The sequence below is a fragment of the Populus alba genome, chromosome 17 (assembly GCF_005239225.2).
Source record: "Populus alba chromosome 17, ASM523922v2, whole genome shotgun sequence".
Lineage (NCBI taxonomy): Eukaryota > Viridiplantae > Streptophyta > Magnoliopsida > Malpighiales > Salicaceae > Populus > Populus alba.
This window is the reverse complement of record NC_133300.1, coordinates 7,136,752-7,208,840: the sequence shown is the minus strand read 5'-3', so window position 1 is coordinate 7,208,840 and position 72,089 is coordinate 7,136,752. Positions and strand designations below refer to the sequence as shown.

The window sequence follows — 72,089 nt, the reverse complement described above, 5'->3', positions numbered from 1 at the left end:
GTAAATTCATTGGATTTGTTACCCAAATTGAAAACCATCATCAAAATAGAATGACCGAAGAATCTAGGGTAATTTTAATAGTTATACATTTTAAATTGTTTAATATATATATATATATATATATATATATATATATTATCATATATTTTTTTTATTTCTTACAAGATCAATGATGCTTAGCAAATGAATGTTGTTTACGTTGGTAAAACAATTTCATTTTGAATATTGTTGGGTTATTTTAACAAATGAACCCAAATGAAAATATGAGCGTGCAAGTCAACAAACACATGTAAAAAAAGAAGATCATGCCACTGCAAGTCTTGCTTCATTAACTCCATTTACCTCTTATCCAACTATCCTTAATTATGTTTGTTTAGGACAAGATATAAAACTGTTGATTTATAAAGATAGGACAATTTGTCAAAAGACTACAAAGGAGCGAACTAAACATAGACAAGGAAAAGAGATAATTAGAGAGGCAATTGTAATGAATCTCATGCAACAATTCAAGAATACTCTAGTTGAAATTGAGGAACAAAATAAACAAGATAGGAAAGTTATGAGAGAGCAACAAGCTATTATCGCATGTAGGTGGCGTTGCCACGATCATCCTCTTGGATATCAGGAAATTGTGGGGAAATGGTCAGGACAAGGAATTCTTCTCCTTTATTAGTGGGAAGAGGAAATGAGAGTCGTCACCTAGTGTTTTAGTCACTAGGAACCCTAACTAGTCTTAGAGATCAGGCACAAGGACTAGTTACGTAAATGGAAGGTATTAACTCCCTTAATATGTCATACCTAAGGTAAACTGTATTGTTTAATTGTCTAATACAAGCTAAAGTATTGTCGTGTTTTCTAATTGTTGGTCTGTCTAAGGTTTAAGAAAAGTCCTTAATAAGGAGATCCTTATCTTATCAGGTAAAACTTAATTGTTCTAACATCAATAATAATAATAATAATAAAACCTACCTTTTATTTAACATTGGAAAGACATTTTATGTATAAGTTCATAATCCCATATATGAAAAGTGAACAAAATATTTTTTGGTATTTTTCAAATATGGGCCTAATTCTAATGACTTTAATAAACTGGTTGTTAAAGCTCAAAATACATGTAAATACATATCTTTTTTTATTTGAAAGTATGATAAGATTGTTTTTCTTTATTTTGAGAGACTTGGCCGTATACAAGAAACCAATATATTTTTTCATTGTTTTTTTTTAATATAATGTTTTTGCAACATTTCAGAGAAGACCGGATATTTTAATACCAAAATTTGTATCTTTACAATATAAAAATACAAACTAATATTAAGAAAAATTGATAGAAAAATACGTGAGAAAATCATAAATTTTTTGAAAGGGTTTCTTGGAATTTTTTTGTTTGTTTTCTTATTTAATATATTTATTATATTATATATTAATATTACATTGTAATAATATATTGGGTTGGGCCAACCTAAATATATGAGTTAAGCCCACCCTAGTGAGGTTAACCTGGAAATCTCATCTAGTGATTTTCTTTAACCAGGACCTAAAACAAATTGTTGTTTTCTAAAGATTAAGATAAAAGAATGAATTATGAAATTAGATATTTCTAAGTTGGATTCGATTTCTGTGGCTTATTTTTAAAATAGAAAGTTGTAAAATTATGCAAAAGAGGGGTTTAAATTTTTAATTAGCTTGATTGATGTATTATTTAGGCAAATGTATTTTTAATTAATTACTTTGAAATTTCTTGTTTATTTTAAATATATTTATTAGGGTTTAATTTTATCTTGTTATAATATTGATATCAATTTGTGAAACTTTTTTCAAGTTCTTTTAACACCCAAAAATAAGTATGATTACTTAACTCGAAATATAAAAATCATAAAGGAAAATAGAATAACATGAAATTAATTTAAAATCATGATAAAATAAGAAGCTCAAATCTTATCATTCTACTTATCACCATATTATTGCCACAAATGTTAGATCAAATCTTCTTAGAGTTGAGAGGAAGATACCAATCACTAAAAATTTCTACTATTGATTTGGTGAAACGTCTAAGACTTTTTATTGTAACATTTTCTCGAATTCAAAGACATTCAGTAATAAGATCTACAAGAATGCCATATGTAAGTATCATTTGTGCTAAATTTTCCTTATGAAGGCAACATAAGCAAAAACACCAACAATATTTGGTCTTTTCATAAAGTATGGGTTATGAGCTTCCACTACATTTGAGATATGGAGGAAAAGACAACGAATCATCCTAAACCTACTTCAAAATTGGCTTTTAATGAATTTAAAATTTTCAGTAAAATAATCATTATATAATCTTAGTTCACCTTTATTTCTATTACGATTGATGACATTGCGACCAAGAATACAACCACGAGACTTTATTCTTAACCTTTGATGATTCAATTCTTTTTCAACAACAACTACAATAACAACTTGGAAGGCAAACATAGCAGTCTCATTATCAAAATAAAAAGCATCATAAAAATTAAAATTAGAATGATTCATGATGAACTTTAAGTAAATAAAAGTAAAGGATGGAGAGAACAAAATGTTTAACTATATGAACATTTTTATACATGTATTTTTTGTTTCAAATTTCAAAATCTTAAAATCTAAAATCTTGGCAGTTATATTTTTCAAAGTTCAGATTTTTTCAAGAAAAAAGAAAGAAAATTTTGGCGGTCTAATAAAAGATTAAAAATATTCATATAAATAATTTTTTATTTGAAAGTTTAAATTTTGATCTTAAAATTATATCTTTTAACTTTCATATTGCTTTATTAGTTTATATTTAGTTATGATAAATTACTCATATCAATTGTATAGTTATTAAGATGAATATATTATATAAATATTAATTAAATTAGTTACAAGTAAGTAATATATGAATATCAAATATATTAAAATATAATTTGGTTATTTAAATAACATTTTTTATTTGATTGGACATAAGAATAAAACCATATTTACACTATTCAAAAGGTTATTTTAATAATTTGGATCTTCTAAATGACTTTTACCATTAAAGATGCTATTAGGTGATGGGTTGGATGTGCTTTCTAGAACGCAAAAGTTCAAGACTAGCAATAGACGTGAAAGATTTAAAAATTCTGAAAGGGGGTGAAAGATTAAAAATTCTAAAAGGCTTTACGGAATAATTCTAGCACTTCAAAAATTAAACTTCAATAAGCCAAAGATTACCTAAATTAATATCAAACTCTTTAATGATGCTGGAATCAACAATTAATAATAAGATCATAAATTAAAGGGTTAAGGATAAAAAAAGACATACCAATTTCATAGTGATTTAAAAAATTACCTATTTCACTTCTTAAGCCTATATTCAAGTATTCACTATAACACAGGGTTCACTTAACATGTGAGCTAAACCAATTACACAATCTTTTTATAGGCTCAAGATTAAAATCAATTCTTTGGTGGGCTAGGATTAAAACCTAACACAATCTTTTTCAAGCATCAAGATTAAAAAAAAAAAGGGGGAATTTAAAAAATCCAAAAAGCACAATGACATGTAATTTTTTGTGGATGCTTTTACCAATAAAATTACAGTTGGATTCAAATAGAGAAATTCAAACAATGACATGTCACTTATACCGACAGAATTGCTAACGGATTGACATATGGAAACAGTCCGTCAATAATGGTTAATATATATGACTTGGTTGACCCTCTTATCCCCATTTCTAGTCACAACAACAATTTTATTGTGATTTTTTCATTTCAAGTAAGTAAATCTGTTATTTTTTAAATTTGAACACAATTTTGAAATGTCAATTTTTTATTGCATATTTTTGTAGAATATGTATTTTGTTTGGGTGTTTACTTGTTGTTTTTTTCTCTAACAAACTTGCTGTATGGATACATGATTTTGTAAATGTTATGGTTTGTTTTAGATTTTCTACAATTGTATTTATTTGTATATTATTTGAACTTATGTCAAATTACCAACTTAGGTGTGTTGTGATGATATAAATAGTGGCTTGTTTAACGAGTTTGTTTTATATTTTGTTAATTTTATTGCCGAGATGTAATTTCCATAAATTAATATGTATAAATTTATATGTACGTAGATAATTGACAATGAATCAAGAGAAGTATGAAAGTTAGGTTGATTATTTACTTAACATAGTTAATTAATATATATATATATATATGTTTAATAAAAATCATGGATGATTGTTCATGGATGTACAAGGATTCATGCTAAGGATTGTAGATTATGAATTATTGTAATAGGATTGAGGGTCTTATTAATAACACAACATCTATTCCGAGAAATATTAGTGGAGACAGTATTAGGTATTCATGTAGGAGGTGTCAAAATAAAAAGTTTCTCTATCCAGATGTTGTAACGATGCATCTTCTATACAAAAAGGTTCATGGAGAAATATTTGTATTGGTATGCACTTGGAGAACCATTTGTTCCTCACGAGACCATGATAGAAAGGATGGATGGGTCAACTTCTAGTGTTAGCAATGTGCATGGAATTAAAACTGACAATAATAATCCTTATAGGACTATGATTATGGATGCAATGAGAATGAATCAGAGTCATAACGGTCAATGTCCAGTCATAGATGAAGAACCTAATGTAGATGCGACTAGGTTTTTATATATTTTGAAAGATTCTAACGAACCATTATGGGTGTCTACATAAATCACAGTAAATTAGCGGTCATTGCACAAGTGTTTACCATCAAGTCTGATTACAGGTTGAGTGAGACCGGTTATAACAGAATTGTCGAATGGATAAGAAGCATTTTACCTTAAGAGCTAGTATATGTTATAATTTTTGTATCTTGTGACGCTCATAATAAAAAGTTCACAAATAAATAGCTTTAAACAACAATATGTTATTCTACATATATAGAATACACAATCAGGACCAGAAGCAAACAAGTTCAGTTTCTAACTCTTCAACGATCTAGGGACACAGTTGATCCAGAAAAAAACGTTCGCTTGGTAGGTTAAGGATATTCACTGATTGCCAAAACTAGTATGCTAAATTATAGAGATTTGCGTAATAGGGCAATCAAAGAAACTGATGGAAAATGTTTTTCCCCTTTCCTTGCTTATTATCAGAGACTCGCTAGTCATAGACATGCTGTTATTTTAGTTTCTTGCTGTCACGATTACAGAAAAAAATGTTCCTTGTAAACATCGAATGGTTTGGAAGCTGAAATCTGAGGCTTCTGCACACATCAAAGAACACTATGAGAATTCATATGAAAATGTTTTCTAAACCAGGGAAACAGCAAGTTTATGACAGAAGATGACCTGCAATAACATGTTTTTCGTTATTTTTTTGAAGATTTTTTCAGCAAAGCATCTGCTTTCATTAGCTTTCTCCAATTCTTCATGCATCAGATCAAGTAGGTCACCATATGTTGGTCCGTGATATTTCTTCATAATTTTAGTTAAAAGGAAGGTCATAGCTCCATTCATTGTCTTTCCTGTGAATGCCTGAAAATTTATGTAAATAGACGAGTTAGCTAATTCAAATATTTCCTCTGAAGATACAACAATTAATCATATTAATTATATCACTTCAGAATGTTGAAATTTGTAGGTTGATAATAGAGAGAATATTATTGAACTACAGTGCTTATCTTACGGTGGTATCAGCAGCAACTTGATTATCAAGACAAGCACTGAGAGATATTGCCAATCCACCATCCGGATGTTTCCTAGCATTTCCAGAAAGAGGGCTGTTATCGTCCCATTTTTTTCTGTTGCAAAGAAGAAATATGCATTTTCAGCCTATAAAGGTGAAACTACGCAAAGCAGGATAACAAATAAATGAGCAGCTGAAGCTTGGTGATGTATCGAACCTTGCAAGCTTTATAACAATCGCAAAGGGATGAAACTTACTCTTGCCTATTGTAGACATGCTCAAGATCAAGGACGGTTCCGCTGTGACAGGCATCGACAATTGCATGAAGAGTGACACCTTTTTTGAGCGGCCAAACAATGGTTGAATTAATATCATTGTCAACGATCATGCCTTCGGTCATGAAATCCACCGGACAAATATTTTCGGCAAACCCATCTCGCTCATCACCTTCAAAATCTGGTTGACTTATGCCATGGCCGGAGAAGTAGAACACGAGGGAGTCACCTGCCTGACAGCCCTTCACGAGCCATTCCAGGGATTTCAGGATGTTTTTCTTTGTTGGAATTAGTTCTGGTTCTGTCTCCTGCTCTGCATTTTGTAGTGCAAGAAATAACAAAGCATTAACTATTCTTCACGCATTTTGCGATAAATACATTTCCAGACAACCAAGTTAATTTGATTGCATCCCATGCACTAGCATATGCGTATCGAAAAGAAGATTTCCACTCATTAGCAAGGCAATGAAAAAAAATAAAGTGAGAGCACAAAATAAGAGAAGGAATAACAATTATCTGAACTATGTACATTGAAACTACAAGCATGCCTGCCTATGACCATAAGACATACCTGTCAGAACCAGAATGTTCTCCTCCTTGAAGCCAAAATTGAGGATCAACAATTCTCTCATGCTCTTCACATCATTGATTGTCCCCTTAAGCTTGTGCTTCCTTTTGTAAGTCACCCCGATCAGCAGCGCTCGCTTCCCTGCTGGTCTTGTCTCCGATGATGATGACAAGGGGGAGGGCTTCTTATTCAGCGAGTCTGGTTTTTGGCTACTACTTAGATCATTGCCTGATATCTTTTCCTTTGCCTTAACGATTAACTTTTGGATGCTCCGATCTTTGTTAGCGAATTGTTCATAGTTTGGAATTGGATTCATGTTATTGCAAGTTGGGCACTTAACTTCCGTGGAATTTGTTGTCGGTATTGATAATCGGTGTCTACATTTACCGCACACAACCCCTCTAGCCACCATCATGATGTGATTATTGCCACTCATGGGAGCAATATAATTCAAATACAAGAAGAAGGTTCCCTTCCGAGACCAAGAAACAAAAGCTTAATGCAACTTCGACGGGAGAGGATCGAAGAGCAAAGGTGCAATGCCTGATTTACTTGTCGATTGCCAAGTTATATGAAGGCTCAAGAATATTATATGTCGGCACTTGTGATTTGCTTTATTCGCAGTAGATTCTGAGTCTACTGTTATTATTACTATGCGCTGTATGTTTTTGAATTCTCTTAATGAATCCTAGAATTCCGAAGATTATTCGAAGATCTATTATAGCCATTATATGTATTCTACACTTTAGAATCCAGCAGCTAGAATCGAAATCCTTTTAAAGTTTGGCTGCACCTACATTTGCACAGAAATTCTCTATAAAGTAAAATGACAATTTTTTTCATTTTCGTTTTTGGTTCATAAGGTAGAGATTTAAACTCAAAATCTATAAACGGTTGGTATTAGATCTTCTCATTTTCGAAAGGAAACAAGGAAGCATGATCAGTTCATTATTTCAAATCTTAAAACCTTAATTTTGCATTTATTTTAAATGCTGTAAATATGATCAAACATGACATAATAAAAGCAAAAAATATAAATTGCTGATAATATACAATTTTTTTTAAGAAAATTTTAATTTTTTTACCTGTTTTTGCTAGCTTTTTTCCACCTAAATGATTAGAATTTTAGATTGCACTGACACCCAATGATATCTAATAGCTAGGCTATCCAATCATTTCTGTCACACACCTTTTTACTTTTTTTTTTTTTGGATTTCGAAGAATTAGAGCACAAGCATACAACACCATCTTTTAGGTCACTATCATCAGTATTTCCACCAATGATCCATTGAATGTGAATGGTGGTTTCTGGATCCATCTAGAATATAATCAAGGAAAACTTGCACAAAACCAAATTTACATTTACATTCCGATGCACACACATGCATATGTATAAAGCATATGCACCTCTTCTTTTAATTTGAGATTATTACAATTTGACATTCCTATCTATATGCTTTTTATCTTTACGTACTTAAAAATCCCTCTAGGATCTTGGAGTCCATGCATCATGTTGTTGTAAAGGATATATACTTTGAATCCTAAATGTTGATGTATATGGCTCCAACCACTACCAGAAATTCGATTAATATCAACGGATTTACTGACGGAATACTTCTGTCGGTAATGTGATGTTGAAATTACCGATAGAATTGTTTCCGTCTGCCATTCCATCGGTATATACTGACGGAAACATTCGGTCGGTAGTTACCAATTGAATTACAGACGGAATGTTCAGCATTAAAAAAAAAAGGCGGTTTTTGATGTGGTGGTTTTATTGTTATTTGTCAAACAAACTTGTAGTATATGAATGTATAATTTTATACTTGCTATGGTTTCTTTTAGATTTTGTAAGATTGTATTTGTTTGTAAATTATTAAAACTTTATTGAATTATCAAATTACATGTGCTGTTTTGAAATAATTAATAGCTTGTTTATTGAATTACTTGCTATGGTATTACGGAGTTGTAATTTTCGTAAATTTGTATATATTAATTTATATGGACGTTGATAAATAATAATGAATATTTAATATTTGTATTTGTAACAGGGTTCAGGGTTTTATTAATTTCACAACATCTATTCCCAGAAATTTTACTGGGGGCGGTATTAGGTGTCCATGCAGGAAGTGTCAAAATAAAAAGTATCTACGTCTAGATGTTGTAATGATGCATCTTCTACACAAAGGGTTTATGGAGAATTACTAGTGTTGGTATGCACATGGAGAAGTATTTGTTAGTAAGAAGAGAATGGGAGAAATGGTGGTTGGGTCAACTTCTAGTGCTAGCAATGTGCATGAAGCGGTAAATGACAACACTAATCCTTATAGGAATATGGATATGGATACAATGAGAATGAATCAAGGTAATGTCAGTCAATGTCCAATCGTAGAAGAAAAACTTAATGCAGATGTAGCTTGGTTTTTTGATTTGTTGAAAGATTCTGACGAACCATTATGGGATGGCTGCACAAACCACAGTAAATTATCGGTCGTAGCACAGGTGTTCACTATCAAGTCAGATCACGGGTTGAGTGAGGCCGGTTATGACAAAATTATTGAATTGGCGAGAAGCATTTTACTTAAAAGGAATAGGCTGAAAGAGAACTTCTATGCTGCGAAGTCCATGATGAAACCCCTTGGTTTAGGATACCAGAAAATTGACATATGCCCTAGCTTCTTCATGTTGAGAATGCTGGGATGACTGAGTGCATGACATATGGGCTTTCCCATTACAAACCCAGAACTAGCAGGGAAAAGACTCCAGTTGCATATAAAAAACTTAGATACTTTCCAATCACACCTAGATTGCGAGGTTATTCATGTCACCAAGGATTACTGAGCACATGACATGGCACCAACACATGATGCAGTTGATGGATTGATGGTGCATCCTTATGACGGTGAAGCGTGGGAACACTTTAGAAGCGTGGAAACACCAATCACATGACATGGCACCAATCGCAGCATATAAATAACTTCTATGCTATGAAGTCCATGATGAAACCCCTCGGTTTAGGATACCAGAAAATTGATATGTGTCCTAACTTCTTCATGTTATACTATCTTAAAAATGTTGAGATGATTGAGTGCATGACATATGGGCATTCCTGTTACAAACCAGAACTGGAAGGGGAAAGACCTAGTGGCATATAAAAAACTTAGATACTTTCCAATCACAACTAGACTATAGAGGTTATTCATGTCACCAAGGATTGCCGAGCACATGACACGACACCAATCACATGATGCGGTTGATGGAGTGATGGTGCATCCTTATGACGGCGAAGTGTGGAAACACTTTAACAATATGCATCTTCACTTTTCAGCTTAATCAAGGAATGTGTGTCTTAGGTTGTGTACAAATGGATTCAACTCATTTGGGTCATTTGCTGCTCCTTATTCTTGTTGGCTGATCATACTCATGGTTTATAACTTGCCACTAGAAATGTGTATGAGGTCGGAGTTCATGTTTTTATCTACTGTCATACTCGGACCAAGCAACCCGGGCTAGAATATAGATGTTTGTCTTTGACCATTGATTGATGAGTTGGCGCAGTTGTGGCCCTCTAGAGCTTTGACTTATGATATATCGAGGAAACAAAATTTCCTTATGAGGGTGACTTTGATATAGGCTATCAATGATTTTTCAGCTTATGGAATGCTTTCTGGGTTGAGCACGCATGGGAAACTATCATGTCCATACTGCATGGAAAACAACAAGGCATTCACGATAACATACAGAGGTAAAGCTTTTTTTTTTACTATCATCGTCGCTTCTTGCCACTTAATCACAGGTACGGAAAGAACATAAAAGATTTCTTTGTTGGCAGAGTTGAAAAAGATGTTACATCCCTCCGTCTTTCTGGTGAAGAATTGCATGATGTTGTATTAGAGTACGGTCACATTGTGTTTGACCTTCAATCAGGTAAGCAAAAGTTTCCTGGTTTTGGTTTGACCTATAATTGGGTAAAGCAAAGTATCTTTTGAGAGCTTCCTTATTGGAAGACCAATCTGCTACACCATAACCTTGACGTCATGCATATTGAAAAGAACGTGTTTGAGAACATTTTCAACACTGTCATGGATGTGAAGGGGAAGACAAAGGACAACATCAAGGCTAGATTGGATATAGCTTTGTTCTATAACCATAAAAATAAGGAGTTGGTTTGTGATGAGTCACAGGTCGTAAAACCAAGAGCAAGCTTCGTGTTAGAGAAAAAAGGTCTAGAAATTGCTTAAGAGATGTGATGACATGTCAAGGTTGGTTAATATAGAGGAATGCAGTCATGACTGCCACGTGTTTATGCAAACATTAAACCAAGGGGATAGCACTCACGGAGTTCCTGCTCTAGTAAGTTGAATGTTGATCACATTGAGAGGCTTGAAACGAATATCATCGAGACACTATGCAAACTTGAGATGATATTCCCTCCATACTTGATAGAGCATCTCTCATACAATTTACCGTTCGAGGCAGGACCGGTCTAGTATAAATGGATATACCCAATCGAACGGTTAGATATTACAATTGCAATGTAATTCATATATAAAAGTATTTTCTTTGTTTTTTTCTTAATTGAAAATAATTGATTAATTCAATACAGGTACTTGTTCAATTTTAAGAAAAAGGTTAAGAACAAGGCGCATGTTGAGGCTTCGATATGTGAAGCCTAAATTGTTAAGGAGATGTCTCAACATTTATCTCGTACTATTTCGAACCTCATCTGATAATGAGAATCAATCATGTTCCACGGCATGATGATGGTGGTGAAGTGCCTTGTAGTGGGAACTTGTCAATATTCTCCAATCCTAGACGACCCACACCTAAAAATGCCATAAGAGGAAGATATTTGTCGTAAATGGAGTTCAAACAAGCATACAACTATGTTCTATTTAACTGTGATGAGCTGAGACCTTTTATTAAGTAAATTTATATATGTGTAATACTAATTAAACTTTGTTAGTAATATACTGTTAATTATATATTGTAATATCATACACTCATTATCACTTGCAGGCAACATCGACAATATTTGCTCTCCAATAACTCACAGCTGACCGAATCCCAGATCTTTTAATTACAAGATGAACAATTTACCACGTGGTTTAGAACACATGTAAGCACTATCACAAACTCATTCTCACTTGCAAAATTACTGTATGCATGTCATTATGAGATTCTCGTTCATTTACTGTTCATTGATGTACATTACATACAAGGTTTATCAAATGGAAAGGTGTGCTGCTAAGTCATTGTCTTCACTAAGCCTGGGCCCTGAAAGAAAAGTTAAGTGCTACAACGGGTATTTTGTCAATGGATGTGTTTTTCATACTAAAGAATATGGGCATGGAAGAAAGACATACAACAGCGGTGTTTGTGTTAAGGGATCAACTAGTAATGAGTTAGAAGTTGACTACTATGGTAGATTAGAAGAGGTTGTCGAACTGCAATATCATAGCAAGTAGAATTGAGTTTTTTTTATTCAAATGTTGTTGGTATGACATGACTGATAGAGGAATCAGAGTTGATTCGTACTATGGTCTGGTCGAAGTCAACTCAAAAGCTAGACTCCGCAACGTAAACGATGTCTTTGTTTTCGCAAAGCAATGTTAACAAGTATATAACACATACACCCCTTCATTTAGAATTGATCGATCAAGAGTGGATTGGTTGTCCATTTTAAAAACGAAACCCAGGGTCATATCGAGCTTGTTTAGGATGAGAATGAAGACACAAGTGTGCGAGATGAAGTCTTTCAAGTTAGTGAGTTGGTTGAACCATATCGAGTTGCTCATTCGATTGACTTGGAAGTACATTCAAATTTTCATGTTTTCAATGATAGACTTGTTGATGTTGACGCAGAGGAGTTGAATGTTATTTTGAGCTCTAGCGGACAAACAAATATCAATGAAGATGATGATATCCATATTGAAGATTGCGATGAAGGTAATGACTATTCAATTGATGACGAAGAAGAAGAAAATTCTAACTAACTATCAGAATGAAGACCTGTGTAAAACATTTTTTTCATGTAATATATATTATGGATGATATATTTTGTAACACAAAATATGATTGTTTAAGCACTGTTGTTATTGTTTTGTGCGATGGACAATTTATCATTTAAGTGTTTGCAGGAAGGTAAATAGGCAATACAAATATAATCTTTATTGTACAATGCCACACTTACCGACGTTCATATCGATGGAATAAGGTCAGTCGACATTTCACAGAGAGTTCAAAAATAATTACTTGAAATGCCACAACTACCAACGCCCATACCGACGAAATAAGGTCCGTCGGCATTTCATAGAGAGTTAAAAAATAATTACTTAAAATGACATAATTACCAATAATTTTGCAGACGGACTATCGTCCGTCGGCATTTCACATAAAGTTGAAAAATAATCACCGCAAATGCCACAATCATCGACGACGTTGCCAACAGATTCGAGTCCGTCGGTAAGTTGTCGGCAGGTCAATATTCCTGACAAAATCACCGACGGACTATGCGAATTCCAAAGGGCGGTGCATTAAATGCAATTCTAACGACGTCAGTTTGCTGACAGAATTACCGATGGACCGCAAAAAATATGGAGGGTGATTAAAAATGTTGGTGCGAAATTCAAAATTTACTGATGGATTTTCGCAACGTCACCGACAGAATAAATTAAAATAATATATATTTTTTATTTTCATCAGTAAAACTGCCCTATAAATCCCTGCGACCGCCCCTTTGATTCATTTTTTCATCTCCTCGTTCTTAATTTCCCATCTTCTTCGATATTTTTCCATCTCATTTCCTTCAAGATTTCTGCAAAGGTTACTAATTATATTTTTTAATCTTCATCAAATTAAAAGGTATGTGTTTCCTCTATTACTTTAAGGATTTTTTTTTTTATTTTAGCTATTTTTATTTTTGTTATGTTATTTGTTTTGGGTTTTTTTTTTATATATATAATGTAGATAAAGTCTTGAAGTAAACACATTATTAAGGTAAGCATATTTCATTCCTAAAGTCTATAGTTTTTTTTTTTTTGAATTTATTGAATATATTTTATTGTTGTATTGGCATAATTATTGAATAATTTATTGAATTGTAATTGTTAATGTTAAATTTACCTTAGAATTAGTAATTGAATATGTTGGAATAATTAGTAACTTTACTCTATTATTGCATGATTTGTGTTTTATTATTTCCATTGATTTTAATTGTTAGTCTAGAGTTTTTTTTATTATTTATTGAATATAATTTATTGTTGTATTGGCATAATTATTGAATAATTTATTGAATTATAATTGTTAATGTTGAATTTACCTTAGTATTAGTAATTTAATATGTTGGAAATAATTAGTAATTTTACTCTATTATTGCATGATTTGTGTTTAATTATTTCCATTGATTTTAATTGTTAGTCTAGAGGTTTTTTTGAATTTTTTTGAATATATTTTATTGTTGTATTGGTATAATTACTGAATAATTTGTTGAATTGTAATTGTTAATGTTGAATTATAATTAATTATATAATTGTTCGTATAAAATTGTGTGGATGCGTAGAACGAAATCCACAGCATGTCGCTCACGTATTGTCGCAACTAGTTCTTCTAGCAACAATGATGATATATCCTTAGGTGCCTCTCAAGAAGAGGCACCTACGCCACTTGTGCCGTCAACCAATGCTGCCTCTTTCAGCGCTGGTTCACAGCGCAGAACCGGCGCGCCTTTGTAGCGGAATCAATTCACCTGCAAGTACGTGGCATAGTGGAAGGACAACCTTTTAATGTAAGTTTGTTAAGGTTTTATTTTTTTTTAATTATAACATAATTTATGAACAACTAATCACTATTTCATAAATTTAATTTATTTTCAGGTTCATAAACATTGAGGCAACCTGAGTAATATCATCGACATTTAAATCATTGATGGAGATTCTATTATTTCAATGGAGTCAGATATCTAGACATCCTAAATGGACACCTCAAATCAATGCATGGTTTGAAAGATTTGAGGTTGGTGTTAATTTATAATTTCTAGCTTATTTCTAATAAATTATTAATATAATAGTAAATAAATTATTATTTTTATTTAAAAAATAATTATTTATACACATGAAAAATTCGACTGGGATAATGTGCATGATACTATTGGGAGGAGGGTGTTGGAAAATCACGTGGCAACTGGGTAACATTGAAAACATTAAAAAAAAATTTTTTTAGAAAAAAATTTATGTTTCAGAATTTAATTTCTCGCTATGGAAGTAGGTTGCATGATTTTTGGTATGAAGCACAAAAAAAGGCAAAAAAAAAAAAAAAAACTGCGAGAGACAATGGTCTCCAAGATTGGAACGATGTGGTGGTTTGGAGGGATTTCGAATCGATATATATCCTGATAGATATATGGCTGCTCTATCATGAGCACGTAATGTCTAAGCGGTTCACATGACACTCATAGTCCAATGTTGGCAACTGGAATCAGCCAGTTTGTGGCTCAATGACAACGCACACTGGCAGCTCTATTTCGTTCGCTGCACATGCGAAACAGATGGTAAGATTAATTTAAATGAAATATATTGTTAAATTAATTTGTTGTAAATTATTTTTTTTTCATTATAGGCTGTCTCTTGGACGTGAGTCGAGCCCCATGGAACTGTTTGTTGAGATGCACATGCGGAGTCAAGACCGCCAAAAGGGGTCTCAACATTTCGTTGACAACCATGCTTAACACTTTGTGGTATGTTTGTTCAACCATTTTATTTTGTAAGTTATTATTTTTATTGAATTGAATATGATGATTAATTTTTTCATTTTCAGGAGACCTATAATAGCCAGTTGAGGGAGAGGTATGGGGATGATCCTTCGACCCATCAGGAATTCAATCTGGATTTGTGGGTGGAGGTTGAATAGTTCGATGGACCTAATAAAAATCGAGTTTACGGGATCTCCAACACTACGGCAGAGAACTTACAGGCGGCCCATAATGTCTCAACCGTTGGGAACTCCCAATCAGTATCGAGCACCCAATATAAGGAGTTCGTAGCCTTGAAGCAACACACGGCTCAATCGGCGAAGTATACAGAACTCAAAGCGAATGATGAACAGCTTCGCCAAATAGTCATGAACATGACATCACAAAGTGGTGATCCATGTGCGCCTCCTTCTTTTTGGCCATATAACAACTAGCTTACTCCTCCTCCTCCTCTAGCTCCACCATTATATTAATTTGTAATGAATATTATTTAACTTTAATAGTTAATTTAATATTTTTTTTTAAACACATTCAATTTGTAATGAATATTATTTAACTTTATTTTTTGATGTTTAATAAAAATTTTATTTGCATAATTGGTTTTTTTACTATTAATTTATATAATTTTATATTATGTGTTCTAAATAATTTTTTTAAAAAATATTTAAATTTATGCAAAAAAAAATATAAAAAATACTCACCGAGGGTTTTACCGACATAATGTATCCGTCGGCATTTAATAGAGAGCGGGGATCTTAGCGACGAATTTACCGACGGAATCAATCCGTCGGCATTTCACAGTAGCTTGGTGCAAATTTCACAATCATCGACAAGTTTACCGACGAAAATAGTTTGTCAATATTGCATACACTCACCGACAGAATAAATCCGTTGGTATATTTCAAGCGAGAACTCTTTTTTTTTGGAGCGCAGTTTCCGTCTATAAAACCATCGGCAATTTTTTTTTTTTACCGACCACGTTAGCGATGGAATGAGGTATTACCGACGAAAGGAAAGTTGATGGACAGTTTCCATCGATGATGTCATCCTTAATAAAATTATTGATGAACTACGAATCACACACCGACGGAATATTTTCGTTGGTAAAACTATGAAATCTTGTAGTGAGTACGCATAAATATTATACAGAGAAGAAGGTCTAACCTTGTGGAAATGCTAAAAAAAAACATAGAGAGAAATCTTGAATTTAAAATCTCATGAAGGAATGCTACTAAAGAGCCACCTCTGAATACAAGTCTAAAAGGTGCCATTTTTGCCATTCACTCCCATTTGAAAGCTTCTTCGTAAGCATTCATGTCTACCATCTTCCATCACTTTAAAGGTGAGTAGAACCAGATGCCTGATCACTTTATTCGGTGGCTGAAAATGTAACAGCTGCTTTAATTAGGTCATCATTGGTTTATTAGATTCGAAATCTACTGGCCATATTAATTTGCACATTCCCTAGAAGCACTAATAAATCATATCAAAATAAAATCAACCGGAAAAAAAAAAAAAAAAAAAAAACCAAGAAGCAAGGGTTAACCAAGAAGAAAAAAGAAGGCATGATTAGGGCTTCTGAACTATGATTTATACGTGATAGAACTTAAATATTTATCTCCAACCATAATCGGTATCCATTTAAATTTTGTACTATATTTTTTCTCCAAGTTTATGTGCTATATTATCAGTAATAGTCCTCTGAGATAGTTGACCTATAGACAAGACAATACTTGTTTAGAAGACAATCATATAGTTTTAAACTTTTCAGTACTCTTCTCTTTAACATTTTCTATTTTAAATTCTAATTAAAGCCATTTGATTTATACAGAAAGGACGTTCTCCTATATTTCTCAAAAGATGGCAGCCGTAAATGGACCTTCAAACAACAGAAAATACCACTTTGAAGATATTTGCTTATATATATGTTTCTTTTCATCACAAATCATACACGTTGTATGATGCTGAACTCCAAAGGAAGGAATAATTTTTTTTTGCTGAAGATTTTAAAGAATCCATATAATTTCCTCCTTTTTATTTAAACAATTATTTAGCATAGTGTTTTTTTTCTTGTTCAGAAAATCGATTATTTATATTTTGAAGGAGTGTTCTTTCTAACTTCTTTTATTTGTTCCATTCTTCATTTCTGATTTATTGGGTGTGGCTTCTTGGATTTTATCTAGTCATCCTTTTTTTTTTCTTCTAAAAATATTAAACTTGAAGGTTTAGGGTTGATTTGTTGTGGTGACAACAAATGATAAAATTAACCTCTTACAAATTATTCTATATATTTTTTTAAGTAGATGGATTGAAATTTTTCAAGCTCTATAATAGAGTTTATCTGTATAGAAAATATTATAGGCATCATATATAGGAAATATTATAGTCATACTCTGGTGTTATAATCTACACCATTACTATTGTATATTGCCTTACACATATATATAGAAAATATTGGGTAACAAATAAGTTAACCTCCTAATTATTCTCAACTTGGCATCAGAGTCTTCTGCCGTCAGAACTCTTCTCTCCCTCTCCCCCTTACATTTAGCCTTCTCTCTCCCTCTCCTAATTGGACTATACTATTGCTACTGCCACCTTCTCCCCCACCACTAATGGTGCAACCCAGCCAGCCAGCCATTCAGTAGTTGTTGTCGATGGTTCTTTCTCCCACCAGTAGTAGCCCTAACCTCCAGAGCAAAACCATGGTTATTTCTCCCATGTTTCCACCGTCCCTCTTCACATCATGGGGACAACAACTCCTTCTATCGTTGCATTGTCCAACACTCATCAAGTGGTCTTATTGAAGCTTATGACCATAAACTATCTCTATTGGCGAATGCAGATGAAGCTATATCTTCTTGGTTAAGGTGTTTTCCACTTTGTCAATGGCTTAGTGTCATGTCCTTCCTTTCATGTTTCTGACAATTTTGATGGTTCTTCTTTGGCAATCAACCGCTTTTTTCTTTGTTGGAAGCAACAGGATCAACTTATTTTAAGTGCGTTACTCTCCTCTCTCTCCATGGACATCCTGCATCTTATGGTAGATTGTCAAACTTCTTCTTGTATTTGGCATACTCTTGAGAAAGTGCTAACTTCTCCGTTGAATTCTGGCATTATGCAACTCCATGGGTCTTTTCAAGATCTTCGACAAAGAGATGCTTCAGTTACGACGTACATGCAGCATGCCAAGTCATTAGTTGATGAATTGGATACTACTGGCCGACCCTTTTCTCTTGAAGACTTCAACCTCTATATATTTTATGGTCTTCGTGGTGAGTTCAAAGACTTGATCACTAGTCTCGTAACCAAGGCAGAACCACTGTCATATGCTGACCTTCATAACTATCTTCTTAATCATGAGTTTTTATATAAGACTTCTCTTCCATCCATGACTACAAATCCACCTTTGCTACCTACACAATCTATGTTGCCCTCTTCTTACCTTTCCCAACATCAATATAGGTTTGATTTTAGTCGTAATAGAGGTCGTTCACGTGGCCACTGGCGCCCTAACATCAATCGGTATAACAACCAACACAGGTTTGATTTTCATGGTTTTCATTCTTCTACCCCTGCAGACTGGAAGCAGGGTAATTGGCAACAGACCAGACGATTTGCTGGTTTTGGGCAGTGGCCTACTCACCAGCCTTTTGAGCAAACCATTAAGTGTTAGCTCTACTTCTCCTTTAGCCACACCCCCTCCCCAACGTGCTTAGTTTCGCAACAGCGATCACCAGCCTTCTACTCATCTTACTATTGGCTCTATTTCTACAGGTACTTGGTTCCCGGATACTAGTGCGAACCAAAATGTTACTCCCTGATCTTCCAACTCTAACCGATTCTGCAGGTACTTTGTTATCTTTATCGATGCACATACAAAATATATATGGTATTATCCTTTTGTTGCCAAATCCAATGTGTTTTCTATATTCCAACATTTTCAACTGCTTGTTGAGCGTTAGTTTTCCCGCAAAATTAATTTTCAACCAAAATGTTGAGCGTTTGTTTTTCTTTTTAGCTTCCATACCATGTTCGTAAGTTGGATTTCCATTCATCTCCATACGTGTTCTTAGGGTATAATTCCTCTCATCTTGGTTATCATTGTCTTGATTTAGCATCTCAATGTATATATGTCTCCTATCATGTTTGTTTTCATGTAATGTATTTCCATTTGCAAAATCTTAATAGATAGCTCCACCCACAGCCACATCTACCCAGCCTACACACTTGCCCCCCTTGATTACCTTCCCAGTTTTTCACCCAGCTGACTCGCCAATCACCCCTACCAACAGTTCTACCACACCAACTCCACAAAAAACAGCCCCCCCGTTCCCCACCCTTGTTTGCCACCATACCACCATCACACAGCCTACCCTTATGTAACCATTTGCATGTTTTTCCAATGATCATTGTTGCTACCCAATTTTTGACCTATGTTTTGATAATTTTTGTTTTAAAAAAAACAATAATAATAAAATAATAATAATAATAAGGGTTTACATGTGGCGATAAGATAGAGCATCAATGCTAATATTAAGGGAGCAATATGTCAAGGAGATAATTACTGAATCATATATAATTACTACAATATAAAATACCATATACATGGGATTTGTTGGTGTTGGTTATAGAAGACAATCTCTGCAATAATTATTGCAATATTTCCTTAAATACCACGCGTAGAGATTTTCTATATAAGTGAACATCCAGGTATATATTGAGGGGAGAGGAAAATTAAGGGAGGATAATTTTTTTTAAAGAGAGAAATTTAGGGCAAACACAAAAAACTATAAAACCTCATCAACACCCCACCATTTTCCCCCTCAGCCAACCGACCTCTCCCTCTCATCAACAGCCCACCATTTTCCCCTTCAGCCAACCGACCTTCCCTCTCTGTCAACACAGCCTCCAGAAACGGCTCTCCCGCAATCTTCCTCCTCACTGGCTATTTCCTCTGCCACAGCACTGCAACAGCAACACCAAAAATTAACATGACAGCATTGCAAGCTTTAGCAGCTTCAGCCTCTGCACTGTAACCTTCAGCAACAGCGCTGTGACCAATCTCGCCTCTACACTAGCAGCTAGTCCCAGTCGCCTGCCTTACCATATCTCTTCCCCATCTCCCCAGCAGTAGCCATGTTTTCTTCTCTGCACCGGGAGCAAGAAGCAACAGGGGTGCGCGGTCATCACCAGTCATTGTAATTCCTCAGCCACTTTGAGCACGCAAGCTAGCAGCAGCAGAGGGAATTTTTTTCTTCTTCAGCCATAGGTTACTCCTCCAACAATATCCTTCTTTTCCCTGTAGAAGTTGCACTGGTCGTAGCAAGGCCACGATTGAGACAACAATCTTTCAGCCAGCAAATTAACCTGTCTCCACGGGGAGCAGTGAGCAGGGGCGTCCTTCGTGAGCAGCGTCCAGTCGTCTCCCTCCACTTCGCCTCCAGCCGTTGCCTTGCAGGTAAGTCTTTCTTTCACTGGTTTTGCTAATTTAATTACCTTGCCACTGTAGCATGCATATGCATGCAACAGTGGCAGAACCAGTAAACGGTTGAGCCTTGCTGAATCCCGTCAAGCCCACAATTAATTGTGATTAACTGTGATGTTTGTGTTTTTTTTCTCAACAAAAAAAATATATAAAAAATATTTTTTTTTGTGTGTTGCATACGGCCAATACCGTAACATATTTTGAATTCCTTTATATATATATATATATATATATATATATATATAATATTTGAAGTTTCGACAAAGGTGTTTTCGTATGGATTTCATAAACACAACAAAAAAAATATTTTCTTGTATTTCTGGATTTTACAACATGTTTGTAAAACTCCAAAGGGTATTGGCCAATATTTCAAAAAATATAAAAATCCTAGTTAGGGGGAATTCATCTATTATTCACCGCTAATGTTTGGATAAAGAAATCCTTAAGGGACGAATATCCAAAATATTATTGGGAGTAAAAAATCCGCACACATCCGTGAAAGAAGCCTTGATTATAATCGAGGACATTTCAATTTATTTGTTTTTGCTCCACAGTTTACGAGCCATGATAGTATAAAATACTAAAAAATATAGGTTTTTTTAGCGCCCTAGATTTCTAAATTTTTTGGTCCCTCTTCCTTGCGATTTACGAGTCACAAACTCTTGAAATACTAAGGGAAAAATGAGCTTTCAAAGCACATGGAATCTCCTTGGATTTCTATCCAAATAAATTTTATTTGAATCAAACCTAGGAAAATTGATGGGATTAGAAAACACCAACACCATAGCAATTATAGAACAAACCAAACACCAAGCAGCTTACCTTAGGTAGGGCGTACTAGGGGTGCTAATATCTTCCCTTTACGCAACCAGTCCCTTGCCTTAGAATCTCTGAAAGACCAGTTAGGGTTCGTAGTGACCAAAATACTAGGTGACGACTCCAAAGAACCAAATCAGTAAAACAAACGAAAAATCACCATTGGACGCCGCGTGGATTTTGACTTGCGACAGAATGGCGACTCCACTGGGGACCCTTGGACTAAGCTTGGTAATTGTTTTTTTTATTATGCTATGTGTTGTTGTTTTTTTTTCTTTGAATGATACTTTGTTTAAAAGCTTTAGCATGTATCTTCACATTCTGTCATACATGATGTAGTCATTCATCACTTTATTTTTATTTTCTTTTGGAGAGCACACACATTAAATTTTAAGTTAAGTGGGGAACTAGCAGCTTGTCTTATGACTTGAGTCAAGATTTAAGTTTGTGTAAACCCCAACTTTTTGCTGAGTGTTTAGACTGATAGTGATTGGTACACGTGCCATCCCACTATCTGTTGAACCACTATATTGCCTTTACGAGGGTGATCACTAGGACAACAAGAGACCTCTTTAAAGACTGTTGTAACCCAATTTTTGACCCACTTTTTATATATTTACAAAAAAAATCCAAAAAAATAGAGAAAAATAATGAATCCAAAAAATATGTTTTTTTTAATATATTCTCGTCATTTTAGCATTTTCAGCGTCGTCTAAAAAAGAATTTAATTTTTCAAAAGATTTTCAAACGCGTTCGACTTTTCACGTGTTATTTTTAAAATCATTGATTTTCCTCATCGAGTCGGCGTTGATTTTGCTTGTTTTCAAAAAATACAAAAAAATAAGAAAAATCAAAATTTACAAAAAAAAAAAAAGAGGAAAAGAGAAGGAAAGGAAAGGTTGAGGGACTAGTTTGAAAACCTAGCAAAAACTTTTGCTATAAATACAATGATGCACTGAAATTTTAGGGAGAGCCAATTTTGATACAGAGGGGGGTCATTTTGTAAATTAGAGGGAGAGGGAACCAAAAACACAAAAAAACAGAAACCCTAACATTTTTCTTCTCCCGGACCCGAAAGCAGCCGCCACCCCCCTTTGGATTGTTTTTCTTCTCCCTCAGCAGCCAACAGGCCGCTCCCCCTCATCCTCTCCTTTCTACACCCGAACACCCCCCTCACAGACCCATACACACCCAAACCAAAACCGGCTCTCCCTCTCACAGCCGGCCAATCATTTTTTCCTTCTTGGGCTCACCAGAGCCACCACCCCCGTTTTGAACTTCCCTTCTCCTTTCTCGACCGACCCAGCCAGCAGCGTCAGTCTATGCCCACAACCGAAGAACCCAGCAGTGGTTGAACAGCAGCGGCGCCGTCCCTCTCCATCCCAGCTGTTCCCTTCCATTGGCCTCCCTCCCCGGCCATCTCACAGATCTCCAACCAACCGGCCAGCAGCAGCGTCTTCTTCCTCAAAAGTAGCCCGAAGCTACACAACCGCTGGATCTGTTAACTGTAGAAGAAAAATCAACGAACCAAGAGAAAGAGAGAAGCTAGAAGGGAGCAGATCTAAAAAGGGGAGGAAGAACCGAAACTTTGCTTGCATTTTTCTTCTTTTTGCAGATGATGGTGGTTGTCACCGCCGGCAAGAAAAGGAAGGGGAGAAGAGGCTGAGCCAGATCCCGCTGTTTCCAGTTGCTTGCGGCGGCGCGTGAACCCACGCGCCGCCAGTGCCGGTGGCGCGTGGGAGGACGCGCCGCCACTGCTCCTGCGGCGTCAGAAGGTCTTCCCTGCAATTTCTGGAGTTTAGGGACTATTTTGTATTTTTAAAATTATGTAATGTAATTTTTGTTTAGGGTTTAATTTTTTATAATTTGTAATGTGGATGTACAAAAAGAAAAGAACAAAACAGAAAAGAAAAGAAAAATAAATAACAAAAAGAAAGTTGTGTGCGTGTTTGTTTTTTTATTTATATATTATTGAATTATAAAAATAAAAAAAGGACAAAAAGAATTATTTGTTAAATTTAAATATGGTTAAATATCTCAAGGACAAATAAAATCAAGTTGTATTTTCCACGAAAATGTAAGGACAAGTTTCTACATATATTCGGGGATTTAATAACTGATTTATTCAAGCCTTAGAATTTAATTAATATTTTAAATTTTCAAATCACATCAGAACACAAAGCAGCTTACCTTAGGTAGGGTGCGTTAGGGGAGCTAATACCTTCCCTAACCACAACCAGTCCCTTACCCGTGATCTCTGACAAGACCAGTACATCAGGTTTCCTAGTAGCCCTCAATGAATTACTAGGTGGCGACTTCAAGGAACCAAATAAGCAAAACAGGATGAAAAGGTCGCCTAAACCGATGCCGCGTGGGGTTTTCCGACGTGCGACAGAATGGCGACTCCACTGGGGAAGGTATTTTTTCGACATTATTGGACTAAGCTTTGTGTTTTTGATGTGTTTATGTTTTTGCATTTTTGTCTTGTTTTATTTTTGTTTTATCCATGTATTTTGTAGAATTATTTCATGCATCACTTGTAATTTTTTAAAGCACACACAAGCTTCAGGTTAAGAGGGGGACTAGCAGCTTGCCTTACGACTTTTAGTCAAGGTTTAAGTTTGCGTAAACCCCAACTTTTCGTTGAGTGCTTAGACTGGTAATAGTTGGTACACGTGCCATCTCATTACTTACAAGCCCCTATATTGCCTTCAAGATGGTAATCACTGGGACAACGAGAGACCCTTTTTAGAGACCAAGTAGTAAACCTACATGTTGTCTCACTTAAAAAGATTAGAACCTGCCTTTAGGATGTATGCTCTGTATATATTGTTTTGCATCCGAGCAAGCCCTTCTTGAAGCATCTTGAACTCCAGACTTATGGGTGACACAATGACCGTCGCTCAGAAATTTTTATTGTAAAGTTTGTGCAAGAATCAAGATTCTTGTTTCATCATACAAGAGTTGCGACCACATGTCACCCCTCGAAGGGCGAGTTCATCATATAGATTACATATTCATACATTTATCATGCATGTACCGGTTTGAAAGGTAGGTCCCCCGCACAAGCTGTGCTGCACGTGATTGAAGAAAGATGATGGAAGTGAAGAAAGATGTCAGATAGAGGCTCATTATCAGATTGAGGTTGAGAGCATCAAAAGTGAAGTAGCTAGACTCAGATCTGCTCGAACAAGTGTTGAGCATCAAATGGAAAGAGAATGTCTGCACAGTCTTCTATGGGAACACTGCTTGTTCACGTCTAATTAAAGCTGTACCTCTCCTTTTCAGTCATGAACAACAACAACAATGCTTTCAGTCATCAACTAACGACAACTCTGGTTCTTGTCCAGTTGCACTGTTAAGTGTTCATCGCCTCCACATCATCTAATGGAACCAAATGACTACTAGCCTCCTATACATGGTGCATTAGTCTTCTTTGAAGTTACCCCAATTGTGAGCTCAGTTCCAGTTCAGTAGCATATGATAGTCTTCTTTGAAGTTCATCATTAGACACTGAACTTCTACGTGGTAAAGCTCTCCCTGTAGAGATTTATTTGTGGATCTGCCAATGGAAAATGCAAAATGGGATGTATTAATTACATATGCTTTGAAACTTTTTCCCACCAGTGGCGCGAGCAAAACATTGTAGTAGGCAGAGGAGTCAGACCTAGTCTGAAAATATGAGTAGTCGTCGAACTTCAACGTGGCAGAACTCTCTTTACAAAAATCTGTTTATGATGCTTCAAGTTGAGAGTGCAAGAAAGGATTTACTAATTGCATATGCTACAAATATTTCTCTCATCAGTTTCAGCACAAAGAAACTGTAGCAGGTTGAAGAGCTAGATTTGGTTTGAAAAACATTGAGCAGACATCAAACTTCAACGTTGCAGAGATTTCTCGGCAGGAATCTATTTGTGGAGCTGTAAATGGGAAATCCAAGAAGGGATGCAGTGGTTTCAGATTGTCCACAATTTTCTCCTACCAGTATCGGCATTACAACGCAAAAGTAGAAAGAAGAGACATGCCTAGACTGAAAAACATGAAGACTGAAACTTCAATAGAGTAGAACTCCCTCTATTGGTGCTTGTTTGCTGCACCGTTCGAGAGAAATCGAAGAAGAAATAGAGGAGATTCATGTTCATCGTTTTCTTCCAATAGAGACAATGTGTGATTCCACACATCGGTAGTGGCGATAATACAAGTTTCTGGGTGCTGCCAAGATTACCAAGTTGTTAGAAAGTTTTCTAACAATCCGCAACCAACCACAACAACATTGGAAGATTGAAATGATGTTGTGAGGATTGGCCGAAGAATTGAACAAGCTATGAAGAGAGGAAAGATTGAAGGATCTGCTATGGATTCCAGAACAATGATGAGAGCTGAATCAGGAGATGACTTTGACGGTGTGAACCCTTAATTATATGGTATAGCTAGGTCTCACGGTAGAATCAATTGCTCAAATGTCTTTGCCAAAGATAGACATTCTTTGCTATGTGGGTTTATTTACCAGAATCTGCCAGATTCTAGACTTTTGCTAGACTCCGACAATTCCCATGCAACTACCATTTTCTAGGTGGTATAATCCAGACAAGAGATGTGATGTCATGGTGGGGTCCTCGGCCATTTCAATGGAACAGTTGCAAGAATTTCAATTGAGCACTTGCCATATGAGTTTATTTACCAGTAGTTGCCAGATTCCAGACTTTTACTTGACTCCGACAAATCCCATTCAACCACCGTTTTCTAGGTGGTATAATCCAGACAAGAGATGTGATGTCATAGTGGGGTCCTCAACCATTTCAAGTGAACAGTTGCAAGAATTGCAAGAATTGAGTCCGAAAGTTGGTGAACAAGAGACAAGTGGAGTCAGTGAAGGAGGGTGTCATTGGCTATATTATCCCCCAAACATCTTCAGAATGACATGTGATCAAAAGTGATTGGCAAAACACAGATATTGCTAGAAAAGCTGATTCAAGAATGGTGATGAACTGTCAATCATATTGTTATGGAATTCTGCATTTTGTTTAGGATCACATCTCATCCTTCAACGAAACATGCCTTGCTTTTGTCTCTTTGTTGTTTTGAAATCAACAGATGTTTAACATTTTATTTTCACAAAATATTTTGATCAAACTCCAACATGCGATAAAGGTTAATCAATCCGGAAGATTAAAAGTGTTTTGATTACAGAAATGACTCGATGCTTGAAAATGACATGAGGTGACTAAACAATTTTGAACTCATACCTCCTGAAACTGAACCACGCATCATATAGCTAAGTTTTAGCAGTATGCATAATGACATGTAGTGGATTCGGTAGTTACGGACTCGTGAATCATGATTCTTACAAGTCCAAAACATTACACTGGATGAGGTCAAAATTTATCGGTTCTAACCGACCTTGTTTGAAATGAGAAAAGGCCATCTTTGATATCCCTTCACTTTCTAAAGATTATATCCCTTGTAGTCCCATTTTGAGCTGGATAGAATATTTTTTTTATAAAAACCCTGACTAGGATCACACCCCACACTAGGGGTAGATGAGAGATATGTTGGAGACATTGATATAATTAATGGATAAAGGGGAAGGCTTAGAACAAAAGTCCAATGATTGAGAGAGAGCTAAAAGAAAACACATAGACTGGGGGCATATAAGAAAGTTTTGAGGAAGGTTATGAAAAAAAAAGAATTGAAAAAAGAAGATGAAATTGCCTTCATTTAAAAGAAATGCCTATCAAGTCTAGGAAGAGCAAAAGAAATTTCAATCAAAGAAAGGCACAACGAAAGTCAATACCAGAAAAAAAACTAAGCTATAAACGTGACTTTTGGTATCCATTATAAAGCCTATGATGTCATCAGATGATTAAGGTTGGTTATTCATCAAGGAAAGGGGCATTTGTATTATGACTTATGTTAAGAAAAGTCTGAACTTTGAGGTTAACAAGGTTATATGTCGTTTCCTTTACAAAGACAACAATAGAAAAGAGTTGATGAATAGTTGATGTTGATCCTAGGTCTTTGAAACCCTCAAACACCTTTTGAGCCTTTGAAATTCTTTTCTTTCATAGCCATGAACCATAGCCTACATTACGTGCTTTTAAAAGCCCTTTTTAATCAAGCAAGCAATTTGAACCAATAAATGGCGCTCTCAAAACCTGAAGAGCTGTTCCATAAGGGTCGTGACTTCATGAATTAAGCTATTGGTTATTATGCATGTTGATAAAACAAGTTATAAGAAGAGAAACAACCTTTCTTGATAAAGCCTGAGTTTTGACTTGAGCATTTTGTTTTTTGAAATTCACAAAAAAAAAAGGTCACCTCATCACAGACCATCAAAAAGATATACCCAAAATCGAGTCTAAAATGGATACAAAGAACCATTAAGAAGAAGAAAGCCATTTTAGTCTTACAACGGGTCAATTTCTGTTTTCAAAATGCATGACAATCAAAGAACTGTATATTTCGAAATAATGTGGTGTTGGTCTTTGATCAAAAAGCTTGGTTTTTCAAAAGGTTTTTCCAAAAAGGAAATCTCTGATTTCATTTCAATAAACTAGACTTTGAATAGACATGATCTTTGAAATATGAGAGTTGATTCCAGAACAAGGGAGATTATCGAACACAAAAGAACATCGATTGAGTCTGCGAAATCCTTGATAGAAATGACATTGAAGTCCTCGACACTCTTTGAGAAGTTGAGCAGCTGAGGGCAATATAGTGGACCCTGAAAAGGAAAAACAAGCAGTATTCAAATCAGCTATAAGGCAATGAAAGATGATTGAATGATGAATTAGTGAACTGAAGACAATGATGTTCAAAGAAAAATAATCAATGAACGAGCACATTCAGATGATACTGGGGGCAATGTCGTTTCAAAATGGCCCATGCTCTAGTGAACCCTGTTAGTAATGGAGAAACACAGATGTACTTAAAAGACATCTTCACATAATCATCTCTTGAAATATGGCTACCGATCAATGAGGATACATGAATGAATGCAATTGAATGGTGAAAAGATGCACACCATCAAGACTGACTATGGAACAATGCTGCACTTGAAGGACAATCTCATATTGTCATTCTTTGAAACATGGTTATTGACAGATGTTATCACACAACTGCATTGAATGAATGTCGAAAAGGCACCCACCTCAAAGACTGATTGTGGGATAACTTGTTTTAAAGCCAGATGAGCGCTTCACCGCATGAGTATGAGTGATAAAAGCAGCATCATTGATGAGGCAAAGACATTTCTTTTCACAAATCTGATTAGAAGAGTTGAAGGGAATCTATTAAGAAGAACACTAAGCATACAACCATGAGCCTTTGTACTGCAAGCTATGAGAAGCATGTCTGGATGACTGGATGACTGGATGAGTTCCAAGAAGGCTGATGATAACATGTACTTGAAGAGTACTGTTTCAACTGGAGGCAAGATCATGACTGATTGACAACTTTCATGGGCATTGGCATGCACAATCAATCAAAGGGCAATTCTGGAGAGAATCTAGGAGATGGATGAAGTGAGCTACATCACACATGGAAGCATAGTCAAGCTTGAGAGGCAACGGGAGCCATAATCATCATGGACGACCCACGATAGGCACTGCACTTACATCTGAGTGGAAGGCTAAAACACGAATGAACCAGTGCATTGAAAGAATGAAGAAAGCTTTGAATAACAAACAAAGGCACCCTGTGATGATGGAACATCGAAGAGGGGGGGACCTAGATTTCAAATCAGGTAAGGATGCATGCATGTCATCTAACATCAAAGCATTGCATATTTTTGATTTGTTGCAAAAAAAAAAATCCTCAATGTAGTCCAACAAGATTGGGAATAAAGAAAGAAATGTTGATTTGAAGAACAACAAAGAATCAGGGTTTTGACCTTGGAACGGGAGGACAATGAGATGAACCCTAACATTAGGGAAATCTCAAAGAAATAAGAAGATCAATAAAGAAGATTCTTCAATTCAAACCCCTATTCATCTTGAAAAAAGGAACATATTTTTTTGGTTAAAGAAGATTGCTAGAAGGAATCTCAGGTTAATCACAACATGAAGATTTTAGCTTTGGTTGAAGGGAGTCGCCAGACGGGATTCCAGGTTGACCGAGCTACACACAGACCTTGGTTATGGTTAAAGGGGATTGGTGAAGGGATCTCAGTTTAACCTAATTGGAAAGGATTTTGGTTCTGGTTGAAGGGGATCGGCGAAGGGATCTCAGTTCAGTCTAGCCACACAGACCTTGGTTATGGTTAAAGGGGATCGGCGAAAGGATCTCAATTTAACCTAATTGGAAAGGATTTTGGTTCTGGTTGAAGGGGATCGGCGAAGGGATCTCAGTTCAGTCTAACCACACACATTATTTGGTTATGGTTAAAGGGGATCGGCAAGTGGATCTCAGTTTAACCTAATTGGAAAGGATTTTGGTTCTGGTTGAAGGGGATCGGCGAAGGGATCTCAGTTCAGTCTAACCACACAGACCTTGGTTATGGTTAAAGGGGATTGGCAAAGGGATCTCAGTTTAGCCTAATTGGAAAGGATTTTGGTTTTGGTTGAAGGGGATCGGTGAAGGGATCTCAGTTCAGTCTAACCACACATACCTTGGTTATGGTTAAAGGGGATCGGCGAAAGGATCTCAGTTTAACCTAATTGGAAAGGATTTTGGTTCTGGTTGAAGGGGATTGGCGAAGGGATCTTAGTTCAGTCTAACCACACAGACCTTGGTTATGGTTAAAGGGGATCAGCGAAAGGATCCCAGTTTAACCTAATTGGAAAGGATTTTGGTTCTGGTTGAAGGGGATCAGCGAAGGGATCTCAGTTCAGTCTAACCACACAAACCTTGGTTATGGTTAAAGGGGATCGACGAAAGGATCTCAGTTTAACCTAATTGGAAAGGATTTTGGTTCTGGTTGAAGGGGATCGGTGAAGGGATCTCAGTTCAGTCTAACCACACACAAACCTTGGTTATGGTTAAAGGGGATCGACGAAGGGATCTCAGTTTAACCTAATTGGAAAGGATTTTGGTTCTGGTTAAAGGGGATCGGCGAAGGGATCTCAGTTTAGCTTAACCACGCAGAATTTAGCTTTGGTTAAAGGGAATCACTAGATGGGATTTCAGGTTAACTGAGCTACACACCGATTTTTTTTCTTGTTAGATCGTCAGATGGGATCTCAGGTAAACCCAATAAAAAGGGCAGGTCGCCCATGAAAATCGACCAGTGTGAGTGTGTGGGCCGGTCGCCCCTGAAAATAGACGAGAGTGAGTATGTGTGGACAGGTCGCCCGTGAAAACAGACCAGTGTGAGAGTGTGGGCCGGTCGCCCCTGAAAATAGACCAGAGTGAGTATGTGTGGGCAGGTCGCCCGTGAAAACAGACCAGTGTGAGTATGTGGGCCGATCGCCCCTGAAAATAGACCAGAGTGAGTATGTGTGGGCAGGTCGCCTGTGAAAACAGACTAGTGTGAGTGTGAGGGCCGGTTGCCCCTGAAAATAAACCACTTTGAGTATGTCTAGGCAGGTCGCCCGTGAAAATAGACTAGTGTGAGTGTGTGGGCAAGTCGCCCAAGATAATGAAATCATTTTCCGTTTGTTTTCTTTACAAAGCTTACTATGCAAAATATTGAGGAGTTTTGCTTCGTAAGCATTGTAAAGAGGAGGCAACTGTTGTAACCCAATTTTTGACCCACTTTTTATATATTTACAAAAAAATCCAAAAAAATAGAGAAAAATAATGAATCCAAAAAATATGTTTTTTTTAATATATTCTCGTCATTTTAGCATTTTCAGCGTCGTCTAAAAAAGAATTTAATTTTTCAAAAGATTTTCAAACGCGTTCGACTTTTCACGTGTTATTTTTAAAATCATTGATTTTCCTCATCGAGTCGGTGTTGATTTTGCTCATTTTCAAAAAATACAAAAAAATAAGAAAAATCAAAATTTACAACAAAAAAAAAAGGAAAAGAGAAGGAAAGGAAAGGTTGAGGGACTAGTTTGAAAACCTAGCAAAAACTTTTGCTATAAATACAATGCTGCACTGAAATTTTAGGGAGAGCCAATTTTGATACAGAGGGGGGTCATTTTGTAAATTAAAGGGAACCAAAAACACAAAAAAACAGAAACCCTAACATTTTTCTTCTCCCGGACCCGAAAGCAGCCGCCACCCCCCTTTGGATTTTTTTTCTTCTCCCTCAGCAGCCAACAGGCCGCTCCCCCTCATCCTCTCCTTTCTACACCCGAACACCCCCCTCACAGACCCATACACACCCAAACCAAAACCGGCTCTCCCTCTCACAGCCGGCCAATCATTTTTTCCTTCTTGGCCTCACCAGAGCCACCACCCCCGTTTTGAACTTCCCTTCTCCTTTCTCGACCGACCCAGCCAGCAGCGTTAGTCTCTGCCCACAACCGAAGAACCCAGCAGTGGTTGAACAGCAGCGGCGCCGTCCCTCTCCATCCCAGCTGTTCCCTTCCATCGGCCTCCCTCCCCGGCCATCTCACAGATCTCCAACCAACCGGCCAGCAGCAGCGTCTTCTTCCTCACCAAGCACCGGTCGAGCCATCACCCTCCTCCGTTCGCCTCAAAAGTAGCCCGAAGCTACACAACCGCTGGATCTGTTAACTGCAGAAGAAAAATCAACGAACCAAGAGAAAGAGAGAAGCTAGAAGGGAGCTGATCTAAAAAGGGAGGAAGAACCGAAAACTTTTGCTTGCATTTTTCTTCTTTTTGCAGATGATGGTGGTTGTCACCGCCGCAAAGAAAAGGAAGGGGAGAAAGAGGCTGAGCCAGATCCGTTGTTTCCAGTTGCTTGCGGCGGGCGCGTGAACCCCACGCGCCGCAAGTGTGGGAGGACGCGCGCCACTGCTCCTGCGGTGTCAGAAGGTCTTCCCTGCAATTTCTTGGAGTTTTAGGGACTATTTTGTATTTTTAAAATTATGTAATGTAATTTTTTGTTTAGGGTTTAATTTTTTTATAATTGTAAATGTGGGATGTACAAAAGAAAAAGAACAAAACAGAAAAGAAAAAAGAAAAATAAATAATAAAAAGAAAGTTGGTGTGCGTGTTTGTTTTTTTTATTTATATATTAATTGAATTATAAAAATAAAAAAAAGGACAAAAAGAATTATTTGTTTAAATTTAAATATGGTTTAAATATCTCAAGGACAAATTAAAATCAAGTTGTATTTTCCACGAAAATGTAAGGACAAGTTTCTACATATATTCGGGGATTTAATAACTGATTTATTCAAGCCTTAGAATTTAATATTTTAAATTTTCAAATCACATCAGAACACAAAGCAGCTTACCTTAGGTAGGGTGCGTTAGGGGTGCTAATACCTTCCCTAACCACAACCAGTCCCTTACCCGTGATCTCTGACAAGACCAGTACATCAGGTTTCCTAGTAGCCCTTAATGAATTACTAGGTGGCGACTCCAAGGAACCAAATAAGCAAAACAAGATGAAAAAGGTCACACTAAACGATGCCGCGGGGGTTTTCCGACGTGTGACAAAGACCAAGTAGTAAAGCCTGCCCAATGTCTCACATAAAAGGAACTAGAGCCTATCCTTAGGATGTATGCTTCCATAATATCTTTTTGCATCCAAACAAGCTAAGCTCAAATGCATCTTGAATCTCAAGACCTTAATTCAAAAGCTAGCCAAGGGAGAGATGTTCCAGAATTGGGAGACCCAAGAAACTCCATTGGTGTTCAAAATTTAATCAACAATGCTTGTTTCATCACGATATTGTGTTGTTTGCCTTTTTCAACTTTTTAAATCGAGGTTCCAAATGTCAATGGGATTTTATCTTTGTTTTTTTCTTTTTAGCCAAAATTTTCCCTTTAATGAGATCATGCCTTTTCAAAAGTTCATCTTGGTGTTTTTACACATCACTTTCCTTTTCAAAGTGAATCTTCCATAACTACACCTGCACTTTCCACTGAGAATGAATGGCTGGACTTTAAAGAATCCATATTAGTTGTAGAAGAGGAAGAATGGTAGGAAAATAACATTAGGGGATTCAAAAAAATTAATAACATGAACAAGCTTGGAAACCCGCTAGAGAGGAGCTTGAAACCATATATGTGGGCGATGAAAAAATCAAGAGAGAGTTGAAGATACGGACTTTGATCACCCATAAAGAAAGAGAAGAGTTGATTACACAACTTCAAAATTATGTAGATGTTTTTGCTTGGTCCTACAAGGATATGCCTGGTTTGTATAGGGTACCACTAGTAGAAGGATGCAAGTCAGTTAAGCAAAGGTTGAGAAGGACCAATCCGAATAAAGGCAGGAATTGAAAAAATAGTGGAACGCCGATTTTCTAGAAGTAGTCAAGTATTTGTGGGTGTGTCCAACATAGTGGTAGTATCTAAAAAGAAAGATAAAATCAGAGTTTATGTGGACTTTAGGGATTTAAATCGGACTAGCTCTAAAGACAATTTTGTCTACCACACCTAGATATGTTTGACAATGTAGCACGTAGCTCCACATATTCCTTTATGGACGGGTTTTCGAGCTACAATAAGATAAAAATGGTGCAAGAGGATAAGGAGAAGAAACCTTTGTAATACTATGGGGAACCTTTCGCTACAAAGTCATGCCATGTGGGTTAAAGAACATTGGGGGCACCTACCAAAGGGCCATGTTGACTCTATTTCACAACATGATGCACAAAGAGATTGAAGTGTACATGGATGACATGATTGCTAAATCTAGAAAAGGAGAGAATCGTTGTCCAAATATTAAAGGAATTATTTGAAAGATTAAGGAAGTACAAGTTGAGGCTTAACCATGCAAGGTGTTCATTGGGGGTGAAATCTATGGAAGTTGTTGGGATTTATGATGAGTGACAAAGGGATAGAAATGGACCCCGGTTAAGTAAAGGCTATTCAATCTATGCCAACTCCCAAGACAGAGAAGGATGTAAGAAGGTTCTTGTGAAGGTTGAATTACATTGCTTAGTTTATATCCCAATTAACCACAACTTGTGACTCAATCTTTGATTGTTAAGGAAGAAGAATCTCAGAATTTGGAATAAGAGTGTGAAGGAGCTTTCGAGAAAATCAAGTAATACGTATTGAATCCACCCCTATCTATCAAGCCAAATTGCAAAATGACAAGTTCTACTAGCTGAGAACGACATAGTATATATGACAAGGATAGCCATGAATGTCATCGCCGATCACCTAGCTGACCATGCTGTGGAAAGATTATGAGCCATTAAAATTTAATTTTTTTGATAAAGATATGCTTTCAATCGAGGAAGGGAAATCAGATTGGTGGATTATGTACTTTGATGGCTGTGGTAATAGAGTGGGGGCAGTGCTAATCTTTTCTAAAAGAAACAGTATCCGGTTTTAGTTAAGTCGTAATTTGGGTGCACTAACAACACAACTGAGTATGAAGCTTGCATTCTCGATTTTAGAGGTTGCATTGGAGCTAAACATCAGAAAGATAGATGTGTATTGGAGACTCAATTTTGATTATTTGCCAAGTGAAAGGAAAAAGATAAACCAAGGATGAGAAGTTGAGACCTTACCAAGAATACCTGTCTAATTTGGCTAGAGAATTTGAGGAAATAAGGGAAGGAAACCATTCTGATGTTTTGGTCATGCCAGCTTCTATGGCTAGATTAGACTTTGGGCAAAAGGTATAATCGATACACATTGATATAAGAAATAACTCAGCTCATTGTTACTCAGTCAAAAGGGAAATATATGGAAACCCTTGATACTATGATATCAAGAATTTCATCCAAAACTAGACATATCCCATGGGGGCATCCACAATCGACAAAAAGACTTTGAGGAGTTTGGCAATGGATTTCTATCTTGATAGGGAAACTTTGTATAAGAAATTATCTGATGAAACTTTGTTGAGATGTTTGGATGACGTGAAAAAAAAATGGTGAAGAAATTTATGGAAAGATATTTGATCTATCGATATGGTCCACTAGAAAATTACTAATGCCCAGAACTTTAATAGCAAGATGATAATAGAACTCTGCGCTAAATGGAAAAATAAAGTATGCCAATTCCTCGCCATACAGGCCAAAGATGAATAGTGCGGTAAAAGCTACTAACGAAAATATCAAGAAGATTATTTAGAAAATGGTATTCACTTACAAGGATTGGTATGAGATGTTGTCATTTGCCCTTCACGCGTACCACACTGCAATCCAAACCTCAATAAGAGTCACCCTGTATACATTGGTATATGAAATGGAGGCGGTAATACCTTTAGAAGTTGAAATCCCCTCATTAAGAGTATTGATAAACTCCGAGCTAGAAGAGGTAGAGTGAGTAAAAGTTAGATATGAATAGTTGAATCTGATAAGTGAAAAGAGGATAGTTGTAATCTGCCATTATCAACTATACCAAAGAAGAATGACCAAATCATATGATAAGAAGGTTCGACCTCGAGGATTCCATGAGATCTTGTACTCAAGAAAATATTGCTTTTACTAGGAGAAGATTAGAGTAAAAGGGCGCCAAACAATGAGAGCCCTTACATGGTAAAGAAAGCATTCTCAGGAAGAGCTTTATTGTTATCTAGAATGGATGGAGAAGATCTAGTTAGACCTGTGAATGCTGACTCTATAAAGAAATACTATGCTTCCCGATCAATGAAATAAAGTTTGGTCATGAATTCTCTCTATAAAGAACCTTTTCTTTATAAAGTGCATGATTGCATAGCATTCAAAATCTTTTACTTAAAAGAACCATTTTTATACATGACTAAGGAGATGACTCCATCGATTCTCAAATTGGAGGGATCTAAACCAAATTTAAACCTAATAGGTATTGCACACCACACTGGGGGCAAAACGTGCATATAGGGGTTTATAGTGAACCAAAGCCCAAAGGGGTATCATCAAAGAACTTCTAAAACACCTTTTATGAGAGTTGCTTAAAACAAAACAAGATTGAAAGTTTTAGTTTTCATGAAAAAAGCTAAATTTTTGGAGTTTTCCTCTTAGAAAATAATTTCTCAAAACTAGAAAAGACAATACTCAATGGAGCAAGGAAAGACCTCATAAAAGAAGTATAGCGCGTGGATCATATTTTGGTTTAAGAGGACGGGTCAAACAAAAAAATAGAGACAAGAGCTCAAGAAGTCTACAACGAAAGGGGGATCTATGTTTTAAAAAATCAAGTAACAAAAAAAGCATGCATACTATATTGTCATAAAACTAACCTGGCAGGAGAAAGTGTGACGAAAGCCAAGATAGTTCCAAGTCTTAGGAAATCGCTGAGGTACAAAATCTCAGGTCAACGGAACTACGAAAAAGGATAAGGATTGTAAACCAGCATTGCTTCATTTCCTTGAGGTATGATGTTTTCTTTAAGAATTTTAAGATGGGCCGGTACTTGATATTGAAACCGTTTCTTAGAAAAGCATGGAGTTTGTAAGAATTTTAAGATGGGCCGGTCACCCGATATTGAGACCGTTTCTTAGAAAAGCGTGGAGTTTTCTAAGAATCTTAAGATGGGCAGGTCACCCAATATTGAGACCATTCCTTAGAAAAGCGTGGAGTTTTCTAAGAATTTTAAGATGGGCCGGTCACCTAATATTGAAACCGTTTCTTAGAAAAGCGTGGAGTTTTCTAAGAATTTTAAGATGGGTCGGTCACCCGATATTGAAACAATTTCTTAGAAAAGCGTGGAGTTTTCTAAGAATTTTAAGATGGGCAGGTCACCTGATATTGAGACCATTCCTTAGAAAAGCGTGGAGTTTTCTAAAGAATTTTAAGAGGGGCCGGTTACCTGATATTGAAACCGTTTCTTAGAAAAGCGTGGAGTTTTCTAAGAATTTTAAGAATGGCCGGTCACCCAATATTGAGACCATTTCTTAGAAAAGCGTGGAGTTTTCTAAGAATTTTAGGTTGGGCCGGTCACCTGATATTGAAACCGTTTCTTAGAAAAGCATGGAGTTTTTTAAGAATTTTAAGAGAGGCCAGTTACATGATATTGAAACCGTTTCTTAGAAAAGCGTAGAGTTTTCTAAGAATTTTAAGATGGACTGGTCATTTGATATTGAGACCATTTCTTAGAAAAGCGTGGAGTTTTCTAAGAATTTTAAGAGGGGCAAGTCACCCAATATTGAGACCATTTTTTAAAAAAGCATGGAGTTTTCTAAAAATTTTAAAAGGGGCCGGTTACCTGATATTGAAACCATTTCTTAGAAATTCTTAGAAAAGCATGAGTTTTCTAAGAATTTTAAGATGGGTCGGTCACTAGATATTGAAACCGTTTCTTAGAAAAGCATGGAGTTTTCTAAGAATTTTAAGAGGGGTAGGTCACCCATCACAATGAGACTATTTTTTCTGGGTAGGTCACCCATTAGAATGAGACCATTCTCCATTTTTTTTACTTGGGTAGGTCACCCATTATAATGAGGCCATTCTTCCCCCTGGGTAGGTCACCCATAAGAATGAGACCACGCTTCCCCTTTTCCACTTGGGTAGGTCACCCATCACAATGAGACCATTATTTTTTTTTTTGTAGGTCACCTATTAGAATGAGACTATTCTCCATTTTTTTACTTGGGTGGGTCACCCATTATAATGAGGCCATTCTCCCCCCTAGGTAGGTCACCCATAAGAATAAGACCACTCTTCCCCTTTTCCACTTGGGTAGGTCACCCATCACAATGAGACAATTATTTTTTCTGGGTAAGTCACCCATTAGAATGAGACCATTCTCCATTTTTTTTTTTACTTGGGTAGGTCACACATTATAATGAGGTCATTCTTCCCCTGGGTAGGTCACCCATAAGAATGAGACCACTCTTCCCTTCTTCCACTTAGGTAGGTCACCCGTCATAATGAAATTCATCTTTCATTTTGGGTAGGTCACCCGTCATAATGAGATCACACATATATTTTTATATTGGTTGTGGTTAAAGGAGATCGCTAGATGGGATCTCAGGTTAACCTAACCACATATATAGTTTAGCTTTGGTTAAAGAGAATCGCCAAATGGGATTTTCAGGTTGACTGAGCTACACACTGACTTTAGTTTGAGTGAAAGGAGATTGCTAGATGGGATCTTGGTTTAACCCATCAAAAGGGCAGGTCGCCTGTGAAAATAGATCAGCGTGAGTATATGGGTAGGTCGGCCCTGAAAATAGACTAGGTTGAGTGTGTGTGGGCAGGTCGCCTGTAAAAATAGACCAATTTTCTTTTGAAAAAAAAAAGTGAAGTCCTTGGATGAGTGGATCACTCAGACAGTAAGGAAGATTTTTTTCTTTACAAGCTTACTATGCAAAACATTGAGGAGTTTTGCTTCGTAAGAATTTGTAAAGAAGGGGCATCTGTTGCTACCCAATTTTTGACCTATGTTTTGATAATTTTTTTTTTAAAAAAAAAACAATAATAATAAAAATAATAATAATAATAAGGGTTTACATGTGGCGATAAGATAGAGTATCAGGGCTAATATTAAGGGAGCAATATGTCAAGGAGATAATTACCGAATCATATATAATTACTACAATATAAAATACCATAGATATATGATTTGATTCGTGCTGGTTATGAAAAATAATCACTACAATATAAAATACCATATACATGGGATTTGTTGGTGTTGGTTATAGAAGACAATCTCTGCAATAATTATTGTAATATTTCCTTAAATACCACACGTAGAGATTTTCTATATAAGTGAACATCCAGGTATATATTAAGGGGAGAGGAAAATTGAGGGAGGATCATTTTTTTTAAAGAGAGAAATTTAGGGCAAACACAAAAAACTATAAAACCTAATTTTTTCTCCCAGCCGAAACGAAGTCGTCGCCCCTATCTTTCTAATTTTTTTTTTCTCTCTAAGCCAGCCACCAGCGAGAGCCCCTTCATTTTTCTCCATCTCAGCCACTACACCCCCACAAAGATCCGACCACAGCACCAACAATCCCTTCTCCCCGAGTCCAACCTTTTCCCTTCGTTTTTTTCTTCCCCTCAGCCGAGCAAAGAACACACCAGCCCCTCTGGCTTTCCATCTCTTCTTCATCCTCTCATCTTCAAGTCTAAGCCAGCCACCAGCAGCTCCCCCGGCTTTGGAGATTTTGGTCACAGAACCCCCAAGCCTCCAATAGCCTTTCCCTCTCATCAACACCCCACCATTTCCCCCCTCAGCCAACCGACCTCTCCCTCTCATCAACAGCCCACCATTTTCCCCTTCAGCCAACCGACCTTCCCTCTCTGTCAACACAGCCTCCAGAAACGGCTCTCCCGCAATCTTCCTCCTCACTGGTTATTTCCTCTGCAACGACAACACCAAAAATTAACATGACAGCATTGCAAGCTTTAGCAGCTTCAGCCTCTGCACTGTAACCTTCAGCAATAGCGCTGTGACCAGTCTCGCCTCTACACCAGCAGCTGGTCCTAGTCGCCTGCCTTGCCATATCTCTTCCCCATCGCCCCAGCAATAGCCGTGTTTTCTTCTCTGCACCAGGAGCAAGAAGGAACAGGGGTGCGCGGTCATCACCAGTCATTGTAGCAAGGCCACCATTGAGACAACAATCTTTCAGCCAGCAAATTAACCTGTCTCCACGGGGAGCAGTGAGCAAGGGCGTCCTTCGTGAGCAGCTTCCATTCGTCTCCCTCCACTTCGCCTAGTTGAGAATAATAGAATGTGTTAGGTTGTGCCTTAGCCAACCTTCCTATTTATATCGAGGCAGTAGAACACTGCAGTAACTGTAATGATTACAACATCCTATATTAGAATCCTATTCTGATAGATACATGAGTAATTGTAATGATTACAACATCCTATATTAGAATCCTATTCTATAATATGCCCCCTAAAGCTGAGGGTGGGGGATCAACCCGAAGCTTGAATCGAAAAGCAGTAAAGGATGCAACAGGAAGCGGTTTAGTGAAGACATCAGCAAGTTGATCTCGAGAGGGAATAAAACGAATCTGAATTTCTTTCTTGGCAACACGGTCACGAACAAAGTGATAATCCACTTCAACATGCTTAGTACGAGCATGGAAGATAGGATTTGTTGAGAGATAGGTAGCACCAAGATTATCACACCAAATGGTAGGGGCAGAGACTGAGGGAACCTGCAAATCTGTTAACAAGTATTGAAGCCAAATGACTACAGCGGTACCATCAGCAAGGGCTTTATACTCAGCCTCAGTAGAGGAGCGAGCAACAGTGCGTTGCTTGCCGGATTTCCAAGAAATCGGCGTCTGACCAAAAAAGACAAGATAGCCGCTCGTAGACTTGCGATCATCAATACTACCAGCCCAATCTGCATCTGTAAAGCCATGTAGAGCAAAAGAGGAGCCTCGAGTGATATGGAAACCATAAGATGCCGTACCTTTAAGATAACGTAAAATAAGTTTGACAGCGGCCCAATGAGAATCTGTAGGAGCATGCATAAACTGACAGACTCTGTTAACAGCAAAGCATATATCTGGATGGGTGAAGGTAAGATATTGAAGAGCACCCACGATTTGACAAAATCATGTAGGATCAGAGAATGAATGATCCGATAATAAAATGACTTTTGAAGGGGAGACTGGAGTATCAACTGGTTTGCAGGAAGTCATACCAGCTCGAGTGAGGATGTCAAGAATATATTTATGTTGACGCAGCATTAAACCCATACTGGTAGACTGAACTTCAATACCCAGAAAGTAGTGAACATCACCTAAGTCACGAAGCTTGAACTCAGAGCTGAGTAACTGTATAAGGTGATGAAGCATAACAGAGTTGCTACCCGTGAGCAGAATATCATCAACATACACCAGGAGATAAAAGATATTAGTACCATCAGATAAGATAAACAGGGAGGTGTCAACCTTGGAAGCTCGGAAACCGATGGAGAGCAAAAAATCACTTAGACGAGTGTACCATGCTCTCGGTGCCTGTTTCAAACCATACAATGATTTGTGCAATCTACACACATGAGATGGAAGAGAAGAGTCAACGAAACTTGGAGGCTGTTTCATATAGACCTCTTCAGTAAGAACACCATTGAGGAAGGCATTATGAATATCAAGCTGATGAATCTTCCAATTTCGCGAAACCGCAATAGAGAAAACCAATCGGACAGTGGCTTGCTTAATAACTGGACTGAAGGTTTCAGAATAATCAATACCTTCCTGCTGGGTAAAACCTCTAGCAACAAGGCGCGCTTTATAGCGCTCAATACTACCATCAACACGACGTTTGATCTGATATACCCATCTACTACCAACAACGTTCATCGAAGGATGAAATGGAACCAAAGACCAAGTGCGATTTTCGCGTAAAGCGGCGATCTCATCACACATAGCATTATGCCAAACTAGATATCGGTCAGCATCAGAGAATGCAAAAGGCTCAGAAGAGGGAGAATACAGTACCCGTGTGGAGGTAGAAGTAGCGGCAGTGGAAGCAACTAGATTAGCTGTCTTCGGCTGCCGCGGTCTAAGAGTCATAGGATGTCTGCTGTGTGCTAGTGGAGACGCAGGGGAAGATGGTTGTAGCGAGGAGACCTGTGGCAGCTGATAAGAAGACAAATCAACCATAAGTTGCAGACCAGTGGGAGAGGATGATAAAGAAGTAGCCTCAAGCATAGGACTGTCAGTAGAGGAGGGGCTGGAGGTAGAGACTGAAGCGGCAGGAGTGTTAGCCAGGGAGGGCGAAGCAGAGGAGGGACTAGAAAGTGCCCCAAGACCATGAGGAGAGGAGACCAATTGACGATCTGAACCTGCATCATAAGGGTTAGATAAACAAGCATGGGATGATGGCCAAGGGATGGGTGGAGGCTGTGGTCGGGTGGCTGTTTGGAATGGCAAAGCGGAGTGTTGTGGGCTGTTTGGGTGGCTAGTGAAATCGGGTAGCGATGGGTGGTTTAGCAAATTTAGGAGGGTGACAGTAGTGGGTGGGGTGGGGGTTGTGGTGGAGACCTTTGCAATCTGTTCAGAATTATCAAATGGAAACACATGTTCATGGAAGTGGACATGACGGGAAATATAAATACGGTGAGATGCAATGTCAAGACATCGATAACCAAGATGCGAGGAACTATATCCAAAAAACACACATGGAGAGGAACGAAAATCCAATTTATGATTATTATATGGACGCAAAAAAGAAAAACAAAGACACCCAAAGGTACGCAAAAAATGATAATCAAGAGACCGTTGAAATAAACAATCAAATGGAGAGCGATGGGCAAGAATAGGAGTAGGCATGTGATTTATAAGATAAACAGAGGTTTCAAAAGCATAATTCCAGAATCGAAAAGGTGCTTTACATTGCCCTAAAAGAGTAAGACCTGTTTCCACAATATGCCTATGACGACGCTCTACTGTTCCATTTTGTTCATGAGTGTGGGGACAAATCAGACGATGATGAATACCAATGGTCTGAAAAAATGTGGATAGTTTTCGGTATTCACCACCCCAATCAGTTTGAACAGATTTTATTTTTAAGGAAAATTGACGTTCGACAAGAGTTTGAAATTGATGAAAAACAGAGTCAACATCAGACTTGGCAACTAGAGGATAATACCATACATATTTAGTATAAGCATCAACGAAGATAACAAAATAACGATAGCCATCTGAAGAAAAAAGAGGAGCAAGGCCCCATACATCACTAAAAATTAATTCAAGTGGAGCAGAAGTTTTGTGACCAGTAGGTCCTAAAGACAAACGCGATGATTTTCCTAAAGGACAACTTTGACATTGAAAATTAAGACGTTTGTTGTTACAAATAATCTTATTTTTCGAGATTAACAATTGAAAGATACGTGAAGTAGGATGACCTAGTCGACGATGCCATAAATCGAAAGAGGTAGAAGTGCAGGGAGACCAATAGGCTTGAGGAACTGACGTGACAGAAGACTTGGTCAGGGCATAGAGACCATCTTTACTCTGACCTGAGAGAAGGACTTCATGGGTGTTGAAATCCTTGACATAAAACACACGAGGGTGAAATTCAAAATAAACATTATTATCAAGACAAAATTTCTGAATAAAGAGTAGAGGTTTTGTGATTGCAGGAACATGAAGAACATTAGATAAGGTGAAAGAACGATGTGGTGTATATATTTTTGTATGACCAAGATGAGATATAGGAAGGCCCTTACCATCACCAACATGCAAATTATTATTACCAAGGTACGGTTCTGAAGCGGTCAAGGTGGCAAGATCAGGTGTGACGTGTTGATTGGCACCGGTATCTGGAAACCAATCAACAGAACCGGTTGAGGAGAGATTGCGCTGCACCAGGTTGGCAGTAGGTTGTTGGCCATAACCTCGTTACTGGAATTGAGGGCAATGGGGAGCTGTATGGCCGAAATTCTGACACAGTTGACAGCGTGGATTCTGCCCCTTATTACGCTGCCAAGAGCCTTGCCTATTGTCACCGAAGGAGGAGTTTTGGAAGCTGCGGTGATCAGGTCTAGAGCCAGCAAATCGGTTGCCTCTGCTGTTGGACTGGTTGGGATGCCAGCCACCATTGAAGCGGCCCCTACTACGGCCAAAATTGCCAAAAGTCTGGCACTGTGCAACAAGAGCAGAAGATGGAATGCTGGGTGTGGGCAGCAGAGGAGCATGTATGGAAGCAGAAGATTTGTGAAGAAATTCATGTGTGAGAAGATGGTTGTGAAGATCTGCATATGATAAAGGTTCAGCCTTGGTAATAAGACTGGTAACTAAGTCTTTAAACTCTCCCTGAAGACCACGAAACACATATAAATTGAAATCTTCAAGTGAAACTGGCCGACCAGCAGCGGCCAATTCATCAAATAAGGCCTTCGCTTTTTGCATAAATTGAGTTACTGATTCATCAACCTGTCAAAGATCCTGAAGAGAGCCGTGAAGTTGCATAATACGAGAGTTGGAGGTGGAAGCGAGAGCTCGCTCAAGAGTGCCCCAAGCTGAACAAGAACTTTGACAACCAACAACAAGATGCAAAACTTCCATAGATAGGGAGGAAAGAAGAGCACTTAGAATGAGTTGGTCCTGTTGTTTCCAGGTTTGAAAAAGCGGATTTACCTGAAGAGAGATACCATCATGGGCAAGAACATGTGTTGATGGACATGTGTTGGAGCCATCAACAAAACCAAAAACTCCTTGGCCTAGGAGATAAGGTAGCATTTGCATACGCCAATATAAATAATTGGTGTTTGTTAATTTGAGGGAGATGACTTGATGAGTGTGAGAAAGAGAGATAATGCGTTCACCAGCCATGGCAGAGGAGAATCCAGGCGGTGACGTAGTAGAGGAAATCAGAGGAGGCGCTGCAAGAGAAAAGGGCTGCACTGTCGGAGAAGAAGAAAGCTGGACTGCTGGTGCTGCAGAATTTGAAGATGTATGTGGTGGCTGTTCCATTGAAAAGGGGAGGTTGGGAGGCTATGAGAAAATTAGGTTTAATTTATTTTAGGATTTTGTTGCTCTGATACCAAGTTGAGAATAATAGAATGTGTTAGGTTATGCCTTAGCCAACCTTCCTATTTATATAGAGGCAGTAGAACACTGCAATAACTGTAATGATTACAACATCCTATATTAGAATCCTATTCTGATAGATACATGAGTAACTGTAATGATTACAACATCCTATATTAGAATCCTATTCTGATAGATACATGAGTAACTGTAATGATTACAACATCCTATATTAGAATCCTATTCTATAATACGCCTCCAGCCGTTGCCTTACAGGTAAGTCTTTCTTTCACTGGTTTTGCTAATTTAATTACCTTGCCACTGTAGCATGCATATGCATGCAACAGTGGCAGAACCGGTTACTAGTGTGAGCCAGTAACGGTTGAGCCTTGCTGAATCTCGTCAAGCCCACAATTAATTGTGATTAACTGTGATGTTTGTGTTTTTTTTCTTAACAAAAAAAATATATAAAAATATTTTTTTTTGTTGCATACGGCCAATACCCTAACATGTTTTGAATTCATATATATATATAATATTTGAAGTTTCGACAAAGGTGTTTTTGCATGGATTTCGTAAACACAACAAAAAAATTATTTTCTTGCATTTCTGGATTTTACAACATGTTTGTAAAACTCCAAAGGGTATTGACCAATATTTCAAAAAATATAAAAATCCTAGTTGGGGGGGAATTCATCTATTATTTACCGCTAATGTTTGGATAAAGAAATCCTTAAGGGACGAATATCCAAAATATTATTGGGAGTAATAAATCCGCACACATCCGTGAAAAAAGCCTTGATTATAATCAAGGACATTTCAATTTATTTGTTTTTGCTCCATGGTTTACGAGCCATGATAGTATAAAATACTAAAAAATATAGGTTTTTTAGTGCCCTAGATTTCTAAATTTTTTTGTCCCTCCTCCTTGCGATTTACGAGTCGCAAAGTCTTGAAATACTAAGGGAAAAATGAGCTTTCAAAGCACATGGAATCTCCTTGGATTTCTATCCAAATAAATTTTATTTGAATCAAACCTAGGAAAGTTAATGGGATTAGAAAACACCAACACCATAGAAATTATAGAGCAAACCAAACACCAAGCAGCTTACCTTAGGTAGGGCATACTAGGGGTGCTAATACCTTCCCTTTACGCAACCAGTCCCTTGTCTTAGAATCTCTGAAAGACTAGTTAGGGTTTCTAGTGACCAAAATACTAGGTGGCGACTTCAATGAACCAAATCAGCAAAACAAACGAAAAATCACCATCGGACGCTGCGCAGATTTTGACGTGCGACAATCATTATGCAGGAACATGTTCTCCTCCTTTAGAAATGCATCTTTCCAAGTCTATTAGTGCAGCCAACACAGATTCTGCATCAGGCTCTCCTTCATTTGCTACTGCGAACTCAGGTCCTTCGGCAGATCCTTGTAGGTCTGTAACTTTTTGTTGATATCTTCTCTTATCCGCTTTAGCAACTTTTGAATTCAGATTCTTCTCCCTCTTGATCTCCCACTCATCAATATTTGATAGTTCTTTTCCCATAGATACCAAAAACTACACTTCTCACAATGTCTACAACCTCCTCTGTTGCACCTATCTCTCTAGTAATGTCCTCTCCTACCTTTAAGCCTATTGCATTCTCTAATGTTGACAGGTATGAGGCGTGGCATGGTGCTATGCACAATGAAATTCAGGCCTTACACTCCAATAACACCTGGTCCTTGATTCCCTTTCATCCTTCGATGAACGTTGTTGGTAGTCGATGGGTATACATGATAAAGCATCGTGTGGATGGAAGTGTTGAGCTTGATTGACGCGGCTTATTTTTAAAATACAAAGTTGTAAAATTATGGAAAAGAGGGGTTTAAATTTTTAATTAGCTTATTTGATGTATTACTTTGAAATTTCTTGTTTATTTTAAATATATTGATTAGGGTTTAATTTTATCTTATTATAATATTGATATCAATTTATAAAACTTTTTTCAAGTTCTTTTAACGCACAAAAATAAGTATTGTTAATTAAGTGTAACAATCATAAAGGAAAATAGAACAACTTGAAATTACTTTAAAATAATGATAAAATAAGAAGCTCAAATCTTATGGTTCTACATGTCACCATATTATTACCATAAATGTTTGATCAAATCTTCTTGGTGTTGAGATCTAGGTACCAATCACTAAAAATTTCTACAATTGATTTGGTGAAACATCTAAGACCTTTTTGTAATATTTTCTCGAATTCAAAGATATTCAACAATAAGATCTACAAGAATGTCATATGTAAGTATCATTTGTACTATATTTTCCTTATGAAGGCAAGATAAGCAAAAACACCAATAATATCTAGCTTTTTCATAAAGTATGGATTATGACCTTCCACTGCATTTGCGATATGGAGGAAAAGACAACAACTCATCCTAAACCTACTTTGAAATTGGCTTTTAATGAATTTATAATTTTCAGTAAAATAATCATTATATAGTCTTTATTCACCTTCCTTTCTATTATAATTGATAACATTGTGACCAAGAATAGAACCACGAGACTTTATTCTTCACCTTTGATGATTCAATTCTTTTTCAACAATAACTACAATAACAACTTGGAAAGCAAACATAGCAGTCTCATCATCAAAATGAAAAGCATCATAAAAATTGAAATTAGACTGATTTATGATGAACTTTAAGGTAAATAAAAATAAAGGATGGAGAAAACAAAATGTTCTAGTATATGAATATTTTTATACATGTATTTTTTGTTTCAAATTTCAAAATCTTTATATAAAAAATGTTGGCGGTTATATTTTTCAAAGTTCAGATTTAAAAAAAAAAAATTGAAATTTTAGCAGTCTAATATAAATTTAAAAATATTCATATATGTAATTTTTTATTTGAAAATTTTAATTTTTGGTCTTAAAATTATATCTTTTAACTTTCATATTGCTTTATTAGTTTATATTTATTTATGATAAATTACTCATATCAATTGTATAGTTAATAAGATGATTATATTACATAAATATTAATTAAATTAGTTACAAGTAAGTAGTTACATTACTATCAAGTATATTAAAATATAATTTTGTTGTTTAAATAACATTTTTTTATTGGAGTGGACATAAGAAGAAAATCATATTTACACTATTTAAAATGTTATTTTAGTAATTTGGATCTTCTAAATGACTTTTACCAATAAAGATGCTCTTAGGTGATGGGTCGGATGTGCTTCTAGAACGCAAAAGTTCAAGACTAGTAATAGAGGTGAAAGATTTAAAAAAGTCTAAAAGGGGGTGAACTAGGGCCTTACTGAATAATTCTAACACTTCAAAAATTAATCTTCAATGAGCCCAAGATTATCTAAATTAATATCAAACTCTTTAATGATGCTAGAATCAACAATTAGTATTAATTAAGATGCATAAATTAAAGAGATAACAATAAAGAGAGACATACCAATTTCTTAGTGATTTGAAAAATTACCTACTTCACTCCTTAAGCCCATGTTCAAGTATTCACTATAACACACGATCCACTTAATATGTAAGCCAAACTAATTATACAATCTTTTTACGATCTCATGATTAAACTCAATTTTTTTACAAGTTAAGGATCAAACAATCTCAATTTTTTTTATAGGCTCAAGATTAAAATCAATTCTTTTGTGGGCTAAGGATAAAACCTAACACAATCTTTTCCAAGCATCAAGATTGAAAAAAGAAATTTAAAAAATCCAAAAAGCATAATGATGTGTAATTTTTTGTGGACGCTTTTACCAATGAAATTACAATTTGATTCAAATAGAGAAATCCAAACAATGATATGTAACTTATACTGACAGAATTGCCGACATATTGACAGATAGAACTAGTTCGTCGGTAATTCTATTGGTAATGGTTAATATATATGACTTGGTCGACCCTCTTCTCCCCATTTCCAGTCACAACAACAATTTTATTGCGGTTTTTTCATTTTAAGTAAATCTATCATTTTTTAAATTTAAACACAATTTTGAAATGTTAATTTTTCTTTTTGTATATTTTTGTAGAATATGTATTTTTTTTTGTGTTACTTGATTTTTTTTTCCTCTAACAAACATGTTGTATGGATACATAATTCTGTACATGTTATGATTTGTTTTAAATTTTCTACAATTGTATTTGTTTGTGAATTGTTGGAACTCATGTCAAATTATCAACTTAGGTGTGTTGTAATGATATAAATAGTGGTTTGTTTAACGGGTCCTTTTTATATTTTGTTAATTTTATTACCGAGTTCTAATTTCTGTAAATTAATATGTACAAATTTATATATAGATAGATAATTGATAATGAATCAAGAAAAGTATGAAAATAGATTGATTATTTACTAAACATAGTTAATTAATACATATTGTTATCATCATTATTTGATATATATATGAACTAGAGCTAGTATATGTTATATTTTTTGTATCTTGTAACGCTTAAAATAAAAAGTTCACAAATAAATTGCTTTAACCAACAATATGTTATTCCACATATATAGAATACACAATCAGGACCCAGAAGCAAACAAGTTCAGTTTCGAACTCTTCAATGATCTAGGGACACGGAGTTGATCCAGAACAAAACGTTCGCTTGGTAGGTTAAGGATATTCACTGATTGCCAAAAGTAGTATGATAAATAGAGATTTGCCTATTAGGCCAATCAAGAAACTGAAGGAAAATGTTTTTCCCCTTTCCTTGCTTATTATCAGAGAGACTCGCTAGTCATAGACATGCTGTTATTTTAGTTTCTTGCTCTCACGATTACAGAAGAAAATGTTCCTTGTAAACATCGAATGGTTTGGAAGCTGAAATCTGAGGCTTCTGCACACATCAAACAACACTATGAGAATTCATATGAAGATATTTTCTAAACCAGGGAAACAGTAAGTTTATGACAGAAGATGACCTGCAATAACATGTTTTTCGTTATTTTTTTGAAGATTTTTTCAGCAAAGCATCTGCTTTCATTAGCTTTCTCCAATTCTTCATGCATCATATCAAGTAGGTCACCATATGTTGCTCCGTGATATTTCTTCATAATTTTAATTAAAAGGAAGGTCATAGCTCCATTCATTGTCTTTCCTGTGAATGCCTGAAAATTCATGTAAATAGACGAGTTAGCTAATTCAAATATTTCCTCTGAAGATACAACAATTAATCATATTAATTATATCACTTCAGAATATTGAAATTTGTAGGTAGATAATAGAGAGAATATTATTGAACTACAGTGCTTATCTTACGGTGGTATCAGCAGCAACTTGATTATCAAGACACGCACTGAGAGATATTGCCAATCCACCATCCGGATGTTTCCTAGCATTTCCAGATAGAGGGCTGTTATCTTCCCATTTGTTTCTGTTGCAAAGAAGAAATATGCATTTTCATCCTATAAAGGTGAAACTACGCAAAGCAGGATAACAAATAAATGAGCGGCTGAAGCTTGGTGATGTATCGAACCTTGCAAGCTTTATAACAATCGCAAAGGGATGAAACTTACTCTTGCCTATTGTAGACATGCTCAAGATCAAGGACGGTTCCGCTGTGACAGGCATCGACAATTGCATGAAGAGTGACACCTTTTTTGAGCGGCCAAACAATGGTTGAATTAATATCATTGTCAACGATCATGCCTTCGGTCATGAAATCCACCGGACAAATATTTTCGGCAAACCCATCTCGCTCATCGCCTTCAAAATCTGGTTGACTTAAGCCATGGCCGGAGAAGTAGAATACGAGGGAGTCACCTGCCTGACAGCCCTTCACGAGCCATTCCAGGGATTTCAGGATGTTTTTCTTTGTTGGACTTAGTTCTGGTTCTATCTCCTGCTCTGCATTTTGTAGTGCAAGAAATAACAAAGCATTAACTATTCTTCACGTATTTTGCGATAAATAAATTTCCAGACAACCAAGTTAATTACATGGATTGCTAAGATACCAAAGATTCAAATGAATTTTTATAGGAGACTATCCTCATTATGTAACCCAAGATTCCACGAACCTCCTAATAAAGAAAAAATAAATCCAAATGGGCAGTCATCTTGTGTGATAGTTGAAATCATCCATAGGTGGACACACGCAGACAATATGGTTATGCATTTGACATTTTTCTTCATTTAAGTAAATTCGATTTTTAATGACTTATGTTTATTTTAATTATTATATAAGAGGAGAAAGCTAGGCTAGAAAGAATAAAAAATGAGTGGACTAAACTTTAGAAAGTGCTACGGTCAAGATAATTTATTTTATTTTGACCGTTGTTCTTCCACATCCAATTTATGGTTATTCCTTCCTTTCTTCATTTCCTGCACAAAAAATTTACAATTCCAATCCGAAGATATTCATCTGGGTTATGGGAGTCCCACGGTAGATCCCTCATAAATTTGATTGCATCCCATGCACTAGCATATGCGTATCGAAAGGAAGATTTCCACTCATTAGCAAGGCAATGAAAAAAAAAGGTGAGAGCAGAAAATAAGAGAAGGAATAACAATTATCTGAACTATGTACATTGAAACTACAAGCATGCCTGCCTATGACCATAAGACATACCTGTCAGAACCAGAATGTTCTCCTCCTTGAAGCCAAAATTGAGGATCAACAATTCTCTCATGCTCTTCACATCATTGATTGTCCCCTTAAGCTTGTGCTTCCTTTTGTAAGTCACCCCGATCAGCAGCGCTCGCTTCCCTGCTGGTCTTGTCTCCGATGATGATGACAAGGGGGAGGGCTTCTTATTCATCGAGTCTGGTTTTTGGCTACTACTTAGATCATTGCCTGATATCTTTTCCTTTGCCTTAACGATTAACTTTTGGATGCTCCGATCTTTGTTACCGAATTGTTCATAGGTTGGAATTGGATTCATGTTATTGCAAGTTGGGCACTTAACTTCCGTGGAATTTGTTGTCGGTATTGATAATCGGTGTCTACATTTACCGCACACAACCCCTCTAGCCACCATCATGATGTGATTATTGCCACTCATGGGAGCAATATAATTCAAATACAAGAAGAAGGTTCCCTTCCGATCGAGACCAAGAAACAAAAGCTTAATGCAACTTCGACGGGAGAGGATCGAAGAGCAAAGGTGCAATGCCTGATTTACTTGTCGATTGCCAAGTTATATGAAGGCTCAAGAATATTATATGTCGGCACTTGTGATTTGCTTTATTCGCAGTAGATTCTGAGTCTACTGTTATTATTACTATGCGCTGTATGTTTTTGAATTCTCTTAATGAATCCTAGAATTCCGAAGATTATTCGAAGATCTATTATAGCCATTATATGTATTCTACACTTTAGAATCCAGCAGCTAGAATCGAAATCCTTTTAAAAGTTTGGCTGCACCTACATTGCACAGAATACTCTATAAAGTAAAATGACAATTTTTTTCCTTTTTCTTTTTTTTTGGATTGGTGTTAGATCTTCTCATTTTCGAAAGGAAACAAGGAAGCATGATCAGTCATTATTTCAAATCTTATAAACCTTAATTTTGCACTTATTTTAAATATATATGATCAAACATGACATTGAATACATCAGAATATAACTAATGAATACATCACAATATAACCCCAACTCCTGATCCAGCTATACTCATCCCGCAAATAATCACACCGAGCAACATTCCATCTCATTACATCCCATCATATATAAGAAGTCTTAAAATACTTAAAACAAGCCAGTAAAATTTGAGAAAAATAAAGCTACATTAAAATTCATCAAATTGGGTTATAGGGAGTTCGTTGTTTTTATATTGTGTTTCTTCTGACTTATTTGGATGAAAGGATTTAGAAAATTAACGTTATTCCTTTCATTGATACTTGAAAAAAACTACTTAACAAAAGAGATTCGTAAAAATTTTATTTATGCATGCTATATTATTACTTTATATTCATCTCATTTATAATTAAGAATATTTTCTAAAATATAAAGATTTGTAAATAATGTAATGTCAATGATGTACTGTCATACTAACAGAATTATTAGGACCGTGAACAAAGCTTTGTTCCTAATCTTATATATTCGTGCAATAAAATTAGACCTTAGTTGGATGAAAGACTTCATTATAAGAATCTATAAATACAGTAAAAATAATGGTAATTAAAGACATAGAAAAATACATAACAAGTTTGTTCTTATAAAACTTAAATGTTAGCATTTATCATTTAATGATTATTAAGTTTTATTTTCTCTCAAACTCCAGAAAGTTTTTATATTTTAATGGGAAAGTTGATCAACAAGAAGAATTTTGTCCATAAACATTGCAGTAATAGATAGTCTGTGCTGTCCAGTTCTGTATCACAAAATTAGCATAAAGCTGCTTCCTATAAGAGTAAATCGTTCTGAACAGCCAGCCAAATACCTTTATCAATCATAACAATTAAATTCATTGAACCAGTTATTATATTGTTTTGGTATATAAACCTATACAATGGAATAATTTGTCTTCATATTTAATTCTTTTCTTTTTTTATGATGATTAAGGAGATATACTTCAGACTTCATATCAAAATACGGCAAAATAATTATTTTTTAATTTTCAAAATATATAGTCATATTCTTAACATAAATTTAATTAAGGGCAGAAAGACTGGTTAAAAATATTATTTCACCACAAACACAAAAACGATAAGAAGAAGAAGAAGAAGAAGAAAAATTAAAAAAAGAAAGAAAGATGAATGATCTTTTCCATGACTACATGTTAAAGTTTCACTTTTATCCCGGCATCATATTATCTGAAGATTTTTCTCTGAAACTTATTATAACTTTGTTGTTTATTCTGCTACTAATTCGTAGCCCATATATCCCTAAGGAGAACCAGATGCCCATCCCTTTATTCCATAGCTCAAAAAATTGGAATGGCTTAGCTGCTTCGGGTACAAAACTGTGAATTTGAACCGCACACAAAAGAAGAACAAATCATTTTGCAAGAAGAACATATCATTGATGAGGAAAAGAAAATCATCAAAAGAATTCGAACCGCACAAAAGAAAATAAAAAAGTAATTTGTGCTTCTTCATTAACCTTTAAATTTACAATCATGCTATTAATTAGTTTTTGATAATATGGTATATCATACTTTTAAAAAATATTTTTTAATTAAAAATATATTAAAATAATATTTTTTATATATTTGTATGTCAGAATTATATATTTAAAAATATTAATTTAATTTTTTTATATGAAAAGTAATTTTTTAAAAAAAATATTACGATTCTAGCTTTTATTATGATAAAATTATGTACTAGCTATATTTTTTTTGAATTATTTTCTATATTATTCTCAGCTATGTTTTAAAAGAAAAAAAAAGTGATTTGTCCTTTCGGAACATTTATATATTAATCACATTATAATGCACTGTGTTCGTGGAATTGTTTGCTTTAATCATCATCAGGCAATCATTAATAATAACTTTGAGATTCATGACCCACCACCCATCATTTGCCACGTTTGTTTGTTTTATTTCTTACTTTTCATTTTCATCTTATTTGCATCCTGTTATTTTCCTAATGTAACATTGGTTGTGTATATAATGAAACCAAAAAATATTTTTATTAAATATTTTCTAAGCATACTGTTACAAAAAATATATAATATTGTAAAATAATATTTTTATGAAAAATTTTCTAACCATACTATAAAAAGAAAAATGGCTAGTAAAAAATAGCCACATACCATAAGAAATTTGAAGCTTATATATTGGCAAGCATATAAAAAATAATACTAAAAGGATAGTTTTGTATTATTAATGTAAGATTGAGCCATTAATACAATATTTATTCAAATAATTTATAAAATAATGTAATGTGATAACTACTAATTAATTATCAGAGTGATCCTCTTATCATTACTCCTACAAAAAAACAGATTTTTCAAGCATAGAATTTCCCAAAACACTCAAATATCATCATCTATACTTGAAGTTTTTCAAAAATAAAAACCTATTTATCTTTAGGATTTCGCCAATAATACTTTGAAGACAAGTTAAAGACATTTTCAATAACACACTTTTCAAAATTTTTAATATTGCTATGCAATACATGTCCAAAATCTCATGTTTTCTCAGGACATCAAATCCTAACTTGTATTAATGGAGAATCCAAGTCTTAATTAACAAGTTAATTTTAAGAGAAGAATTAAATGATTATTTTATTTCTTATAAAATATAGTTATATTTTCTGTGTTTGTTAATTTACCTCATAAGTTCGTGTGTACACATAACTCTCAAGTTTCTAACACGGCGTGCTTATCCTCACAAATTTTCAAAAACAGAAAATTCTATAGTTTAATGGTCGATATGCACCCTTCCTGTGTCCCCCCGAGGGGCAAGAGGCAGCCGTAGACAAATTCCTAGATCCAATTTAGTGTGGTGGGCCTGATTCATTATTTAGGCTTGATCATTCTACACCACCAAAAAGAAAGTAAATATAAATGAAAACAATGATAAAAAAATTTTGGTGATATATTCTAATGATCTTTATCGATATAATTTTTTATTTTTATATTTATTAATAAAATACCATTAAAAAAATTCAATCAGTCTATACAAAGGAAATGACAAGTGGTATTATAGTGGGACTTTAAAAAGCAAATTATATAGTGACGTGATATTTTTATTGACAGAATAACCGACATAGTTACTGACAAAATAATTGTGTTGAGAAAGCTATCAGTAATATTTAATTTATGACCTAACGATCAACCATCCTCTCCCCTTCCTCCATTTCTCTTTTTTTCTTATGTTTTTTTTTTTTTTTTTTTGCAACAAGCAGGCACCTTCTTCCCTTAATCTCAACACAATTCAACCTAACAACAAATTCGGCCACAACAAGATAATTAAAATTAAATTATTCAACAAACATAATTAAAATTCAAGATAAATTATTTATAAATTATGCAATACAAATACAAACAAATATAATTTTAAAATTGAAAATATTCCAAAATAGTCAAGATTAAATAGAAATTTAATTTAAAGTAATTCAACTTAAACATTATACCAGAATATTATGAAAGTAAAATGTTTTAACACAAACAAAATATAAATCAAACCCAAACTTTTCACTTCAGGGAAGCCACACAAGCCATTCACGTCAAAACGTTACGGTAATTAATTCTTGAATGAAGGTAGAGGGAGTTGGAATTTGAGTGTTACATTTAGATTAACACACAAACACCACCTAATTAGTATTTTTTAACCCTTAATTAAACTATAAGTTTTGTTTGTCACCCCTTTAAATTCCCTTCAGTTTACTCATTCAATATCACGAGGAGGTCATGCTTTTCTTAAGGATAATAAAAAATAGTCCAGTGCTTTTTATAATATAATCGTATTGCAAAATATATTTTTATTGTGATATTAATGGAGAATGATTTTTTGATCTCTTAACATTTTATAAAAAAGATGTGCAACTCATGTCTTATTCAACTAAAAAAATGGAAGAAATGTAATTGATATTCGTGTTAATGAAGGTTTGTTGGGAGAGGGGAGTTCAATGAAGATGAATTTGCCCTTCGACCATGCCAAAAAAATAGATTAGGGTCCATAAATTTTTTATTATTATTATTTTGTTTGATGTTTTATTTTTAGATTGATTAAAGATTGTTTTGTAGTTGAAAATGGAGTTATTAATATTTATATGTATTATAGAATAGGATTCTAATATAGGATGTTGTGATCATTACAGTTACTCATGTATATATCAGAATAAGATTCTAATATAGGATATTGTAATCATTACAATTACTACAGTGTTCTGCTGCCTTTATATAAATAGGAAGGTTGGCTAAAGCACAACCTAACACATTCCATAAAAGCAAAGGCCTTATTTGATGAATTGGCCGCTGCTGGTCAGCCAGTTTCGCTTGAAGATTTCAATTTATATGTGTTTCATGGTCTTCGGGGAGAGTTTAAAGACTAAGTTACCAGTCTTATTACCAAGGCTGAACCTTTATCATATGCAGATCTTCACAGCCATCTCCTCACATATGAATTTCTGCACAAATCTTCTGCTGCCATACATGCTCCTCTGCTGCCCACACCCAGCATTCTATCTTTTGCTCTTGTTGCGCAGCGCCAGACTTTTGGCAATTCTGGCCGCAGCAGGGGCAGCTTCAACGGTGGCTAGCGTCCCAACCAGTCCAACAGCAGAGGCAACCTATTTGCTGGCTCTAGACCTGATCACCGCAGCTTCCAAAACTCCTCCTTCGGTGACAATAGGCAGGGCTCTTGGCAGCGCAATAGGTGGCAGAATCCACGCTGCCAACTGTGTTAGAATTTCAGCCATACAGCTCCCCATTGCCCTTAATTCCAGCAGCGAGGTTATGGCCAACAACCTACTGCCAACCTGGTGCAGCGCAATCTCTCCTCAACCAATTCTGTTGATTGGTTTCGAATACCGGTGCCAATCAACACGTCACACTTGATCTTGCCACCTTGACCGCTTCAGAACCATATCATGGTAATGATAATTTGCATGTTGGTGATGGTAAGGGCTTTCCTATATCTCATCTTGGTCATACAAAAATATATAAACCACATCGTTCTTTCACCTTATCTAATGTTCTTCATGTTCCTGCAATCACGAAACATCTGCTCTCTGTTCAGAAATTTTGTCTTGATAATAATGTTTATTTTGAATTTCACCCTCGTGTGTTTTATGTAAATGATTTCAACACCCATGAAGTCCTTCTCTCAGGTCAGAGTAAAGATGGTCTCTATGCCCTGACCAAGTCTTTCGTCACGTCAGTTCCTCAAGCCTATTGGTCTCCCTGCACTTCTACCTCTACCGATTTATGGCATCGTCAACTAGGTCATCCTACATCATGTATTTTTCAATTGTTAATCTCGAAAAATAAGATCATTTGTAACAACAAACGTCTTAATTTTCAATGTCAAAGTTGTCCTTTAGGAAAATCATCGCGTTTGTCTTTAGGACCTACGGGTCACAAAACTTCTGCTCCACTTGAATTAATTTTTAGTGATGTATGGGGCCCTGCTCCTCTTTTTTCTTCAGATGGCCATCGTTATTTTGTTATCTTTGTTTATGCTTATACTAAATATGTATGGTATTATCCTCTCGTTGCCAAGTCTAATGTTTACTCTGTTTTTCATCAATTTCAGACTCTTGTCGAACATCAATTTTCATTACAAATAAAATCTGTTCAAACTGATTGGGGCGGTGAATACTGAAAACTATCCACATTTTTTCAGACAATTGGTATTCATCATCGTTTGATTTGTCCCCACACTCATGAACAAAATGGAACAGTAGAGCGTCGTCATAGGCATATTGTGGAAATAGGTCTTACTCTTTTAGGGCAATGTAAAGCACCTTTTTTATTATGGAATTATGCTTTTGAAACCTCTATTTATCTTAGAAATCACATGCCTACTCCTATTCTCGCCCATCGCACTTTCTAGTCCCTCCTCTGTTTCACCCTCCCTGGCCAGCACTCCTGCAGCTTCAGTCTCTACTTCCAGCCCCTCCTCTGCTGACAGTCATGTACTTAAGGCTGCTTCTTTATCATCCTCTTCCACTGGTCTGCAACTTATGGTTGATTTGTCTTCTTATCAGCTGCCACAGGTCTCCTTGCTACAATCGTCTTCCCCTGCGTCTCCACCAGCACACAGCAGACATCCTATGACTCTTAAACCGCAGCAGCCAAAGACAACTAATCTGGTTACTTCTGCTGCCGCTACTTCTACCTCCACACGGGTACTGTATTCTCCCTCTTCTGAGCCTTTTGCATTCTCTGATGCTAACCGGTATGCAGTTTGACATAATGCTATGTGTGATGAGATCACCGCTTTACGCGAAAATCACACTTGGTCTTTGGTTCCATTTTATCCTTTGATGAACATTGTTGGCAGTAGATGGGTATATCGGATCAAACATCGTGTTGATGGTAGTATTGAGCGCTATAAAGCGCACCTTGTTGCTAGAGGTTTTACCCAGCAGGAAGGTATTGATTATTCTGAAACCTTCAGTCCAGTTATTAAGCAGGCCACTGTCTGATTGGTTTTCTCTATCACGGTTTCGCGAAATTGGAAGATTCATCAGCTTGATATTCTTAATGCCTTCCTCAATGGTGTTCTTATTGAAGAGGTCTACATGAAACAGCCTCTAGGTTTCGTTGACTCTTCCCTTCCATCTCACGTGTACAGATTGCACAAATCATTGTATGGTTTGAAACAGGCACCGAGAGCATGGTACACTTGTCTAAGTGATTTTTTTCTCTCCATCGGTTTCCGAGCTTCCAAGGTTGATACCTCCCTGTTTATCTTATTTGATGGTACTATATCTTTTATCTCTTGGTGTATGTTCATGATATTTTGCTCACGGGTAGCAACTCTGCTATGCTCCATCACCTTATACAGTTACTTAGCTATGAATTCAAGCTTCGTGACTTAGGTGTTGTTCACTACTTTCTGGGTATTGAAGTTCAGTCTACTGGTATGGGTTTAATGTTGCGTCAACATAAATATATTCTTGACATCCTCACCCGAGCTGGTATGACTTCCTGCAAACCAATTGATACTCCAGCTTCCCCTTCGAAAGTCATTTTATTACCGGATCATTCATTCTCTGATCCTACACGATTTCGTCAAATCGTGGGTGCTCTTCAATATCTTACCTTCACCCGTCCAGTTATATGCTTTGTTGTTAATAGAGTCTGACAGTTTATGCATGCTCCTACAGATTCTCATTGGGCTGTTGTCAAACATATTTTATGCTATCTTAAAGGTACGGCATCTTATGGTTTCCATATCACTCGAGGCTCCTCTTTTGCTCTACATGGCTTTACAGATGTAGATTGGGCTGGTAGTATTGATGATCGCAAGTCTACGGGCGGCTATCTTGTCTTTTTTGGTCAGACACTGATTTTTTGGAAATCCAGCAAGCAACGCACTGTTGCTCGCTCCTTTACTGAGGCTGAGTATAAAGCCCTTGCTGATGGTACCGTTGAAGTCATTTGGCTTCAATACTTGTTAACAGATTTGCAGGTTTCCTCAGTCTCTGCCCCTACCATTTGGTGTGATAATCTCGGTGCTACCTATCTCTCAGCAAATCCTATCTTCCATGCTCGTACTAAGCATGTTGAAGTGGATTATCACTTTGTCCGTGACCGTGTTGCCAAGAAAGAAATTCAGATTCATTTTGTTCCCTCTTGGGATCAACTTGTCGATGTCTTCACTAAACCGCTTCTTGTTGCATCCTTTACTACTTTTTGATTCAAGCTTCGGGTTGATCCCCCACCCTCAGCTTGAGGGGGCATATTATATAATAGGATTCTAATATAGGATGTTGTAATCATTACAGTTACTCATGTATCTATCAGAATAAGATTCTAATATAGGATGTTGTAATCATTACAGTTACTACAGTGTTCTGCTGCCTCTATATAAATAGGAAGGTTGGCTAAGGCACAACCTAACACATTCTATTATTCTCAACTATATGGTATTTTTAGGATTTATTTTGGTTAAAATAAGTTGAAGTTTGGGTTTTGATTCAATGGCTTTTCAAGTCCGAAACAGAATATGTGAAATGAAACCGGAACATTTCAACTGAAATTTATCCAAAAAATCTGAAACAGACTGAGATTTTAAATGAGATGAAAATTGTTATGTTTTTTGAATTGATATAAAATATTTCAGCTATTTCAAATGAAATAGAACGGAATTGACAACCTTTAGTGGAATATCTTGAAAGAGTTTTAGCTTATTAATGATATGAATTTAAGTTTTTTCCATTAGAAGTGATGTAAGAAAGAGGGAAGAGTGTTGAGAACATAACGACAAATTTCTTATTAATTAAAAATTCTCGAGATTCTTTTCTTTTTTTATTATTTGTGTATGAATATCTATTGAGCAAAAAAATTAAGGTGGCTTCCAATTATCCGAAAAAATTATACATAATCTCATCCTCGAGAAAAAAATTGTACAATTTGAATACTGGCAATCAACTCTTAAATTGATTTTAGTGTAAACTGCAATACTTTTTTCTCATGAATTATTGAAAAATAAAGCATGCTATTATTAGCAAATTAAAAAAATTTATATCCAAATTTTGCAACTTAAAATAAGAGCTGTATTGCTAACAAACCAAGTAAACCTAGCTAACAAGAAAAAGAAACCTATTTCTAAAGAAATAAACAAATCAAAGCTGCGACCTACAATGCTAGCGGTGGAAATCTGTCAACTTCATGAATCACGAACCTCTGATATACTTGACTCCTGAAGGGAAAGTTTGAGCACCGACTCAAACATCTGTTTTGAGCAAGAGATTGTGATTGGCCCTTCCTCTACCCGCAGGACATCCTCGAACTGACGTAGCAAAGCTTGAAAAATAATGGAAGATGTGCATGCAACAGGAACATCATAACGATTTAGCTTTTCATCAAGTTCTTGATCACCAACATACACTGGGAAGTGGTTGCTTCGTATACGTACTTGCTTCTCGAAACCCTTCTTCTGCTCCCTCAACTTTAACTTTGTTGCTAGGGATCGGATGCTCTCTTGAATCTTTCTCATCTTGGAAAGGTACTGAAAGCGCTGAGATTTGCTGCACAAAGTAAGTAAAAATTCTTATCGCACGAATTGGTTCAGTCTCTTTATATAGATACACGGGAAGGTTTGAATCCTAATTTTCAAAGGATTTCAGACTTTTAATTCTTAAGAGTATTGTAAGACAGGAGGATATTTCTGGAGTCCCATCACTTGTTTAAATATTGCCACGTTGAGGCTAAGGACCAGCTTGGAAGCTTTAATTTTAACCAAAGTCGGTTAAGGCAGTACAAGCCAAAGGAAAGAAGCAGCGCTAGTTAACACGATGAAAAAATTAATTTCTTCTTTCAAAGTGTAGGAATACCGAAGTAATAAATAATCCGAAAAAATCAGGATCGAATCACAGGAACGTTAATTGTATAAATTATAGACAACAATAATACAACAACAACAACAATAATAATAAAGAAGTTGACGAGAACTTTTAGATGGAAGATTAATGTAAAGATTAAACAATAATAAAAACAATTATCAAGGTTAGAGGATCCACTAATGATATTTCTAACAAGTATAGTATAAACTCTTATTACTCAACTGGAAACCACACACAAAAGAGGTTCCAATCGGATGATTTATTATTAATAGCTCATTATAAATTGTTAACATTATCATATTAATTATCTTATTTAACTAACACCAAACTTTTAAATATTGTCAGGAATTCATAATGCTAACTTATGTTAACAACAAATCAAGTTCCTATCATAGCACATATGTAGGTAATACTATACAGTTGAGCTATAAGAGTGCCAAGCATTTGTTGTACCAAGTGTTATACAACACAAATCTAGATTAACCATTTAATAAGCAAGGTATTAAGAATTAGTAAGATAAAAAGATAAGACATGTTAATATTAAACATTAAGGTCCATGTTGAGTTTACACTATACTTATTCTTACACTATTAGTGTAACCTTTTCACCTTGACATAATAAACTTAGCTAAACATAATGAAGAAGAGAAACATAAATAAACAAAATAAGAATATAAATAAGATATAATTTAACTAAGTAAAGGAAAGGAAATGAAAAACATAAACAATATATTAATAAAAGCAAAACTTAAGAATTAAAAAAAATATATATATATAAAGAGAGAGCCAGAGCAAGTTCTTGATCTGAACAACCAAGCCCCCAAATGCATGGCAAATGCCTCGTTTTATAGGCTAAAATTTGGAACTATTGATTTGATGATTAATTGTTGAGTGGGTGGCCAACTCTTGACTTGGTGAAAATCCTTATCTTCTTGTCTGTATAAAACGTCATAGCTAGCATTAGAATTGGAACCAACTGTACTATGAAAGTTATAGGAAATTGTTTTATCTTTCTAGGAAAAAAAATTGAAGTCATTTGGACTTCTAGAACTCAAGATATGGGCTGAACATTGAACAGTGTCTAGGCTGCAGGATAGATTCGGACTTCTCTGTTGTTGCTATAATTTGGACTCGAAACGGCCTTTTTAAATCTTAGACTTCACATGAAAGTTGTAGGACTATGTCCTACCAAATCTGTCCAAAACTTTGAGGTCATTTGGACATCTAGAACTCGAGATATGACCCAATTACTGAATAGTGTTATAGTTTGGACTACACCAACATCTCTTTTCTAAGTTTGTCCCTCTCTTTGTCCTTTCAATTTCAATACTTAAACTCATCAATCAATCCTTTCATTTATGTGATAGGCTTGCATTTAAGATGAACATTTACCATAAATTAAAGGTATCTTATATTATTAGGTATGTTATTATAAAACATGTTTTAGTTAAGGAGTTATTGATACTTCAAGTGCAAAATGATGATATAAAACCTTGATAAAAATGCATTTTTAAGTACTAATCACACCCCCCCCCAACTAGCCTATTCTAGTCCCTAGTAATCAAAGCGTTAAAATAGAAACACAATTTGCAAATTCCACAAAGCAAGGTATTCATTATTCAACTTCCATTAATCTATCTAGACAAACAAACTCTCATTAAATTCATATATCTGCTTAATACCTCTTAAACAAGATATTAATAAACCTTTCTTTTGTGCTCAAAATATCAACATATAGTTTATAGGGCTTTACTTGGAAGAAAACAAAATTTTATGTTCTAATGTTTAAGGTTAACTTCCTTGGGTTGAGATTATTATCTTTTTTTTTAATATATATATATATATATATATAATATATATATATATATATATATATAACTTAAAACACAATGCATCTTTAACCCATGTAACGAGCTTTCGGCTAATGACTCCTAGACTAGCTGGTCTTAGGGCATTAGGTGTTAAGACACCCCTACGAGCTTAGTAACTCGGGTTGCAGATACTGATACGTAAATAGTGCAATGTTTGATTCCCTTAAGCTTTTCTCCTCAACCCATGTAACAAGTGTTGGGCTAATAGCTCCCAAGTCAATTGACTTTAGGGTATTAAGTGTTAAAACACCCCTTCGAGTTTAATTACTTAGGTTAGGGAGGCTACGAAACCAAACTTATCTACGTTTTTATTTAATTTTTTTTTTTTGTTGTTTATTTTTGTTTTTGCAAATTATATACTATCCCTTTCCCTTAGTTGTTGCCTTTAACAAAAGAACATAAATAATATAATGATCCAATGTGCAACCCACAATCATATGTTAAAATGTGTGTGTGAAAATGAAGATTTAAAAATACTTGTTAAATGAGCATATGAACAGAATCAAGTGATAACAATACGAGAGTTTATTAACCTGAATATTTCAAGAATTATTCTGATAGACCTTGTTAAGAATGTTTACTAATATGCGTCTTAAGAGTCACTTTAACAAAAGAACTCCTTTTACTCTGTTATCCTAGTAACAACAGTTTTGCAAATAGTTTATGAAATAAAAAACACAGTTAGTTTTTTTTAAAAAAAAATTTATCAACTACTACCCTTCCTCCCCAACCAAAATGAAACATTGTCCTTAATGTCCTAAGATAAAAAAATAGAGTATAGAAGACATCATCTAAAATAGCGAACACTGACAAACCTGAAACACACTTAAATAAATATAAGAAACAACAAAACATAATAATAAAACCAAAAGACACAAAGTTCTTACAAACGAAGGCTTAAATCCAATCTAAGCTTTTTATGGCTTTCCTTAGTTGACCAATTTATGCAACTCATGGAGGGATCAATTACAGGGATGAAAGATTGTAGTTGGTCAATCAATTATTCAGCAGTAACAGTAGAGATTATGACTTGTTGTGCCGAAGATGTTAGAAATTCCTATTCCACGGCATGATCAAGAAAAGAAAACAACTTATCATAAAAACCATTAACATTTAACAGACCTATGGGTTTATGGTGAATATGCAGTTGGGCCCAAGAGAAAATATGAAAGATCTCTTCCAATGTGCCCAGACCACCTGGTAAGGCAATGAAGGCGTCAGCATGGTTAAATATTGCATTTATTCGATCAGACATTGTGGGGACCTGTAATTCCTCTCAAATTGTTTTTTCAATGATGTCCCCTTATGCTAAAACTTTAGGGACAACCCCATAAACTTGACTACCTCCTAAAAATACAGCTATTGACACTTCCCCCCCATTAACCCAAGGTTGCCTCCTCCATACACTAAATGAATATTTCGCTCAGCTAGTGCCTGACCAAGATGATTTGCTAATTCTAAAAACTCTTTTTCTTTCCCAGGAATGGATCCACCGAAAACACAAATATTTCATATATGATGACTTGAGGAACTTGCCATTTCTACACACTTATATATTTGATGAATGTATGGGTTAAGTAGAAATGAAGGGAAGGAAGAGAAGAATTTATAAATGAGAAATTGAAAATGCAATCATACCACTTATATGTAGTTCAGCTATAGTCTCACTCTCTCTCTCTCTCTCTATTTATTTTTTTTATTTTGAAAAAGCATGAGTATATGCAAGCAATTGTAACCGGAGTTATTGATACTTCAAGTGCAAAATGATGATATAAAACCTTGATAAAAATACACTTTTAAGTATTAATCAATGATCATGAAAACTAGGTCAAACCCAAGGAAAATTTCATTTAATCTTCCTATAATATACTGAAATGACAAATAATGGGGAATTTGAATGAAAAAAATTCAAAAAAACAATAATTATAAAAATAATAAATTGATATGTCGTTAAATCAGTTCAAGGGTCCACACCAAGCAAATAAACTCGATATCCCTTAAAGCTTAGGGAAATTGATGAGATTAGGAGTACATTAATTAGGAAAAATCTCATCAATTTCTTAGCATTAAGCGAATGTAATATTGAAAGCAACTTTCATTCACTCAATAGTAGTCTTAGGAATAAAATATGTGCATTTATTCTAAGCAAATGTTTAAAAGTTTGACAATTTTAACTTAGTTTATTTTTCTCTAATAAATCAAGATGAGAGTTGCAGCAATCAAATTAATTCTTTTGCTTTTTACTCTAGTCCCTAACAACAATTACGGATTGAAAGAAACTAGAAAGCATACATGCCATCTCAAAACAATTCAATAAGCTTGAATAACAATCAATAGCATAATTCTGAGCAAAGAAAAATAAATACTTGAATATGAAAGAATTACAATAATAATGTTACTTCTTACAAGGTGCTAATAAAGATGGTGTGTATCCCTCTTTAATCGAATTCAAAAGTTTAGTTCATTGCTGTTGGAAAATTGACAAAAGTAGAGAAGAAATAAATATTTTTCGAACCATGTTTTAATTGTGTTCTTCTCTTTTTATCCTCCCCTTTTGCTACCAAAATCTGTAGGATTCTTAAGCTAATTAGGAGTCTTCATGATGCTAAATTTTTTCCTTATTTATCTAGTCTTTAAGGTTGGATAAATCTCTTAGAATTTGTGTTGAAATCTGCTTTTGCTACTGTCACAATTCTATTGCACTACCAACATTGTTGCAATTTAGACTTTGATTCTAACTTGGTTTCTTGCAATATCCGACCATCCTAGCTATATTCTTTCATTCATGACATGTTAAAGGCTTGATCTACACCTTTTTTAGGTCTTAAAGCCCATTTGTTTTATGTCAGACTCTCAACCGTATTGGGATGCTCAACACCATTCGTTCCCAAATTAGATCAGGGGACCCATTTCAACCAACCAGATTGCGTCTAGATTCTGTCCTTCAAATCGATTTTATCTGACTTTGAGTCCTTCATGAAAGTTGTATTCCTAGATGTGTAGATGAATTTTTGTTTTTGAATTGCCTGATTTTGATATCAAAAGCTTAAGATATTCCCGTTTGAATCTCTTGTGTGAAAGCATAGAATCCTACTATAAAAAGGATTTTGGCCCGAGTTTACAGGTCTAATTCAAGGTCCAAATGACATCAGAATTTTGCCCATAATACCTTCCTAGAAAGCTTGACATGTTTAATTCAACTTAGATTAAGCCCACCTTCTCATTCTGGAACACTAACTTGGCAAAAAACTTGTCACAGGAAGTTAGGTCCAAAACATAAAATGCAGAATTTCATATCTTTAAACGATTAATTCACGAAGTCTTTTCTGCATGTCAAACTCATAAAAATAACTTCCAGTCAACTCAAATAAGTTCAAAATACATTAAAACACATAGTGTAAAAGGAATTAAAACATATGCATATTTTGCATCTATTAACCACACCGATTATCTATCCCTATTTCATTACTCAAAATGTTTTCAACATTTTGCAGCCAAATCACCTTTCTACATTTAGGTCACACACATTCTCAATAGTATAGCATCGAACATACCATAGATCAAAAGAAGAATTATTAGTAATCATGCTCGATTTACAAAAGACATACACGTACAAGTATAAATATAATTGCAAATAAAACAATTCAACTTGAGAAAGCAAAAATACATAGAGATTGTTTATTTTTGTTTTGAGCACTGAATTATTGTCCTACTTAAGACATTTGTCAAAGGACTTCAATACATAGGATATTTAAGTGAGATAATATTGTTGCAAAAGGGAATTAATGATTCAGATTACAAGGTTTATTACATGCACAACAAAAGGTTCTTGAAGTCCTCAAGTCCTTACGTGTTCTAGTTATTTGGTCCACTGATATATGAAAGTCCTGCAATAAGATTTAACTAAGCAAGACTTTTAGATTTATAAGGAAAATATTTTTATATTCTAAGAGTATCGAAAATGATAATTTTCATTCCGTAATGGTATATTAAGGAAATTTCCTCATACATAATAGTCATATCCCTTGTAACAACTATGTAACCATGTCTAATTACATTATGAAACAAGTTTTTAATCATACAAGTTATAATTTCAGAGTTCTTATATCGGAGGTAACTCAAAATTTATCGTTCTCCAACACTTCGGAATTGAATGCCAACATTTAATTTCAACATTGATCTTCACCCAAATGTGAAGGCATATTCCAAATTCTAATGGTTTTCTGCAACTCCAGAAACATGTCAAATTTTATCTTTTCCTCATCTAGTAAACAACCCAAATTCAATAGTTTTCATGATTTTGGAAACAAGTCCAACATTGGCTTTTGCTCACTGCGAAAATAAACCAAATTCAATGGTTTCCCCCATTTCAAAAAACACTTCCAACATTGGCTATTGTTCACTTCAAAACCAACCCAATTTCAATGGTTTTTGTCATTTCAAAAACAAGTCCAACATTAGCTTTTTCTCATTAAAAAAAAACAACCCATATTCAATGGTTTTCGCCATTTTGGAAACAACGTCTAACATTGGCTTTCATTCACTGCGAAAACAACCCAATTTCAACAGTTTCTGCCATTTGAAAACAAGCCCAACATTGGTTTTCGCTTATTGTGAAAGCAACTCCAATTCAATGATTTCTATCATTTCATAAACAAGTCCAACATTGGCTTTTGCTCACTGCGAAAGCACCCACAATTTTCTTCTTACACCTATTACATTCACACATCATTCATAACCTTGCAAATCCCAAATAATGTAAAACATTATTGTCACATGTGTGCGGCGTCATGATGAATATTCTACTTTATCTGGCAAATATGAGGAGACAAGAAATTCTTGTCTTTTATCGATGGAAAATGGAATGGGAGTCGCCACCTAGTATTTTGGTCACTAGGAACCCTAACTAGTCTCAGAGATCGGGTACGGGGACTGATTGCGTAAAGGAAAGGTATTAGCACCCTAAATACACCTTACCTAAGGTAAGCTACATTGTTTGATTGTCTAATAAAATTTAATGTGTTATTATATTTCTAATTGTTGGTCTGTCTACGGTTCAAGAAAAATCCTCCTCAGTAAGGAGGTCCTTATCTTATCGGGTAAAAACCTAACTGTTTTAACGTCTATATAAAAACTATATTTTTTATATCAGGAATACATTTTACATATAAATTCGTAATCTCAAATACTAAAAGAAGACAAAAAGATTTTTTTAGAATTTTTGAAATATTAGCCTAGTTCTCATGGTTCTAACAAACTTGTTGTTAAAGCCAAAGTGCATGCTAATACATATATTTTTTAAATTTCTTTTGTTGTATGAAAATATGATGTGATGATTTTTTTTCTTTATTTTGGAGAGACTAGGTCGTATGCATTAAAACAAAAACATTTTTTTTTATTTTTTATTTTTTGATGTTTTGACGAAAATCGGGTATTTTAATACTGGATTTGTACCTTTATGGTATAAAAAATACAAACCAATATTAAGCAATTTTGATAAAAATATGCAGGAAAATGAACAATATTTTTTAGGATTTTTTAGAATTTTTTTAAAGCAAAACATTTTTAATTTTTAATTTTTAATTTTTTTTTTTTATGTTTTGACGAAAACCAGGTATTTTAATACTGGATTTGTATCTTTACAGTATAAAAATACAAACCAATATCAAGCAATTTTGATAAAAATATGCAGGAAAATCAACAAAAATTTTTTTAAGGATTTTTCAGATTTTTTTTTTGGATATATATATATCTATATATATATATATATCTATATATATATATATATATATCTATATATATATATAATATGAAAACATTATAATATATAATATATAATATTAGGTGGGCTGGGCCGGCCCACCTAGCTGGGTCGGACTGAACCCCAAAAGGGTTGGGCTGATCTTGGTCCAGCTGTTCACTTTGCCTCTTTGATTCTAGGCCGGACCTGGCCTAGACATGAAGGCTGGGCCAGAATCAGCCTGGCCCAAAAAAAAAAGAAAACCCAATCAATGCTGGGCCAACATCGGCCTGGCCCAGCAACATGAAGACCCACGAGTGGGGAAATTATTTTCCCCCTCCCCTTGTCCTGCATATCATTCTGCATGCAGGAGGAAATGCAACTAACAACATGAAGAGAGGGGAGGAGAAAAGTTTACCTGGCGTGGTGGAGGCGGTGCCTTACTGGTCTGACTACTTCACTGGTGGTGCTGTGGTGGAGGCTGGTGGCGGTGTCGTGGTTCGCGAACGACAACTCCAAGCGGCGGTGTTGCTGTTTCAAACGGCAGAGAGAGAGATTCCTCCTCTTCCCTTCTCCTTCACTTCCTTTTCTCTTCTTTCGTTTTTCAATGGTTTCCCTTTATCCTCCCGGTTTGTTTTCAAGTTTCCTACCCCGTTTACAACTTTTCCTTCCTCCCCGTTTGGGTTTCTTAATGGTTCTCTTTTGTTCGGTTAGTTCTCTCTCTTCAGTTTGTTTTTTATTTCTCCCTGGTTCCTCCCTTTTGGTTCCCTCTCCCCTCTTTTTTCTTCTCTTTTGCGTGCTAGCGTTTAGTCTCCATTTATAGGGGGCAAGGGAGCGGGGCCTCATTATGGTTGTGTATGGGGAGCAGGGCAGCGCTAGGTCGGTTGGCCAGTGGCCGCGACTGGCAAGGCTCGGCTCCCTTGGTTCCTCATCATCAAAGGGCGTGGGGCTTCGGGTCTTGGCAGAGCATGCGAGAAGAGAGAGATGCAGCAAAATTAAAGAAAAAAATAAAACCTTTTCTTTCTTCCCCTGCTGCACGTCCAGGGGAAGAAGAAAGAGGAACAGTGTCATTCAACACGACACCGTTCTAATCTCTCTTTTTTTAACATGAAACGGCGTCGTTTTGGACAAAACGCATTGTTTCATTTAAATAAAGTAAGGCACCAAAACGCGTCAATTTTCAAATTAGCCCTCAATTTATCCTTTGTTCTATTAAGTCCTGAAATGTAATTTTGATTTTAAGAATTAATTCAATTGCATCCCTGCCAATTTCAGTCTTCACCCCTATAGTTGACTGAGTTTTTCACTTCAGTCCTTGGCCTCTGATTTATGCAATTGGACCCTCAATTAATCAATAAACTTCTAATTTCTTCAATTTGGACCCTGATTTTGTTAATTACAGGCCCTATATTTATGCGCCTTTTCCAATTTGGTCATTGGTTTCGGATTTCTCAATTAAGTCCCTAATTGGCCATTAAACTTCAATATTTATGCAATTAAGCCCCTGATTTGACCAAATCAACTTTTAAAAATTGTAATTTGATCCCAAAACTTTAATTTCTTCCAATTAAAGCCCAAATTGACTTAAAATCCATTTTTCTTGCAATCAGATCCTCTATAAATTCAATTAAACCTTCAATAAAATCCAATTAAGTCCATAAACATCCAATTTTGGACTTTTCTCCTCAAATTTAAATTTTCTTTTCCAACAGGGCTCTCATCATTCAAGAATATATTGTTAAAATTTCAATCTTTTTATTTTTAACCTCCTTAATTAATTTTTCTAACCATTTTCTAAGCGATCATGCCTCGTATTATTATTATTATTATTATTTTAATTTTTTTCCGGTTATATATTTATTTATTATTATTATTATTTATTATTACTTTAGTATTTATTTTATTTTATTATTTATTATTCTTTTTTTGTTATTATTTTATTTTTATTTTTATTTTTGTGTGGGGACCCAAAAATAAGTTACAACAATTACAACAACATAATTTAACTCAAATCTTTAATCAATATGCGTTGCAACTACATCAATCTAGGATTCTATATTCCTATATTTTCTACCATCATGTCCTCACACTTGAAATCATGTTATAACCCTCAATTTCATCCTAATTACCAAAAATTGACTTTCACATCTTATCAATCTATATACAAATATTACCTAATCATCCCAAGTTTCTAAATTTCTGATTTTCATAATTACTTAACTTTAATCATACTTAGCAAATTCAAGAAAACCAATTTAAATTATCCTAAACATCTTTAATGTTGTTTAAAACACTAATTTCAAATATTTTCTTCATTTTCCATGCTTCATTTCTTACTCAAATATTTTGTTGACTCATTTCCTAAATAACATATCTTACATAAATTATCATTATGCTAGACATAACTCTTTCATCCTTCCAAACACTACTTCCATATAAATATCAAATTTAATACAATTTGCTTAATCTTTCAACATTCAAATCATGTAATCAAGCATATAATTTTTTATTCTTCCATAAGGACAACACACATCTAGGTTTCTCCTTTATACCAAGATTTGATAATAAATTACAAATTAATTAAAATAATCAAAATCAACCTCTTGAACTATTTT

At 35.4% G+C, this 72,089-nt stretch overlaps 2 protein-coding genes across 2 annotated transcripts; both read right to left on the bottom strand.

The window, feature by feature from the left end:
* Positions 1 to 5,351: 5,351 nt before the first annotated feature.
* Positions 5,352 to 7,016, bottom strand: LOC118048760 (metacaspase-1-like). Its single transcript, XM_073405623.1, has 3 exons — positions 6,492 to 7,016; positions 5,646 to 6,233; positions 5,352 to 5,494 (listed from the first exon to the last, which is right to left on the bottom strand). The coding sequence occupies exons 1-2, from the start codon at positions 6,922 to 6,924 to the stop codon at positions 5,899 to 5,901; spliced, it is 768 nt and encodes a 255-aa protein (XP_073261724.1). The 5' UTR covers positions 6,925 to 7,016; the 3' UTR covers positions 5,352 to 5,494; positions 5,646 to 5,898.
* Positions 7,017 to 49,426: 42,410 nt separating this feature from the next.
* LOC118048744 (metacaspase-1) lies at positions 49,427 to 52,030 on the bottom strand. The gene is made up of 5 exons (XM_035058550.2): positions 51,530 to 52,030; positions 50,478 to 50,808; positions 50,221 to 50,335; positions 49,884 to 50,069; positions 49,427 to 49,798 (listed from the first exon to the last, which is right to left on the bottom strand). The coding sequence occupies exons 1-5, from the start codon at positions 51,960 to 51,962 to the stop codon at positions 49,739 to 49,741; spliced, it is 1,125 nt and encodes a 374-aa protein (XP_034914441.1). The 5' UTR covers positions 51,963 to 52,030; the 3' UTR covers positions 49,427 to 49,738.
* Positions 52,031 to 72,089: the final 20,059 nt, after the last annotated feature.

Coding starts and splice junctions, on each gene's coding strand:
- LOC118048760 (XM_073405623.1), bottom strand. CDS start 6,924: ATGAGTGGCAATAATCACATCATGATGGTGGCTAGAGGGGTTGTGTGC. Junction 6,234..6,491: donor GAACATTCTGGTTCTGACAG/GTATGTCTTATG, acceptor TACAAAATGCAG/AGCAGGAGACAGAACCAGAA.
- LOC118048744 (XM_035058550.2), bottom strand. CDS start 51,962: ATGAGTGGCAATAATCACATCATGATGGTGGCTAGAGGGGTTGTGTGC. Junction 50,809..51,529: donor GAACATTCTGGTTCTGACAG/GTATGTCTTATG, acceptor TACAAAATGCAG/AGCAGGAGATAGAACCAGAA. Junction 50,336..50,477: donor CATGTCTACAATAGGCAAGA/GTAAGTTTCATC, acceptor TCTTTGCAACAG/AAACAAATGGGAAGATAACA.